Here is a 69544-nt window from a genome sequence, read left to right on the forward strand (position 1 = left end):
TAGCCCCTTCCTCTTACTATGGAGATAAACAGTGTGATCCTAGAAAGGGATGCTCAGTCACTCAGGTAGATGCCAAATTCAGATGTTGTTTATCAGCAGGAAGATGACCATTAGACCTGATTCGCCTGTATGCAGGTCCATGGCCACAGTTCCCAGTGTATCCACACCTACTGCTTCATTGCTCACCCATCACCACAAGAATTTTCATCAGAATTGGGGGGATGTCAAGACTTGAGTTGGATTGGATTATAGTGAGGGAGAAGTGCGCATAGTCAGAGTCACTCTCAGGCCAAAGCTATCATTTGGAGTTAGAGACTTTGGCCTGTGACAGTAGACTATTATGATTGTACTGGGAGGGGTGGTTGCAGGAGAGGGAAAGTTACCAGCCACAACAAATTCCTTTCTTAGAGTACAAAATCATCCTTTGTTCTGCACCAATGGATATACAAAGGATGGTGGAATTCCAGAAACCAGAGTGGCCCATGTGATGAACTTGTGGGTGTGGGGATGAGGGGTGAAACTTAACCTGGTGGGGGGTACTGGAAAGGAAGTTAGTACAGGTATGGCTACAGTGTATCTAACATGGCTCTATTAATAAATCAAATCTTGGATGAGAGAAATGGAATGTGATTTATTTCTCAGATGCTAATTAAAGCACTGACATAAAAACCTTAAAATTTTTCCTATCAGGGACATGAGCTCCCATTCTCTGCTCCTGGCAATGAGTGGAGAGAAAACTCGGGAGAAATGGAGGAGAAGGTGTTAACCAAAAATCCTGCTCTGGAAGGACTTGGAATTTTCAACCTCCCTCTCCTGGAGGGACCAACCAGACTGGAAAGTATGGGGGACGTTGGCAAAAGCACCTGGCTTTTGAGATTACTACCTCTTATGATCTGTCACTCCTTGGAGCAGTAGGAGACCTGGAGTATCTGGCCAAAGAAAATGAGGCCCAAATGGGGGCACCTTGGGCAGCCAACTCTGAATGAAGGCCCCTGAGAAGCCAAGCTGTCAACCAATCTGAAGTTGGAAATTCCCATCCAGTGTCTCACAGCCAGTCTTTGGCAAATCTCCCTGATCATTTTGGACATCTAACTGTAAATATAATGCTTCCCAAGCCAGGTTCTAGGACCCCCAAGTGGGTGTTGAAAACCCCTACATTTCTTACACTGGTTTGGCCAGGGGAACCCAGGGAAGTGGAGACACCCCATCACTCCATATGGCAGCAAGTGAAATCCCTAAACATTCTGTGGCTGAATTGAAGACCACCAGGGTGACCCTTCCGTCTTAGCCCAGGTTGGCCCCAAGACCAGATTGGGAAAGTCTCCAGCATGGGAGACAAGAACCCAGGGTGACACCTGACACAAAGACACCAAGGATAGGTTTATTTGATTAATAGGTTGATTTCTCCATTTTAATAAATGAAGGCTAATTTTAACAGGCTTTGTTTCTATAATGAAAATTCACCAAATCATTTCTAATTAAAGTTAACATTGGAATTAGAAGGCTTGCTTCATTTGTCCAGTACAATAGCAGTTCATTTCAAGTGAAATTTATGTGTTATCCATCATTCTCAGTATAAGGAATGAATGCTTCAATATGTTTTTAGTATCATAATTCTTTATAATGAACCTGATAGGGCTAGTATTATTTAAAGAAGATTCTACCGCCCTTTCTTTTTGTAAAAAACAAAAAAATAATAAAAACCTTACAGCTTTTTAAAAAATGACACAGAGCCAAGCATTTTTGTACTTCTTTGTTTTAGGTTATAGAAAATATGGGTACAATTTGTTAGCCTCCCCTGTAGTTATTTGAGCAGCATCAAAGAAATCAAATAATCCTCAAATTCCAATCTGCAAAATTAAAAAGAATCATGTCTTTATAATATCTCAGATTTTCAGTTAAACATATATGAGGAATAATTTTACTGAGCTTTGCTCCTGTATCAGAAACTCACCCAAAACCACTGACAAATTTACTAGAGCTTTAAACAAGTAGAACAATAATTATAGGGAAAATTAGTTCATATATTACAAACTTCTTCTCTTAATGAGTTGTTCCCTGTTGTTTAGCTCTGGTCTAAAAAGGATTATGTAACATTTGGGGAAATATATGCAGACAAGCAATCCTGCACTAGAGGCCAAAATGGAGAAAACCTCCACAGCCACCATGTATTTGCCTTTGGTGCTCAGGTAGGATGGAACAAAGGAGAGCCATACACTGCAGAAGATCAGCATACTGAATGTGAGACATTTGGCCTCGTTGAAACTGCTGGGGAGATTCCTTGAGAAAAAAGCTACAGTGAAACTTGCAGTTGCCAGAAAGCCCATGTAGCCCAAGACACAGTAGAACATGGTAGCTGAGCCTTCATTGCACTGGAGTATGATTTCCTCAATTTCTGAATGGGTGTCAATATCAGGGAAAGGAGGAAATGTGAACACCCACACTATACAGATGGCTGTTTCAATCAGGGAACCAGAAAGAATAATGGAAGTGGCCAGTCCTCTTCCCACCCAGTTCCTCATCCTTGATCCAGGCTTGGTGGCCATGAAAGCCAAAACTACAGTGATGGTTTTTGCCAGCACAGAAGACACAGCCACCGAGAAGATGATGCCAAAGCTAATTTGTCGAAGGAGACATATTATATTGCCTGGTACAACAAGGAACTGAATTGGGCAAAGAAAGCAGAGGAGCAGGGAGATTAATAGAACATAGGTAATATTTCGGTTATTGGCCTTGACGATGGGAGTATGGTTATATTTCAGAAATGTTGCCAGTACTAAAATTGTGCAAAGAAAAAATAAAATTGCTAGAATCAATAGACTTATTCCCATTGGTTCCTCATAGGATAAGAATGATATTCTTTTTGGAAGACATGAATCCTGGACCTTGTTTGGATATTGATCTTCTGGACAATTTGAACAGTCACTCATGTCTGGAATTGAAATATAACGGTATTAAATACATAAACATACATATTTAAATATATATTTGAGTTCTGTCATTATTTTATGAATATTATTATGATAGAGGCTTTTGATTTGCCTTTCTTAAAAGAAAGTTTGACACTGACATTGCCAATCTTACTTTTTTGTGTTTGTATTTCAACATGGGAATTCTCTTTTATGGATTTCTATTTAATATTAATAATTTATTAATATTCAATTGTGTGCATTGAATTAAATTTCTCCGGTTTAAGAATTGCACTGTGTTTTTAAGGAATGGGTTTCTCAACATATTTCCATCTATTGATTGGCACAGATATTATAAGCCGCCCCGAGTCTACGGAGGGGGCAGCATACAAATCTAATAAATTGAATTGAATTGAATTGAATAAGAGATAGAATAATGCACAGTTCTGGAAAGAAGCTTACCCAAATATAACAGAAACTGGGACTTTTAATATTATTTTTATTATTTTAAATTATATTAATTACTTAGGAAGGTTTGTTAAACCAGAAACAATATAAAATTCTTAATTCTTTGCCTGAGGTTTTTCAATTACTTTTGGGCATGCTACCTTCTGCAACCTGTTGAAAAAATACAACTACAAGAAATTCAACTCAGCTTCCTATAGAATCATAATCTAACTTAATTCATAAAGCTTTTTACCTTTCTGGCTTGACATTTTCTCTTTGGGACATGGATGACAATCATAACAGCAAAATGGATTTCCTTCTTGCCTTCTTTTGTAATATCCAGGGAGGCAGCTCTCAGTACATACTGAAATAGGTAGTATCTACTCAATAAATGAAATAAAAAATAAAATGTTAGCATTCACCCAGGTACTTGGAAAAGAAGATTATGCAAATTGAGTAAAATGATATAGGTTGTTTTTCATTTTTTAAAAATCTAAGCCTTTATTTTCTGGAATAACTTGTGCTCAGGCTGTTGCTGCTCAATGCCTTGTCAGTTGTTGAGAAAGATCCCCTCAACCCGGATCTTATTCTGGATGAGGACGCCGACCTGGCATGTGTGATTGAGACCTGTCTGTGTATGGAGGGAGGAATCCTTTTCTCTCAGATGTGCCCAGCTGGGTTTCAGGTGTGGCACTAGGGAAAGGGAAAGGGGGGTTGGAGTGTCTATTATAGTCAGGAAGACCTTCAGCATACCTAGGCTCTCTGCTCCTGAGAGCAGAGAGTTGGGAGTCCACTATCATGTAGTGATAGTGGACCTCATGTAGTGATAGTGGACTGTTGCTCACATACTTGCCTCCCAGCTGTGTGTCAACAACCCTACCTGTGCTAATCAAGGACTACTGCAATGCTCTCTACATGGAGCTACCTTTGAAAAATATTCAGAGACTTCAGGTGGTACAAAATACAGCTGCACGAGGTCAGGTCCCACAGAATTGGCTTCTCCAGATCTTTTCAGCCAGACAATTCTATCTGGCAGGACCTAGGGGAAGAGCCTTCTCTGTAGCAGCCCTGGCCTTTTGAAATCAATTCTCTCCAGAGATACATACTGTCCCCACTCTCCTGGCCTTCTAGAAGCCCTTAAAAACTCATCTTTGCTGGCAGGCTTGGGGCCATGAAGTTTAACATCTAATCCTGGCCAATGAATGAATTTATATTTATGATAGAATGAATGTGGATGATTGGTTTTAAATAATTGGGAGTTTAGAAATGTATTTTAACTTTAGATTTCTACATGTTTTTTTATTTCTTTTTGTTGTGAGCCACCATGAATCTGAGAAAAAAGGCAGCATAGAAATCTAATTAATAATAAATAAATAAATAAATAAATACCAGAATAATCAAATATGTGAAGAATTTTGCAGCCACCAAATCTAATTAGCAACAAATGCGACAAATTTGGGATTTGTTTTGAGTTATGAATTTAGTTTAGGGATTGGGTTTCATTTAACACCACTCCAACATTTATTTGTTTGTTTGTTTGTTTGTTTGTTTGTTTGTTTGTTTGTTTATTTATTTATTTATTTATTTATTTATTAGATATATATGCCGCCCCTCTTCATATACTCATTCCAGTCATCGAAATGTAATCATATACATTCAGAACTTACTTGGTTGAAAGTGCTGGGCCAAGCAATGGCTTCCTCATGAATGATGAACATTTGGCTTTCATCAACCCAAGGATCTAGCTTCCCAACTTTCACTCGTTGAATAGATTGGTTGGGGAATGTGATCCAGTTCTCAAGATCCAATCCTGTAACCAATTCTCCTTTGTCATCAAAAGAAATTTCATCCCCAACACTGTTGTTAAATGCAATTCTTTGAAGAAAGGAATGAAGCTGAATTTAGAAACAACATAATATATTTGTAACAAGAAATGAGGGAGAGGGGGAGAGATTAAGATTTTAACGAGAGATTAAGATTTTAAAGATGAATTATGTGACAGCTCAAAACAGTTTACACATGAGCGAAATACTTCTTAACGTGCAGTGTTCTAGTGGTCTTCCCGGTATATTTGCTTATTTGCTACCATTGATCAAGAATTACTATACCATTGCTGTCATTGTTTAATGATGATGATGACGACGACAACAACAACAACAAAGAAATTATAAAAAAATAAACAGGAACAAAAGATCAGCTTCTCATTGACAAAATGCTATTAAAAATGCAAAATAAAGAAAAAAGAATTTTAATATGACATGGATTGATTCCAATAAGGTATTTGACTCTTTATCCCATAGCTGGATTAATACCTGTCTGGAAAACATTGGAATCGGCAAACATATCTATACATTTTTTGAAGCAAATATTCAAAAATAGAAAACAGTTCTAACAGCAAATGGGGAAAACATTGGTGAAGTCAACATCAGACAATGAACTACATGGCTATGCAAGATACATGTAACAGTGACACCCATTGTCTTCAGGTATCATGTTCAAGAATTTCACAAAACATATCAAGAAATTGCAGCTTCCTGCAATAACACTAGTGGAACTATATAAAATGTTGCTACTAAGAACATCATACATCTTAAGAAGGCACTTAGTTGATACCCAAGGCGCTGGCAGCAACCCATATCAACCCATAGCACCAGTCAATGGTATTTGTAATGCATTTTTAAATGTTCACTTGATTGAGTTTCACTTTTTATGAATAAATTGGCAGCAACATGTATCAACCATTAGCACCAGTAAATAGTAATTGTAATATATTTTAAATGTCCAGTGATGTTAAAAGAGTATTTCTCTCTGAATAAAAAAATGATTATAAATCAAGAATAACAACAACAACAACAACAACAACAACAACAATAATAATAATAATAATATCACCTACCTGACTCTTAAAAAATCCATACATCTAAAGGATTTTAATTCTAAAAAATACATCATTTTTGGAAGGAGAGAGTTTTATTTTATGCATAAATATGATATAGGTTTGGCGAGAACCAAAATATATATTCTTCTCAGCTATTATTATATATAGATCAGAGAAGATTCAGATATACTGTAAAACTACACATATAGAAATAATATACAGTAATTATACAATTACTGTAGCTATAATGGATGTCTAACCAGTCATTTGGTGGTAATAGAGAGATACAGAGATACAGAAAAGGCCTTTGCTGCTATCTAATGGTCTGACATTTTACAAATATGGCAACTCTAAAAGAAAAAAGTACTGAGTTGCCTGTGATATAAAGAGTTGGGTTTTGATAAAGGTTGGGCTTGACAGCCACAAAGGTTAGTGAACATGTCAGAGTCTTTCCCTATTTTATTGGTCTTTCTTTTCTTCCTTTGTAAAATTATTTTCTCTTGTATTTATGTTTGGTTTTTCTTTTTACCCCATTGCGATATGCTGGAATGAGATTGAGTGGTTGGATCTAACTGCCTAAAAGAGTTTTTCATGGCTTCCCTTTTCTTGCTTGCCAACAATTGTGGATAGTCTCTTTTCAATTGCCCTTCAAGCCAAAGCCTGGGAAGGTAATTTTGCAGAGGCGATAGCTACCCAGGATTGGGGTGGTTATAATTATGTCGCCCTTTGTAGGAAGAAGGTGGGGTACCAGAGTGTTATTAGCAACCAAGCAAGAGAGTTGAATGGAGTGCAGGAGACTGGTATGGAATAGTCATTGAAATAAAGAACAGTTTATAAAGTGTCTGATGGTGAAGAAGCAGCACTGGACACTTGGCCTCTATTTAAAAAAATTAAAAGGAATTTTTGGGACTTTTCTTATATAAGATTTCTGGTAATTGTTTCTATTTAAGTCTGAGCCTGTACTTAGGGATCTGTAGGTGCTTGTCCATATCCACTGGTCAGACTTCTTTTGCTAATTTTGCTCATCATAAGAAGGGAAGGCACAGACAAAAGCTACATCTAAAGTTAGCTACATCCTAGCAGGAAAAGGGTTAGAGAACAAGTTAATTTGGAAGATTAACACAGGGAGACAGTTCCTTGAGACTAACAATCCCACAGGAATATAGGATAAATATAAAACATTTAGAAAATACTTAACTTTCTACTTACAGAACGCTGTCCCTCCTTTCTGATCTACAAAGGAAATCTCATTTCCAACATATTTGACACCTGAAAAAAATTACCTGCCATGGCTTTACATCCTGAAGATTAGGTTTCCTGATACTCAATATTCTCCTATGTGGTTGTTGAGCCACCTGCATGGCATGTAAAGCATGTGCCACAGCATACACTGCATTATATATACTGTAACTGGGACTGGTCATCCTCATTTGAAAAAATGCCCCAGGAAGGCTGTCCAGTTTCTCCTTCCCAGTACAAGTACCCTCAGGATCCTCATTTACAGAATGGTATGAAAATATGCAGCCAAATGCATGCTCCCACACATCTTTTATGAAACCATCTTGTGTAAAGAATGAAAAATGTTTTCTTGTCTCAAGAAAATGATGGAATCCTTTAACGTCATTTGAAGAAGCTGCAAAGGTCAAAGCACCATGGATGACTTGGATGTCCCAGTTCTTCTGATAAAAGAATGATGCAAGACCCATTTGAGAAGCAATGACCCACACCTTACCGTTTGGCTTTATGGAAACTATTTCCATTTCAGGGAGATATAACAACCATCTTAAATCTAAAACATATTTATCTTTGATTATCACGATTTTAGCATTGCTGTTACTATAAAGTTGAAATGTAGTCACAAGCATTTTCAGGCCATCATCCACATTATTTATATAAATTGTTCTGAGCTGCTCTAAGAAGGCAATACAGATTCCATGAAGAGAAAACCATGAAAAAATCAATTGTTCAAATTTTACTCCACCATATCCTTTCACAAGTATCCCAACCCAGGTCCACCTGAAGTACAAAAGTAGCTGAAGAATCCCCTTGTAATGGAATTCTTCATCTGGAACCATCTTGTAGTAGAAAGGGATTCCAGTTTTACATTCAGTACTTGGAGGAGGTCCATATAAGAACTATATTTTTTTAAAAAAAAAAGATAAGAAAGGGTTTGGCAAAAAAAAGTATGTATCTTGTTCAAATAAAGAGTTGTAAGGTATTTCAGAATATACTTTCACATTATTTATGCACATAAAATATTTGTGAGACTAAGATTGGGGCAGAGAAGAGAAGAGAAGAGAAGAGAAGAGGTGACTTTGGAAGTTTTCTAGTCTAACCCCCTGCTTATGCAGGAAACCCTACACCACTTCAGACAATTTGTTATCCAATCTCTTCTACAAAACTTCCAGTGTTAGAGCATTCACAACTTCTGGAGGCAATTTATTCAACTGTTCTAGCTCTCAGGAAATTTCTCCTTAGTTCTAAGTTGCTTCTCTCCTTGATTAGTTCCCACCTATTGCTTCTTGTCCTACCCTCAGGTGCTTTGACTCCCTCTTCTTTGTGGTAACCCCTGAGATATTGGGAAATTGCTTTCATGACACACCTAGTCCTTCTTTTCACCAGACTAGACATATCCAGTTCCAGCAACCAATCTTTATATGTTTTACCCTTCAGATCCCTGATCATCTTTGTTGTTTTTCTCTGTACTCTTTCTAGAGTATCAATATCTTTTTACACTATAGGGACCAAAATTGGATGCAGTATTATGAGTGTGGCCTTAGCAAGGTATTATAAATTTATATCAATACTTCACATAATCTTGATTCTATCCCTTTGGCTGAGTTCTCTTCCAACTACTTAGTTGTATGATTCTCTGAATTTCCATCGTTTTTTTTCTTAATTTGCCCATTACTTCTGTTTCTTCAATGAAGTAAATATTTTTGTGGTTCATAATATATTGTAGAACCATAGAGTATTTTTACATTCATTGTACTGATGGTACACTTGTTAGAATGCAGTATTTCAGATAAACTCTGCCCACAGTCTAGAGTTTGATCTTGATGGGGCTCAATGTTGACTCAGCCTTCTATCCTTTCAAAATTAGTAAAATGAAGACTCAGATTGAGGCAAAATGCTAACATTGTAAACCACACAGAATTTTGTAAAGCACTATGGATGTAATATAAATTGAAGCACTACTGCTATTTGAAAACCCCTTGTTCTGAAGACAGAAAGAGAAACACAAAAGAAATTGTCTAATTTCTCTTATGAAATATACTAGTTCAGAAATATCTTAGTGTATGCCTTCATGTTATCCCCATACATTTATGAGCTTATAGTCGGAGTACATGAAACTTGTACTTGATACAACTTAGTAATTAGTAATTTCTCCTTTCTTATTCATTTGGAAAATTTGGTTTATTTTGTTCTACAATGAAAACAATGTTTCTATGAAAGTTGTGTATAACTTGTTATAAAACAATATAGCACATTTATGAATCTTGTTTTATTGTCATAGACCATGTATATTTTTAATTTTAAAATGTATTTTCTCAGAGTATTTCAAATTCTTGAAGAAGAATTTTCTTTATGGATATCACATATGGAGGTGAAATATTTTAAAAAGTGCTTTCATGAATACCATATTAATTTAAAACTTATTCCATTAAATTCTCACATTTTAGATGTAGCCTTGAGAAGTTCATTTTTATTAATTATCTAATAAAATATTTTAGGTTCTCTAGTACCAATGGATTGTGGATAGTGTACAACATGGGATAAAATAGTATAATAATATATAAGCCAAAAAGGAAAGAAAGAGAAAAGAAGAAATAAAGAGTGAAGAGGGAAGGAGGGAGGGAGAGTGGAACTCCATGATCCCAAATCCTTAATCTATACCCACATGGACATCAAACAGCACTAGTTTGATTGAAACAACACAAAAATCATTGGCCACACTACCACTTGCTTGTGAGTTCATCAAAGCCTGGCACTCTACAAGCAATTCCATAAACATTGACCTACAACCAGCATATGAACCCCTCAGAATCCAATCAACTAGACAGCCAACTAGAGATTGCACCGGCCTTCAAGTGACCCATGCAAGCCCCACCCATCAGCACTACACCTTCAAATGATCTTATCTGATGTAACCTCCCTAATCTCAAGACACACCACAAGACTTTCATTGTCTCATAGCTGACCCATCACAAGACCTTCACTTGACAAAACCGCTCCTGATACATCATAAGATATATAAACCATATGAAGCATTTATGAACATATGAACATTGATACTGACATTCCCTAAACTCCTGAAGATATTACCGAGACTGGTAACAAACAAGTCCATAAGATCAGAGTGTAAACCTTCATTCTCAAGGATTAATATTTCCAAGATATATTGTTTCCCAATATATCCCAATATGGTCTTGAATACATCTCTGGAATGGATCCTTTTCTCATTAGAAACATAGAAACATAGAAGTCTGATGGCAGAAAAAGACCTCATGGTCCATCTAGTCTGCCCTTATACTTTTTTCTGTATTTTATCTTAGGATGGATATATGTTTATCCCAGGCATGTTTAAATTCAGTTACTGTGGATTTATCTACCATGTCTGCTGGAAGTTTGTTCCAAGGATCTACTACTCTTTCAGTAAAATAATATTTTCTCATGTTGCTTTTGATCTTTCCCTCAACTAACTTCAGATTGTGTACCCTTGTTCTTGTGTTCACTTTCCTATTAAAAACACTTCCCTCCTGGACCTTATTTAACCCTTTAATATGTTTAAATGTTTCGATCATGTCCCCCCTTTTCCTTCTGTCCTCCAGACTATACAGATTGAGTTCATTAAGTCTTTCCTGATACGCTTTATGCTTAAGACCTTCCACCATTCTTGTAGCCCGTCTTTGGACCCGTTCAATTTTGTCAATATCTTTTTGTAGGTGAGGTCTCCAGAACTGAACACATCATTCATATATTACAACAAATTTATTTCTTATTTCCACATATACTATTCTTAAAATTCTACAATGATGAGTCTTGTTTTGAAATACTACAATGTTTAAGAGATGCAGGAGTAGTGGGATAACCCAACTGAAGTTCACATTTAGACAAAAAAGTTCAGTGTGTAACTTTGGAGCCTTCACTTTGTCGTGCAGGCCAACCTACCTCATCTGGTATTTGGAGAGAAATAAAGGAAATGAAAGCATGGGGTGTGATATCTTTAAAACCTGAATGGAAGACAGCATGTAAATCTAATAAACAAATGTAGATAAATAAATTCCAGAAACATAATATTATGTAATGCTCATCATAATACCAACTTGCATGGAAGAACTGCACAAATTAACTACACTCCTGCCCAATAGGGAATGTTTAACATTACTAATGATTAATTTTAAAAACTGGTCTATCATTATATCAACTTCTGAAAATGAATTATTATCACTTTATGCTTTAATAAATGCATTTCTTAAATATGCATACAGAAATATATATGAAATTAAAAATATCTTAATGATTTACAATACACTCTATCTGAAAATAAAAAGAAAAGACATTTTATCATTAATGCATCTTACCTGTGGAACTTTGAAAACTCCTAAAATATCTTCCATATCAAAAGAAATTGAAGGATCAAGAGTCCCAATAATTGATTTGAGTTTGTTCAGGATGCCACAGTTGTAGTTGGGAGTGAATCGGTTCTGACTGGAGAAAAGTTCCATTACAGCATGATATGTGTACTCTCCACCATAACTATCATAGATCTTGAAGCCCAAAGTGATGTTAGGTAAGAGCTGGAGATCTTCATTGATCCTCTTCCCAGCAAATATCATAGTCAAAATATGTTGATAATACTTGATCAGGATTCTACAATGGGAATTAGATGCTATATTAAATGAAATTCTGCATCTAAAAAAGACAAACTAAGTTCTGTAAGAATAATATTAACTGATAAATTGGTTACCATTACATTTTCAGTAAAATTATTACTAGCTTTTCATGAATGTATTTGTTAAATAATTTTGAATTGAGTAATGCATTTGTCTTGTATGTAAAATGGACATGAAAGTTAATTAAACTTTAAGCCATGGAATAAAATCCCATTGCTCTAGAAGATTTCATTTTAATTGAAGAGATGGTATTTTGATTTTTGTGTTACTTAATCTTTCTAAGTCTTATTTCAGAACTAACAAATTATTATTTAACAGAACCATGTTTAATAAGTAGAAAAAAAGGTGGAGCATTGTTTATAATATCTTAATAAACCATTGAAAAATCCTGGATTATTCCCAAAGCCAGTTAAATTTTAAGCAAAATCCAAAGATTTTTGTACTCTGAAACAATAGTAGCAAAATGTGGGTTTGATGCAATTTTCTTTAAAACTTCTAGTTGTAATTGTATTATTACCTTAACCTGTAAAAACTTCCTATAATAGTGAAACTAAAATTTCTTTTAAAAATGCAAGAGCAGAATAAGATTGTACTAATTAACTTACCCCAAGTACATCTATTTATTCTCTCCCCCCTCCAACAACTTTCAATATATTTTCAAAAGGCAAATTTATTTATTGTTTTATTTATTGAGGTAAAATATACTGCATCTCTGCCTGAATTGTGTTATTCTAATGCTTAATTATAACTTTTCTTTCTTTAAGAGTCAGTTTTAGAAGAAAATGCTACAATCCTCAGAAGTGTTTAGAATCTGTTAATCACTAAGGAATGAATAATTATTTTGATTCTCTACTCCCTTTATTTAGGGATCACAGAATTTTACTATAAGTTTCCTTTAGAAAGTACATTGAACTCACATGAGTAGAAAAAGATAATTTTGTTTAAATTTTGACAGTTATATGTTCAATATTGGGATTACAAGACTCACAAAATAGGTTGATAAACTAGGTCTATAATAAATAATAAAGAAAATAATAATAATGTCTTACAGTGGTTCACTAACAGTAGAATATTTGGGAACTTCCTCAAAGCTTTCTACATCTCTACTGATGAAGACGAATGAAGTAATGCCACCAATAATGAAATCACCTTCTTGAAAATATTTGTGAATAATTGGGATAGGGTCTCTGCTTCTGCATGTTATTGGTTGAGCCTTGCAAGCTATATGTAACAATAAGAGGAGAACAATCAGTATCATCATGATTCTATTGACAAGGTTTCTGTCTTATAATGCTTACAAGTCTCCAAGAATAGGTAAGCTTAAATGAATTCATCTCTGTTCTTCATCATTTCCAATCTATTCTAAATCATGTCTGACATATCCTTCTGACAATGAGCTTAAAGTACTTGCTCCTAAAGTCTAAGAACAACTTTTTTGAAACACATGAAGGATATAAACCATCCATCAGCTCTTACTGCTCTTTCTTCCAAATAAACATAAGTTGCTGATCAGAGTTTTGAGAAGCAGCAAAGTTAATAATAATCTTTTGATAATTACAAAGGAAAGGAAAAGAAAAGTGCAGCCTTTACATTTCCATTTCTCTATGGAACTAAAGATATACTTCTCAATTCTGAACATAGCATTAGCAATTCCATTGTTAATTAGTAACAATTAGTAACAAATTAGATTAGTAGTGGTAGTTGATGTTATTTTATTTCAATGCCAGACTTCTTACATATCTTAGGATACCTTGATACCTTAAAGGCATGAATATCGCTCGGATCCGGGCAGACCTCGACTCCAATTGGATAACAGAGTCGACTGACAATGAGTCAGTCGAGGTGACTGGGGCTCGTACTCGTCCACCTGTCTGGGAACAGTTTGATCTGGTGACACCTGATGAAGTGGACAAGGTCATTGGAGCTGTGAGTTCCGCCACCTGTTTACTAGATCCGTGTCCCTCCTGGCTGGTTTTGGCCAGCAGGGAGGTGACACAGAGCTGGGTCCAGGAGATTGTCAACACTTCTCTGGGGAAGGGGTCCTTTCCGGATCCCTACAAGGAAGCACTTGTGCGCCCCCTCCTCAAGAAGCCTTCCCTGGACCCAGCCATTCTTAACAACTACCGCCCAGTCTCCAACCTTCCCTTCATGGGGAAGGTTGTTGAGAAGGTGGTGGCACTCCAGCTCCAATGGTCCTTGGAAGAAGCCGATTATCTAGGTCCTCAGCAGTCAGGATTCAGGCCCGGCTACAGCACGGAAATTGCTTTGGTCGCTCTGATGGATGATCTCTGGCAGGCCTGGGACAGGGGTTTATCCTCTGTCCTGGTGCTCCTTGACCTCTCAGCGGCTTTTGATACTATCGACCATGGTATCCTTCTGCGCCGGCTGGAGGGGTTGGGAGTGGGAGGCACTGTTCTTCAGTGGTTCTCCTCCTACCTCTCCGGTCGGTCACAGTCGGTGTTAGTGGGGGGTCAGAAGTCGACCTCTAGGTTGCTCCCTTGTGGGGTGCCTCAGGGGTCGGTCCTCTCCCCCCTGCGGTTTCATCTACATGAAATCACTGGGTGAGATCATCCAAGGGCATGGGGTGAGGTATCATCAATATGCAGATGATACCCAGCTTTACATCTCCACCCCTTGTCCAGTCAGTGAAGCAGTGGAAGTGATGTGCGGTTATCTTGAAGCTGTTGGTGTCTGGATGGCTGTCAACAGACTCAAATTCAACCCTGATAAGATGGAGTGGCTGTGGGTTTTGCCTCCCAAGGACAATTCCATCTGATCCTTTTTGGATCGGGAGTCACTGCTCACAGTCACTCATGCCCTCATCACCTTGAGGCTTGACTGCTGTAACGCTCTCTACATGGGGCTACCTTTGAAAAGTGTTCGGAAACTTCAGATCATGCAGAATGCAGCTGCGAGAGCAATCATGGGCTTCCCTAAATATGCCCAAGTCACACCAACACTCCGCAATCTGCATTGGTTGCCGATCAGTTTCTGGTCACAATTCAAAGTGTTGGTTATGACCTATAAAGCCCTTCATGGCACCGGGCCAAGTTATCTCCGGGACCACCTTCTACCGCACGAATCCCAGCGACCAATTAAGTCCCACAGAGTGGGCCTTCTCCGGGTCCCGTCAACTAAACAATGTCGTTTGGCGGGACCCAGGGGAAGAGCCTTCTCTGTGGCGGCCCCGGCCCTCTGGAACCAACTCCCCCCTGAGATTAGAATAGCCCCCACCCTTCTTGCCTTTTGTAAGCTTCTTAAAACCCACCTCTGTCATCAGGCATGGGGGAACTGAGATATTCTTTCCCCCTAGTCTTCTACAATTTATGTATGGTATGTTTGTATGTATGATTGGTTTTAAAATAAGGGTTTTTAGCTTCTTTAGTATTGGATTGTCACATGTTGTTTTTACCACTGTTGTTAGCCGCCCCGAGTCTACGGAGAGGGGCGGAATACAAATCCAATAAATAATAATAATAATAGTAATAATAATGATAATAATAATAATAATAATAATAATAATAATAATAATAATAATAATCAGTCATACACCTGGTGTGGGTGCAATTGATCTACCTCATTCTATGGAAAGGTCAGCCAGCAACAAAACGTCAGGTGGTCCCTGCACCATGCCTGCACAGACATGGCTTGTATGGTCCATGCACTGCAGACTGGGAAATGAAATGAAGTTTGGGGACCACATGAGTCTGCAGCCATGCCATACCTAGAACCAATGAAAAATAAAGTCCTGCTGTTACGTAAAACTGGTGTTCATTTAGCACTGGAGGCAATTCCTAGAGGGGGGCAATGTTCAGTTAGAGTTGCGGACTGATCATAAAAATCTCAAGGCCTTGAATATCATCCAAAACCTCTCATACAAACAAATACATTGGGTGCAATTCTTTAGATGCCTCCTGCTCAGTGCTTTATCCAGGAAACCATAATATGATAGCCAAAGAGAGGAGGGAATCCACCTAATCAAATAGAAAAGTTTATAAGAAGAAGCAATTTTCCCCATAGGAATCATTGTAAATGCAAATAATATGTGTGACTGGGGAAACCACAGGGAGGGTGGAGGCCCTGTTTCCTCCCAGGAGATTCCTGTAGAGGCCCCACAGAGGCTTCTCCCCACCTTCTCCAGCACTGTTTCCTCCCAGGAGATTCCTAGGGAGGCCCCATGGAGGCTTCTACCTGCCTTTTCTGGTTACAATTTTGGAGGCTCATATTTGTAAGTGGAAAATGGTTCTTGGGAAGAGGCAAAAAAATCTTGAACACCCGGTTCTTATCTAGAAAAGTTCATAAGTAGAGACATCCTTAGGTAGAGATATCATTGTACTTGGAATCTATGCTATAAGTGGATGGAGAATAGAAATATGGTAAAGTGATATAAGGTGTAATGACATACAAAAACAGATAAACATACATAATGGAATGAACAATTTGTAAAGTAAATATAAACTGATAAATATAGAAATGTAAATATATAGTATGTAAAAATGGAAACATAAGAAATATGATGAATGGGTAAGATTGTAAAAAAGAAAGATATTGTGGCGTATATACCTTTTTAAAAATGTATTATTTTGCAAAACTCAATTAACAAAACTTTTTTTAAAAAAAGAATGCTGATTAATCTCCTTCATTGTATTTACCTTCTCCTTTGCAAGGCATGTTTTTTTTTTCCTGAGAGGAGGCTGTCAAGATGAAGCCATCATTTGATTTTGAGACTTTGGCCTGCCACATATTAGAATGTAGAATATATTAGAGCTGTGAGAATTTGGGAGGCCTGCTGCATGAGGGGGCAGAGATGTACCCATAACAAATTTGTTCTAGATTCTCAAGGTACAGTGATACCTCGTCTTACGAACTTAATTGGTTCCGGGAGGAGGTTCGTAAGGTGAAAAGTTCGTAAGACGAAACAATGTTTCCCATAGGAAACAATGTAAAATCGATCAATGCATGCAAGCAAAAAAAAAATGCAAAAAACCACGCTCCACTGGGCATAAGATGGAGTGGCTGTGGTTATGACCTATAAAGCCCTTCATGGCATCAGACCAGATCAGACCAGACCAGACCAGACCAGAATATCCCCGGGACCGCCTTCTGCCACACGAATCCCAGCGACCAGTTTGGTCCCACAGAGTTGGCCTTCTCCGGATCTCGTCGGCTAAGCAATGTCATCTGGTGGGACCCAGGGGAAGCCCCAACCCTCTGGAACCAGCTCCCCCCAGAGATTAGGATTGCTCCCACCCTCCTTGCCTTTCATAAACTTCTTAAAACCCACCTCTGCCGTCAGGCATGGGGGAACTGAGACATCTCTCCCTGGCCTATATAATTTATGCATGGTATGTTTGTGTGTATGTTTGGTTTTAAATAAGGGTTTTTTTAGAGACTTTTTAATATTAGATCTGTGATTTATTGTTCGTATTATTGTTGTGAGTCTGTGGAGAGAGGCGGCATACAAACCTAATAAATAAATAAATAAATAAACAAACAAATAAATAAATAAATCCCCCTTTACAGATTAGACAGCCAACCTGGAGATTCGGTAGGCTGATGCCACTGCTACAAGAAAGTCCACCTTGAAAGTCGAATGTCTGAGGATCATGGTTGCCCAGGGTTCAAATGGATCCTCCAACAGAGCCTGTAGTACCTTGGTCAGGTCCCAAGTCAGTCAAATCCAAAATTGGGAATTGATGAACTGTGGGTGGACACAGGTTGGTCACCCCTTTAAGGAACTGCAAATCAAGGGATGAGCAGATAGGGCATCGAGGGACCCACAAGAAAGGACCATTGTCAGACCTGCAAGATAGAAGTGAAGTGTGTTCAAGGAAAGGCTTTTGGCCAGACCTTGGCACAACTGGAGAACATTAATAATGGACAAGCCAACTGGGGATTACCCCATCTATCCACACCAGTCACAAAAGGTGGTCAAATATATTCATTCTGTGGATGGCTTCCTGGAGACCAACATAATCTGTACAATGTTCTAGGGGACTTGATGGCATGTAAGAGTGAGCCACTCAAGCACCAGGTGGTCAGTTGTAACCAGCATGGATCTAGAGGCTGAACTGACCTCTTGACAAGCAACCACTCTGTTGGAGGGATCCTCCAAAGAGAGGATATGGAGAGGGATATAAGATCTGCAAACCAGGCTCTACTGGGCCAGTGTAGAGCCATCTCAGCCATCTCCTGCAGCACCTTCCTGATCACCTTGGGGATCAATGGAAGGAGAGAATGCATATAGCAGATCTTTTGGCTAGGCACAGCAAATAGCATATGTTTCCTCTGCCCCCTGAGTCTGGTGCAGTTCCCAGGGTAGCAAAGAGGCCAATGACTGGCAGCCCACAGTGCTGCATCAGTTGATGGAATAGATCCAGATGGAAGCTCCACTCCACCTGGTTGAGTTCTTGTGGTTGAGCCAGTCCACTGTCACATTGCTCACCCCAAAAATGTGCTGCATCTCAGTCTGATGGTCCTTCAGCCGGAGGAGCTCCTCAGAATCCCTCGGTATCTGGAAATTGGAATCAAGTGCCAGAATTGACCTGTCCACTGATGCTACTGAAGATGCTGTGCTAGCTGCGGGGCTATGTTAAAACCTCTCTTATCTAGATAGTTGGGTAGTGGCCCAGCTGCAGGGGTCTGCCACTGCTTAATGATTACAATAAGTCCACAAAAAGATTGGCCACATGAATCACCTCAGCCTGTGAGGTGGCCTCCTTGAAGATGGGGTCTACCTGGGATGTGCTAACTGTTGATGGTAATTAGCAGTGGGCCTTAGCCTTGTGTAAAAGAATCTGAGATGAAAGAGACCCATGGACATTAGTGATTCCAAACCCAGGTCCTCATCCTCAGACATTTGGAGATCCATGTGGTCTGTCTCCAACTTACCCTCCATGAGTTGACCTTCCTCCATATCCTCTAGTGAATTGACAGAGGCATTGACTCTGTCCTGGATGTCCCTGCTCTCCAGAGGGTTCAAGGTGGGGTGGCTCAACTCAAGCCTGGGCCCTGTGTTCTGAACAGTTCCAGAGGAGCCCCAAACATCCATCTCCAAAAGACAAAGGTCTACATTGTCCAGAGACAGGGCATCAGAGAGTGACCAGATGCATGTCTGCAACTCTGCCCTGCTTCCAGGACCATCCCCTTCTTTTTGGAGAAGTACTCAACCTGAGTTGACCTGCTGTCACCAGCAGGTGAGAGCTGCTGTTCTTTGCCCTGGAAGAGAGGTCCTGAGGGAGCTATCCTGCTGCCTGGAGGATGTTGCCTGGTGTCCCTCTCTGGACATAGATCCCCTTCTGGCCCCTATGAGGGTTTTAAGAGCTTCTGTAGCCTTATTAGCCAGCTTTGACTTCGGTAGTGGAGGGAGAGGTTGATGGTCTTGAAGGGATAGCCCCATAACTTCAGAGGAAGACGGATAGGAGGGAGAAGCCCCCTGCTGTGAATTCCCCACCTTGTTGGCATGCCCCCCTTTTTCTTTTGCTTTGCCCTTGTTAACTCTCTCAGCCATCTTCCTGGGTTTGGGAGCTGCCATGTGAGTTGTAGGCTACAAGCAGTGGATTGCAGATCCTGGTGAAAGTCACATTGTCAGGTAACCCAGTTAGCTTTTGTCAGTGAGGGTGGGAGGGGGATGGAGAGATCTATTGCCAGACAGCATGGAAGAGTCAGGCAAGATACTGAGCCAATGACAGGCTCTGATGATGTAGGAGGCTCAAGTAGGTGGCTAATGGCTTTTTGAGCTAAGTGCTGAAGCCTGCCTACTCAATTGACAGATGTAGGCCTCAGATCCAGGCAGCAACTCTCATTGCTATGGAAATCAGTCAAGGAGTGCTGTGAAACTGAAGAGAGAGGTACATTGGCTGCCCAAGCACTTGACTTTTGTGGCTTATTGAATGTAAACAGTCTCATCAGCAATCAAACCTCTCCCCCGTCAGATTGCAAAGAAGAGCAGCCCTGTCACGCAAACCTGGTGCCGAGCAGACTTGACACCCGAAAAGGGCCTGGTCCTTGCCTCAACAACTGGAATGGTAATTTAAGTGAATGTGGACCTTCAGCTGGAAGCTCAAAGAGGGAACAGGCAGAGGCCCCCCACCCAATAGAGTGACAAGTGTCACTGTGGAGACAGCTCATGCAATGAGATAGTAAAAACAGGACACCGATACTGATGGAATACCTTCCAAGGCTGGGATAAGACTTGTCCTTTATGACTAGAACAGAGTCAAAAGAGGTGGGTGATAGAAGAGGGGTGCTTTTATACTTCAGACTCAGTCCTGATTGGCTAAAGGTCAGTGTCTAGCTACACCTACAATCAAAAACGGGAGACTTGTACCTCTGTTGCGACTATAGAAAATTTAATGTCATAACAGTGTGCAATAGGTACCCTTTGCCCTGATTCTGGAACTTATGGAGAGGTTTCGGTTGGTGACCATCCTTACAGAGCTGGACCTGCATGGCATCTCCAACTTGATGCAGATACATGAAGGGGATGAATGGAAGATGGTGTTTTGTACACAGTATGACCATTTTGAGTACACAGTCATGCTTTTCAGGTTAACCAATGATCCTGCAGTCTTCCAACATTTCATGAATGACATCTTCTGGGATCTGTTGGACCAATTTGTCATGGTCTACCATGACAACATTTTGATTTATTACACCTGCCAAAAGTGTCATATCCAACATCTCCGCCAGGTCTTGCAGTATCTGTGGGAACACTACTTCCATGCCAATAGAGGTGGAGAAATGTCAATTCAATCAGATCACCATCGATTTCCTGGGTGATTGCATTTCTCCACAAGTCATAGCAATGGATCCTGGTTGACGCCTTGAGAACATGGCAGCCCCCTAGCCAAGTAAAAAATGTCCAGTGACTTCTGGGGTTCATGAACTATTATTGGGCATTCAGTCTGAGGTTCACCACTCTGACCATTCCCCTTACTCAGCTACTTCAAGAAAAAAGTCGTGTTCCAGTGGGGTCATTTTGAACAGCAGGCATTCTGGGCTTAAAGGAGGCCTTCATGAAGGAGACCATAATCAAGCACCCAGATCCTCACCAACCATTCATGGTGGGCATGGATGCATCAGACATCGCCATCAAAGCCATGCTTCTCCAGACTCACAAGAATGGTGATCCCTTGTTCCAGTGCACATTCTATCCTTCCAAACTAAACCCATCAGAGTGCAACTATCAACATCTGAGAAAAAGAATTGCTAGCCATCAAAACCACCTTTGGGACATGGAGACATTACCTGGAGTGGGTCCGACATCAAGTGGAAATTTAGACAGACTATAAAAATTTGGAATTCCTGCAGATCGCAAGGAAGCTGAACCAGCACCAGATCCAATAGTCTTTTTTCTTTGCATGCTTCCATTTTTAAAATGGCAAACATCTTGAGTGGGCGTAACCAACCCCAGATCTGTTGTAGCCTTTGCCAATGCCAAAGAAACCTTGGGGGGCAATGGTTCTTGAGGACCAAGAGGCACTGGTGGCATGGTACCAGTAGCCCATGTTCCTTGACCAGAGCCTGAGAGTGAACAACACACAGTGTCAGATGCTGAAGATCACCCTTGGCCTTGTGCACCTCCTGAGGTACATATGAGTGACTCAGGAGAAGATGCTAGGATTTGCAGGGCTTCTAAAAGGCAAGAATAGCTACTCAAGAGGAGGCCTTGCCCCTAGACTATTTAAGGTTCAGCCCCACTGTGCTTTGGCGCAGAAGACAACCCCATTCCATTCTAGAATTTTGTTTCAGTTCTTCATGTATTTGGCTTGTGATTTTCAACCAAAATTCCTGCCTTCGCTAATTACCCTTTGGGCTTTCTGCCAACCTTAGTAAATCTTTGAGAAAGATCTGCTCGACTCAGTTAGATACTGCTGCTTTGCCTAGTGCTTGGACTCTGGCCAATTGTTAAGATGTTCATTAACAGCTCATCAAAAGACTTATTAGAATTTCCTAAACTTGGATAAAGACTTAAAACTGTTAAGAAAATATTAGTAGTAAAACATTTAGTGTTTCAATCCATTGTGTGTGCATCTTATTTGGTGGGCTCACTGCTTCCTTAAATAAACATATGTCCTCTACATTTCTCAGATTTACAAATTTAACTGAAGAAGGGCTAACCAACCAATCTTCATTTGTAACCAGAAAGACTGAAAATTTCTGCTGCTTTCCCAAGTGATTTAAAGTTTAGGAACTTAAAAGAATGGATGCTAAAAGTCAGAAATAATAGAAGTGGAATTCTTTTATTTGTGTATTATTAATATTTTCTCTTTATTAATTGTTCCTTCTTGTTTAGCTCTGGGCGAACAATAATTATGTAACATTTAGGGAAATATATACAGACCAACAATCCAGCACTAGAGGCCAAAATGGAGAAAACTTCTACAGCCACCATGTATTTGCCTTTCGTGCTCAGGTAGGATGGAATGAAGGAGAGCCACACACTGCAGAAGATCAGCATACTGAAAGTGAGACATTTAGCCTCATTGAAACTGCTGGGGAGATTCCTGGAGAAAAAAGCTACTGTGAAACTGGCAGCTGCCAGAAAGCCCATATAGCCTAGGACACAGTAGAACATGGTAGATGAGCCTTCATTGCATTGTAGTATGATTTCCTCAATTTCTGAATGAGTGTCAATATCAGGGAAAGGGGGAAATGTTAATAGCCACACTGTGCAAATGCCTGCTTGAATCAGGGAACCAGAAAGAACAATGGAGGTAGCCAGTCTTCTTCCCATCCAGGTCCTCATCTGGGATCCTGGCTTGGTGGCCATGAAAGCCAGAACTACAGTTATTGTTTTTGCCAAAACAGAAGATACAGCCATTGAGAAGATAATACCAAAGCTTATTTGTCTGAAGAGACATATTATATTGCCTGGCACAACAAGGAACTGCAGTGAACAAAGGAAGCATAGGATAAGGGAGATGAGTAGAAGATAGGTGAGGTTTCGGTTATTGGCCTTGACAATGGGAGTATTGTTATACTTCAAAAATGTTGTGAGCACTGCACTTGTACAGAGAGTAAAGAAAAGTGCAAGAGTAACTAAACATATTCCCATTGGTTCTTCATAGGACAAAAAATACATTTTCTTTAAAATACATGAATCTTGGTCCTTATTTGGATATTGATCTTCAGGGCATTTTGAACAGTCATTCATATCTACAATTTAAATGTATAAATGTATAAGCATTTTTATTAGTCATTCTGTTATTAAAATAATCACACAGGTTATTTAATGAAACAGCACTGATCCTGATAATATCCATCTTACTTTTTCTCTTTTATTTGTGTCATAAGAGAACATAGGAGAATATGAAAAAAATGTTATTTTTTCATGAGTTTATTTAATGTTCCTTATTTAGTATTTTTGCTTCAAATTGTGAAGCTTCTACTTGTTTGCTTCATTTTATTGCTCCACCAACCTTCAATGTTGTCTTCTTTTGAGATTATTTATATCAATTTTTTAAAACTTTGTATGATACAACAAAATTAAAGTTCACATCCATGCATATAATTTTACTGAAGGAAAAGGAAGAAAGCTATCCCTTATTTTTCTTACATGAAAAATTTCTGAAGCCTTCTTAATCCAACACACACACACACACACACACTTAGAAGGCAGAGGCCCAGGTTCAAATCCCAGCAACGGTATGGCTACCTGATATGGGCAAATAAGCCTGAAATCGATCTATAGTACTCTTCCTTCCTTCCTTCCTTCCTTCTTTCTTTCTTTCTTTCTTTCTTTACTTATTTCCTTATTTCCTTATTCAATTTTTATGCCGCCCTTCTTCTTAGACTCAGGGCAGCTTACAACATGTTAGCAATAGCACTTTTTAACAGAGCCAGCCTATTGCCCCCACAATCCGGGTCCTCATTTTACCCACCTCGGAAGGAGGGAAGGCTGAGACAACCTTGAGCCAGTGATGAGATTTGAACCACTGATCTACAGATCTACAGTCAGTTTCAGCGGCCTGCAGTACAGCACTCTACCTGCTGCGATACCTTGGCTCTTTTTTATTATCAGCAAAAATGTTACACTGATAGATTATAGTTGTCATCTACAAAATGCTTATCTGCCTTGGAATATGGCCCCTAGTGGGACCAAGAGCAAAAAGGGAAGCTGTATGCTCCTCCCATATACCAGGGTGACTCGACAAAAAATCACACATAACCCTTCCCTGATACAAGCTGATAGAGGTGGTGATCCTGTTGCCAAGAGGCTAAGGCCACCGCCTTACAAGGAAGAGGCCCAGATTCAAATCCCAGTAAGGTGTGGCTACCTGATAATAATAAGCCCGATATATGTGTGTGTGTGTGTGTGTGTGTGTGTGTGTATGTATATATGTAGGTATATACACACACACACATATACATACATATGTACATATATATGAAACATATTTTGCTGTTAATGGATCTGTTGAATCACCTTGGTATACCAAAATATGGGAGGAGCTTAAGGCTTCTTTTGCTTCTCAGCCAACTCAGGGCCATTTTCAAGGCAGTTAATTAATTTATTCATAGCTGACAAACTTCATTCTGTATGTATATGCCTTACAAGGCAAAGGCTGCAAGTTCAAATCCCAGTGAGGGTATGGCTAGCTGATAAGGCCAGAAATAGATCTATCCTAGTCTCCCTTAATTTTCAAATTCAGCAAATACATGTGATGTGTGTGTGTGAGTGAGTGTGTGTGTGTGTGAGAGAGAGTGTGAGTGTGTGTACATAAATGTTAGAGTTATTTTTTTAAGAGACACCATAATTACAGTGTAAGAGAAACAGGAAACTTGACATGCCCTCATCACCTCGAGGTTCGATTACTGCAACGCTCTCTACATGGGGCTACCTTTGAAAAGTGTTCGGAAACTTCAGATCGTGCAGAACACAGCCGCGAGAGCCATCGTGGAGCTTCCAAGATTCACCCATGTTTCCTCAACACTCCGTAGCTTGCATTGGCTGCCGATCAGTTTCCAGTCACAATTCAAAGTGTTGGTCATGACCTTTAAAGCCCTACATGGCTTTGGACCAGAGTACCTACGGAACTGCCTGCTACCGCACAAATCCCAGCAACCAATAAGGTCCCACAGAGTTGGCCTTCTCCGGGTCCCGTCAACTAAACAATGTCGTTTGGCGGGCCCCAGGGGAAAAGCCTTCTCTGTGGTGGCCCCGGCCCTCTGAAACCAACTCCCCCCAGAGATTAGAATTGCCCTTACCCTCCCTGTCTTTCGTAAACTACTCAAGACTCATTTATACTGCCAGGCATGGGGGAGTTGAGATATTCCTTCCCCCTAGGCCATTACAAGTTATGCATGGTATGTCTATGTGTATGTTTGATTTTATAATAAGGGTTTTTAGTTGTTTTATTATTGGATTGTCACATGTTGTTTTTATCATTGTTGTTAGCCGCCCTGAATCTACGGAGAGGGGCAGCATACAAATCCAATAAATTATTATTATTATTATTATTATTATTATTATTATTATTATTATTGAAGAACCCTCCCATTCCTGGGGTTCTGCAACTGCTAACTAACTCAGCACCTTAATTACCATAGTTAATTAAAAATATCCATATGTCCCTCATCAATTAGAACACAAGTGTAAACCCAATTGCATCACGTGACATGGTTTTGCCTTTGCAGAGCTGGGTGGGCATGACCTGTGTGTGATGCATCTGGCCTGTTTGACAGGCCGGAGTTAAGACAATAAAGGCCTTTGTTCCCACCCCCCAAGTGGCCCCTGGCTCACAGCAGCCACTGTGCTAGGCAAGTAGCTGGTTCAACTTCAAACTTCCTTTTGAAGTGCATTCCTTATTGTTGCCTGATTATATTGCAACATTCACTTCCTCTCCAATGAATGTAAATACAAACAACTATATGTTCTTGATAATTATCTCAGCTGTGGGATAAGGATTGTAAAGAATGGGGGAAGGGGGAAAGAGCTACAGATAATCCTTATTTGGTGACTGCCTTGTTTAGCAATCATTCCTAGTTATAAAAGAAATAAAAAAGGAACTTTGACACTAATTCTTTCATTGAGGATCTATTTTTGCAGAACTATAATAATAATAATAATAATAATAATAATAATAATAATAATAATAATAATAATTTATTAGATTGGTATGCCACTCCTCTCCGCAGACTATAGAGAAAAGGAAATCGGAAATAACATTGCAAGAACAGTTGCTTCATTTAATGACTGACTGACAAGTCCCAATTGTGGCCACTAAATGAGAACAACATGTATTTTTTTAAAAATCAACTCTACATTTAAAGCATATTCCTAATAGAAACTTTTATATAAAAGTGTCAGCCCTGATTTATCAGAGCTGCCATTCCAGCGGGAACTGAACACATCTGCAGTTTTCTATGGTCAGCTATTCAGAGGGCTCTATACCATCAGCTGTCTGATACCATCTTTTCCTGAGCCTGCCACCACTGCCCAGCTTATAGGTGGCTGGGGCAACCATCGATGTGGACATTAATCACATGCATAACAATAAGACACATGCGCATGAGAAGTACATCTTGAATAGAACATGACTTGTTTTATTATGACATGGAGGCAAGGTGTGGAATTGTGGGGTGTGGCATGGTGAATTTAAATGGTGGCGGGTGCACAGGATATTTGATGCTACCAACATTTCACTCTGTAATCACATTGGGTGATTGTGAGTTAATGCCGGAGAGTGGAGAAATAAAGAGCTCCAACAGAGTTCCATCATCGTTGAGCATCTTCTTTTACCGCAGATATCCATAACCTTACAAAAAGTATTAGATAAATTCAAAAACAAATCAATGTATCTTGGAAATGATATATTCTGTGTCACCTAGGCCCCCAACTCCAATGAAGACTTTCCAGTTTACACCAGCAAAAACACTTAAATTCTTTACTCTGAGGTCTTTCTTGAAAGGGTTGGAGAATACTTCTTTATAGGAGGAAAAAATATCTTAATTGATGAAAATATAATTCAGGTGTTATATTTATATGTTTATTTATTTATTTATTTATTATTTGGATTTGTATGCCGCCCCTCTCCGAAGACTCGGGGCGGCTCACAACAAGTGAAAAACAATCCAATACATAGTCCAATTAATTAAAATATTATAAATTTAAGAAAACCCCCTATGCTAACATACACACACACAAGCATACCATATATAAATTCAACGTGCCCAGGGGGAGATGTTTAGTTTCCCCATGCCTGACGGCAAAGGTGGGTTTTGAGGAGTTTACGGAAGGCAGGAAGAGTAGGGGCAGTTCTGATCTCCGGGGGGAGTTGGTTCCAGAGAGTCGGTGCCGCCACAGAGAAGGCTCTCCCCCTGGGGCCCGCCAACCGGCATTGTTTAGTTGATGGGACCCGGAGGAGGCCCACTCTGTGGGACCTAATCGGTCGCTGGGATTCGTGCGGCAGAAGGCGGTCTCGGAGATATTCTGGTCCAGTGCCATGAAGGGCTTTAAAGGTCATAACCAACACTTTGAATTGTGACCGGAAACTGATCGGCAGCCAATGCAGACTGCGGAGTGATGGTGAAACATGGGCATACCTGGGTAAGCCCATGACTGCTCTCGCAGCTGCATTCTGCACGATCTGAAGTTTCCGAACACTTTTCAAAGGTAGCCCCATGTAGAGAGCATTACAGTAGTCGAACCTCGAGGTGATGAGAGCATGAGTAACTGTGAGCAATGAGTCCCGGTCCAGATAGGGCCGCAACTGGTGCACCAGGCGAACCTGGGCAAACGTCCCCCTCGCCACAGCTGAAAGATGGTTCTCTAATGTGAGCTGTGGATCGAGGAGGACGCCCAAGTTGCGGACCCTCTCTGAGGGGGTCAATAATCCCCCCCCCAGGGTAATGGACGGACAGATGGGATTGTCCTTGGGAGGCAAAACCCACAGCCACTCCATCTTATCCGGGTTGAGCCTGAGTCTGTTGACACCCATCCAGGCCCCAACAGCCTCCAGGCACCGGCACATCACTTCCACCGCTTCGTTGACTGGGCATGGGGTGGAGATGTAAAGCTGGGTATCATCGGCATATTGATGATACCTCACCCCATGTCCTTGGATGATCTCACCCAGCGGTTTCATGTAGATGTTAAATAGCAAGGGGGAGAGGACCGACCCCTGAGGCACCCCTCATGTTCATGGATCTGCTTGAGGTAACCTGCAAAACAATAAGGAAATTTGGTTTTGAATGTCTCTTACCCTTCTGGCTGGACATTTTATCTTTAGGACACGGGAGACAATTATAGCAGCAAAAAGGCTTCTCCTCCTGCTTTTTCTTAAAATATCCAGGCAGGCAGCTGTTGGTACACACTGAAACAGGTATGGTCTGCCCAAAAAATGAAAGAAGGAAAATGTTAATCATGTATTTGTGGGAAAAAGTTAAAAATAATGGTTGATCAATGTTCTACAAATAAAGAATTCCAATTTGAGATTCAGTGACATTACCAAACTATTCCAGATTGAATACTTTTTAAGTTCTACTAATTATATAGGCAAACCTTGTTTCTTCTTAAATGAAAAGACTATTCCCTAGTGCTGAAATTATTTTGATTGGAATAATCAAATAATAGAAATAATCAAATCGAATAATAGGAATCAAAGTGTTCTTTCATTTTTCTGCATACAATCGACTTGCTGCTGTCAACATATATAATAACAAAGTTTATTTATTTATTTATTAGATTTATTTATTTATTAGATTTGTATGCCGCCCCTCTCCGCAGACTCAGAGAGTTCCTCACTTTTTCTCAAGTTCTTTTTCCATTAGGCAGCAAAAGAAAACATTCTGGTTTCCTTTTTATCTCCATCTTTAAAAAATTCTCTATTAAAATATGATATATATTTTTTGCTTTATTACATGTTCCTCAAAGATGATAAAAAGTCCCTTCTTTACTTTTACACTTCTAGCATTCCTTTGACATATCTTTATACATCTTTATACATTTATCTAGTGTTAAATTTCAACAGTACATAATCTTATAGATTATAAATTAATATAAATTTTAAATCTTTCATCCACATATTTTCCCATTGTTCAAACATTATATTATGTCCAAACTTTCCTGCTCACTGAATCATACAATGTTCTACGCATTCATTTTTCAAATTTAATTTCAATAACAATAGAAATAAATCTTAACAATAATATGTTCATTGTTGCCACATAATGAAATTTTCAATTCATTTTTAACGAAGTCCATAGCACTTTTTGTCCAGTTTAAATCTTTCTTTTAGTTGTTAATTAAATTAATGGCAAACATAACCTTCTGATTCAATTTCTTCCTTCTACTTTAATATTGGGTCACTAGAGTTGAGAGGTAAACTTTTACCATACCAGTCTGGCTTTGCCATCATTTATTTTAAAAAGGTTTCCTAGGGTGACACTGAAAGGGGCAGCTTCCAAGATAGCCTTGTTTTATATTTATTCCAAACTTTAGTTTGGCATATCTAACAAAATGATTATTAAAATCAACATTCACTTTACGTTTATCATACCATAAGTAGCCATGCCCTCGAAACCTTAATTCATGGCCCTCTAATTCAAGCATTATTCTGGATGCTCACCCATTCTTTGGCCAGGTCAAGCAGCAGGTTGTAAATATACAATATCATATCTGATAGAAACCAAATCCCATCTTTTCTTAAGATCTTGCAGTAGCTTATACCTAATTCTTGTTTTTATTCCCTTGCCATATGAAGCAATGCAAGCTGGCGGGACCATGGGGGAGGGCCTTCTCTGTGGCTGCCCCAGCCCTATGGAACCAAGTATCCCCCACCCCCATGTCTATACTGCTCTCACCCTACTGGCCTTCCATAAGGGCATGAAAATATGGCTTTTCCAGCAGGCCTGGGGGGCCATAAACTAATAACTGACAGGGCTACACTGTATGAATGGTATATATGTATGGGATTATGACTGCTTTATAACTAGTGGGTTTATTTTAATACGGGGTTTTATAGTTTTAGATTACATTTGACTTCTTTTTATTGTTCTGTAGCTATTTCTATTTCTATTTATATTATTATTGAAAATCGCCCTGAGTCTTTTGGGATTGGGCGGCATAGAAGTCAAACAAACAAACAAACAAACAAACAAACAAATAAACAAACAAACAAACTTAGAAATGTCCTTCTGCCATTGTTTAAATGGATTGCCAGTTGTAAGTTTTAGTACCATCTGAAGTAAAAAAAGCATCTTTGCTAAAATATTTATCTTGATTACAGAGATTTTACCCAATAGTAATACGTACAATTTATCCCATCTTTGTAAATCCTGTTGAATATGTCTCTAAAAAGAGACATAATTTTATATTTGTATTTGTTAACATAATTCCTAAATATCTCACCATTTTTCAACCTTAAAACCCAACTTTTTGCTTAATATATCATCCTGAGAAAGTATATTCTTGATCAGCATTGTTGTTTTTAGTTTGTTTAGACATAGGCAGTGGGAGAAGGAAAGGGAGCCACAGCCTCCCCCACCACCCCAGGCACCTCCGTCCCCCTTGTGCCCCTGCCAGCCTGATCCGTGCCCTCTTCAGCTTTCTCCTCCTCCACCTCCCGCCTTGGGGTGCAGCTCCTCCCGCAGCAGTGGTTGCAGCGGCAGTGGCGGCTGCAGCTTCTCCTCATCATCATCTGCACTCCCAGCCAGGGGTCTGTGAGATGGTTCTCTCCAAGGGCTTTGAGAATGCCTCCTCCCGCAGCCCCTTCGCTTGGAGTGCTTTCATCCTGGGCTGTCAGCGAGGGGGCTGCAGAAGAGGCAGGGCAGGCATTCCTGAAGCACTCCGAGAATGCACTCTCGCAGCCCCCTCGCTGACACACACACACAGAGAGCAACAGACAGAGCGAGATAGAAAGAAAGAGAGAGGGAGAAAGTAAGTGAGAAAAAGAGAGAGACAGAGAAGAGTGGGGAGAAAGAGAGAGAGAGAAAGAGAGATAGCAAGAGAGAGAGAACAAGAGAGAGAAAGAAAGCAAGAGAGATAGAAAGAAAACAAGAGAAAGAGTGAGAGAGAAAGCAAGAGAGAGAGAGAGAGAACAAGAGAGAGAGAAAGAGAGAGAGAGCAACAGACAGAGAGAGATAGAAAGAGATAAGGAGAGAGAAAGTGAGAAAAGAGAGAGACAGTAAGAGGTGAAGAGAGAAAGAGAGATAGCAAGAGAGAGAGAACAAGAGAGAGAGAAAGAGATATAGAAAGAAAACAAGAGAAAGAGTGAGTGAGAAAGAAAACAAGAGAGAGAAAGAAAGCAAGAGAGAGAGAGAAAACAAGAGAGGAAGAGAGAGAGAGAGAAAGCAAGAGAGAGAGAGAAACGAGAGAGAGAAAGAGAGAGAGAGAAAGAAAACAAGAGAGAGAACAAGAGAGAGAGAGAAAGAGAGAGCAAGAGACAGAGCGAGATAGAAAGTGAGAGGGAGAGAGAGAGAAAGTGAGAAAAAGAGAGAGAGCAAAAGGGGGAGAGAGAAAGAGAGAGAGAAAGAGAGAGAGAAAGAGAGAGAGAAAGAGAAAGTGAGAGAGAGAGAGAAGGAAGGGAGAGAGGGGGGAAGAAAGCAATAGAGAGAAGAAAGCAAGAGAGAGGGAGAGAGAAGGGAGGGAGGAAGAGAGAGAGAGAGAAATGATAGAAAAAAGCGGAGAAAAAAGAGAAATGAGAAAATTATTGAGGCAGAGAATGAGAGGAAAGAGAGAGAAATGCAAAAAGAAGTGACTCTTGATTTAAAGCATATAGTAAAAAGCACCCAAATAATAACAGAGAAAAAAACCCTCAGCCCTCACTTGTTTTTGGAAATGGTTCAAGAGTTCATGCGTGTGCGCGCGCGCACATACACACACAGAGAGAGACACAAGGGGGGAGGAAACAGGGATGGAAAAAGAGGAGAAATGAGAGGGGGAAGGAATGAGAGAAAAAGGGAGGGAGGAATGAGAAACGAATGAGACAGAAAAGGGGGAGAGACAGGAGAGGTATCCAGAAATGAGAACAGTGGTAGAAATTTGAGGAGGGATTATTGATTATTAAATATGGATTGACTATGGAATATTAGTAAAAGATATATTTAGGTATTGTTTAATATTAGGATGTATTAATTTAAAAAATTGGATTAGAATTTTAGAACTATATAGAATTACATAGGTAAAATTAATGGAAGATACATATGATAAATAAGGGGTTTATGATATGTACTGTATGGTTTTATGAGTTTGCATTATGAATTTAAAATAAACTTGGAAATGTAGAAGATTGATGAAAGTTAATAATAGTAAATGCTAAGTGCCTGAAAATTAATTGAGCTTGGAAAAATTGAATGAAATTATAGAAAAGTATAATTTATGGAAATATATTAATTGATGTATTGGTGTTCAGGTAGATTTTCAAAGTATTACTAGATTACTATAATACTGTGATAAATATTTAAGAAATGAAGATTTTAAAGCATGGATTTATTAATAGTTGTGGTTTTTGGTTTTTCTGGTTGTTTTAGTTTTAATAGTAATAGATTTTGTTTTTGTTTTATTATTAATTTCTTTTAATTAAAAATAAAGGACTTTTTTTCCTGTTTATTTACTTACTTACTTACTTACTTACTTACTTACTTACTTACTTACTTACTTACTTACTTACTTACGTATGTTTGGTTTTTATATATTAAGGGGTTTTAATTTGCTTTTAGTATTGGATTTTATTGTATATTTTCATGATTGTTGTTAGCCGCCCCGAGTTTTCAGAGAGGGGCGGCATATAAATCCAATAAACTTGAAACTTGAAACTTATACTTCTATGCTGCCCAGTCCCGAAGGGACTGCCGCTCAGACACTATACTTTTCCACCCACACTGGAAAAAAATAGAGGGAACATTGATCTTTACCCTTCCTTGGGAACAATATAATGTTGCTTTCCATGTAAATTTCCCCCCTGAAATATATCATTCACTATGTCCTTTAGTGGTTGAAGAAGTTCATCCTCGAAGCACTTATAAATGGTATTGGCTTGTGAGAGCATCTGGGTCCAGGAAGATATCATAGTTTCTGATATCTCAGTTACTGGATCATCCATAAGTTGTTTCTGGGTTGGTAATAGCTGCTGTCTTAAAACATATTCATCTATTGTTAACATAGCTATCGCCTGTCATTTTTACTATTTATGAAATGATTTTTTAATAAGTTCATTGTTTGTTATTACATTATTGCCTTTACACATTTTTCCAATTATTGTTTTTGCTCTTTCTTTTCTTAATTTATCTGCCAACCATTTGTCTGGTTTATTTGAAAATTTGAAATGTCTTTGTTTTGCATAGTTCAATTTTCTTTCTATTTCTTGTATAGCTAAGAAAGATCATTATTGCCATAACAATTTTACGATCCTAGGTGTCTTTTGTAGCTGAATTTCCTTCTGTCTAATTTTGTCCAATATCCTTTGCATCTTTCCCTGGGATTTTTTTCTACTCTAAGCTATTGTACTGTATAAAATAGCCACCCAGCATCCCATACTGTCATTAAGCTTATCTCTTTACCCAAATTATTCTCAAAGTATTCCTCAGATTTTTTTTAAAGTCTTTTAATTTCCTAATGAGAAAATAGTTTGTAGTAGAGGTAGTCTTAAACTTGTGGCCACAATTGATCCCAAAATTTCTGTTGTTAAGTTCTGTTTTTCTGTTATTAAGTGAGGCCACTTGGTTTGTGGCCAAGAGGATAAAACAATGTGTATCAGAGAGTTTAATGTGTGGTTAAGGCAGTGGTGTAAAGCTGAAGGTTTTGGCTATGTAAGTCATGATGTCAGTAGGTGGTCTAATAGGGAGTTGTTTAAGAGGGATGGTTTGCATCCATCATACAGAGGTACCCAGGTGCTCGGTGAGGAATTCAGAACTTTTTTGGACAGGCATTTAAACTAGGTAAAGGGGACAGAGATGTAACTGATGTGGGTGATTTCTGTCCCCGACCAATGAGGATAAAGCAGTTTTTGGAAGCTTATGAAAAGGGAGCTGCAAATAATATAGATGTAGTTGTTGATGATAAGGGGCAAACTAATAACGAAAATAATGTTCTTCGGGTAATGTGCACAAATGCTCGAAGCTTGAGCAACAAGCTCTGTGAATTAATGGCCATAATATCTAGAGATAATTTGGACCTGGTTGCCATAACTGAGACATGGTTTAAGGATTCTAATGAATGGGAAATATCCATACCAGGATATACACTGTATAGGAAGGATAGAATAGAGAGAAGGGGAGGTGGAGTAGCCATTTATATTAAAGAAAGTCTAAAAACAACACTAATTCAAAATACGTGTCAAGATCTAGAGACTCTCTGGATTTGCATGCAAAATAAAGAAGGTTCTGTCATTAGAATTGGGGTGATCTATAGGCCTCCAGGGCAATCCGAGGAATATGACAACAAGATGGTGGATGAAATTACCCAAATGGCAGTAAAGGGAGATATTGTGGTTATGGGTGATTTCAACATGCCTGATGTTGACTGGAATATCCCCAGTGCCCTTACATGCAAAAGTAAGAATATAGTAGAGGCCTTTACAGGAGCAGCTCTGGCACAGCTGGTTAAGACACCAACTAGAGGGGAGAATATTCTAGATTTAGTTTTTACGAATGGGAATTGGGTTTCAGATGTCAAGGTGGGAGAAAATTTAGGTTGCAGTGACCATCTATGTTTGTGGTTTGATGTAAAAACTCATTGTGAGCAATCCTATAATGCAACCAAAGTATTGGATTTCAGAAAAACAAATTTTAATGCAATGGGAGAATATTTAGATAATGAATTAAAGGGGAGGGATAAAATGGCAGGAGCGAGCATCCAGTGGACTGTATTAAAAAAGGCCATCTTAAAAGCCACTGGACTGTATGTAAGACAAATAACTAAAGGTAAAAGGAAGAAGAAACCGCTATGGTTTAGCAATGATGTAAGGGCTATAGTCAATGAAAAAAAGGCTGCCTATAGGAGGTATAAAGAGTCTGGAAGTATAGCTGATAGGGAGGTATATAAAATGAGACAGAAGGAGGCGAAACAGATAATATATGCTGCTAAAGCCTCAAAAGAGGAAGAAATTGCGAAATCTGTAAAGAAGGGGGATAAAACCTTCTTCAGATATATTAGTGATAAGAAGAAGAAAAACTGCGGCATCATGAAGCTTAGTACCGGGAATAATACATGCATTAATGGGAATAAGGAGATCGCTGACCATTTCAATAGCTACTTCTGTTCAGTTTTCTCAAAAGACACCTTACAAAATAATACTATAGAGGGATATAGCATTGCTTCCAGCTGTACGGATTCAGCTCCAGTGATCTTAGAAGCCGATGTCTTAGAAGAACTTGAACGATTAAAGATAAATAAGGCAATGGGTCCAGATGGCATCCACCCCAGAGTTCTTAAAGAACTCAGATCTGTCATTACTACCCCCCTGACTGATTTGTTTAACCAATCCTTGTTAACAGGAGAAGTTCCTGAGGATTGGAGAATGGCCAGTGTTGTGCCTATTCACAAGAAGGGCAGTAGAGAAGAAGCTGGTAACTACAGGCCAGTTAGCTTGACATCAGTTGTAGTTAAAATGATGGAGACTCTACTCAAAAAGAGGATAAATCAGCACCTAAAAAACAATAACTTATTGGACCCAAATCAGCATGGCTTTACTGAAGGCAAATCATGTCAGACTAATCTCATTGATTTCTTTGACTATGTCACAAAGGTGTTGGATGAAGGTGGTGCCCTGGATATTGCCTACCTGGACTTCAGCAAAGCCTTTGATACGGTTCCACATAAAGAGCTGATAGATAAATTAGTGAAGATTGGACTTAATCCCTGGATAGTTCAATGGATTTGCAGCTGGCTGAAGCGTAGACATCAGAGAGTTATTGTTAATGGCGAGTATTCTGAGCAGAGTCAGGTTACAAGCGGTGTGCCACAAGGGTCTGTTCTGGGTCCTATTCTTTTTAATATGTTTGTGAGTGACATAGGGGAAGGTTTGGTAGGGAAGGTTTGCCTATTTGCCGATGACTCTAAAGTGTGCAATAGGGTTGATATTCCTGGAGGCGTCTGTAATATGGTAAATGATTTAGCTTTACTAGATAAATGGTCTAAGCAATGGAAACTGCAGTTTAATGTTTCCAAATGTAAAATAATGCACTTGGGGAAAAGGAATCCTCAATCTGAGTATTGTATTGGCAGTTCAGTGTTGGCAAATACTTCAAAAGAAAAGGATTTAGGGGTAGTGATTTCTGACAGTCTCAAAATGGGTGAACAGTGCAGTCAGGCGGTAGGGAAAGCAAGTAGGATGCTTGGCTGCATAGCTAGAGGTATAACAAGCAGGAAGAGGGAGATTATGATCCCACTATATAGAATGCTGGTGAGACCACATTTGGAATACTGTGTTCAGTTCTGGAGACCTCACCTACAAAAAGATATTGACAAAATTGAACGGGTCCAAAGACGGGCTACAAGAATGGTGGAAGGTCTTAAGCATAAAACGTATCAGGAAAGACTTAATGAACTCAATCTGTATAGTCTGGAGGACAGAAGGAAAAGGGGGGACATGATCGAAACATTTAAATATATTAAAGGGTTAAATAAGGTCCAGGAGGGTAGTGTTTTTAATAGGAAAGTGAACACAAGAACAAGGGGACACAATCTGAAGTTAGTTGGGGGAAAGATCAAAAGCAACATGAGAAAATATTATTTTACTGAAAGAGTAGTAGATCCTTGGAACAAACTTCCAGCAGACGTGGTAGATAAATCCACAGTAACTGAATTTAAACATGCCTGGGATAAACATATATCCATCCTAAGATAAAATACAGAAAATAGTATAAGGGCAGACTAGATGGACCATGAGGTCTTTTTCTGCCGTCAGACTTCTATGTTTCTATGTTTCTATGAGGCATTTGTTAACCAATTTGCCCAATTTTATGACCTTTCTTGTCACAGTTGTTCAGTTAATCACTGCAGGTATTAAATTAGCAACAAGGTTCTTAAGTGAATATGGTTTGTTTATCAGAAAGCCACCAAAGAAAATCATGCATCCCTGAGAAGACACTGCAACCGTCATAAATTTGAGTAAATTGCAAAATGCCTGAATTTTGATCATGTGACCATGGGGATGGTGCATAAGTGGTGAACACCAATCATATCACTTTTTCAATATTGTTGTAACTTGAAATGCTCACTAAATGAACTGTTGTAAGTCAAGGACTACTGTGCTGAAGAAATTGTTTTATGTTTTAAGGTTTTACAACGAGTAATACAGAAATAAAGAAACATGTTTTTCAAACTTTAAATAAATTATATTTAATCCCATCAATGAATTTAAATAATTAAAGTTTAAATCACTATTAAAATGATTTGTGTAATGCCTTAATTGCATTTTATAAATTTAATGAAAGGAACATTTCAATGTGACATTAAATTTCCAAAGAATTTATAGGGGGGGGGAAAGAAAATTGCAAAAATATTTATAACTTTCATTAGTTATAAATATTAACACAAAATATCTTTCTTTAAGAGCAGCTTCCTCCAAGATGGCTTACTGAGTGCTGAGACAATCTGTTTTTCTTACCAATGAACTGCTGACTTTGCTGATAAAGCAGGTTCTTTGGCAACATGCTCCTTAGATCTGAATGGGAGAAGTTAGGAATGACCCAACACAACCTTGGATGACTGCAGACCCACCTGGGAAGAGAAATCTTGAGGATCACAATTCCCACTAGGAGACGTCAGACAGTGGACTCTCCATTTTTCCTTAAATAAAATATTTTTAAAGCACATTTTGGTTTGAACTGTGAATTTTTAATTTTCTATTTTACTCTTTCTTTTAAAAGTTAACTGACTGATTGAATTTTATATTTTCTTAACTTTTTAAAAGCTCTGGTGTTAATTTTTTAATTTTTGATGGGAATTTTTCTTTTCCCATTTTGATATTTCTTCACTGTGATAAATATTATCTCAATGTTTTATGCAGCTATTTTATTATAGTATATATAACTCCTCTCCTTGAAAGGAACTGTTTATGTCTATATGCACCTGAGGTGGGCTACTGCCTGGATGGGGGAGGGGGAACGCATTGAGGTAGCGAAAATGGAGCTCCACCCCAGAGCACCCAATTTGCACTGAAAGATGTTGAAAAAAAATGCAGGGTATCCTACATATGCCACGCCCACAGTGTGATAGTAAAAATTTTGGTAGCTCTTCACTGATAAACACTTTTGAGAAGTTTTCAGGAAATAAAATGCCTTTTAGTCTACAAGTTCAAATTTTAAAAAATGGTAAAAGTTTGCAAAAAGAACAATGGTTTTAAATCAACCTAAAAAGGATATCCAGATACAAGCAACTCTAGACAAACCAGATTTATAATTGGCTAGATTAGAATCTAAACTGCTGTTGGCAAATTTAATGAGAAGAAACCTTGTTTAGAAATTGCAAGTGTATTGGAACAGACTGAATGGAAAATGGACAGGGGAATGCCATGTTTTTACAGGACCTGCAGAGGTCCCTGTGCGGGCAGGTAGAGGGGGGAGTTTGGAGGCCAAGATAGAGATCTGACCCCCACTCCGTGGCAAGTTAGGGGCGGAAATTGGGTGGTGTTTTAGCAACTGCGTGTTCTCCTTTGGGCATCTTTGGGGATGTTTGGCAGATTCTCTCCAAGGGCTCATGGTGCCTTTTAATCGATCTGAGCAATTGGGGAGAACCTGCCTTTGGGTCTCACCCATTTCTATCCCCTTTCAGGGGTTAGACGGTGAGACCCCCCACATGCATTCGAAGGGCGTGGCCCCTTCACCTGGATCAGCATAGAGCTATGCCCTTATGTTGCCCCGGAAGTTTTTCTGACATCATTTCCGCCCCAGAAGTAATTTGGTTGACCCTGTGGGTCCTTGTTAGGTTGAATTAAATTTATGATAATTTAATTAATAGAAATGACCCAGTTTTAAATCCAGCTCTGTGTCTGCGTCGTTACTTCGCCTCTGCTGCAATGCCCGGCCGGTGACTTACCTCCCCAGCCCGGATTTGCGGCAGGGCCAGGAGACGCAGCTCCCGGCACAGCTGCCATTTTGAAGGCCTGGATCTCATGAGATTTCGTGAGATTTCGCGAGATCCCGGCCCTGCTGGTCATTGGCCTTTCCCGATGATGTCATCGGGGGGCGGACCTTCCAGCCCTATAAAAGGGGCTGTGGAGGCTTGGGGCCTCCTTTTTGCCCAGACGACGAGCTGGCGAATACCTGCCCGCCCTCCCTATCTTTCAGTGTGCTACTGGGGTCGCCCTTAGGGGGCTGAATATGAATTTTTGGTGGTCTTGGTATTTTCTGCGACCGTTTTTTCGCCTATTCCACACTGTGGTGAAGGATGGATGGTTAGGGAGTGCTTCACTCCCTGATTAGCTTTTAATTGGCTTATCTTTGGTCATTGGGTTGGCAGGTTAGGGGAGGAAATTGGGTGGTGTTTTAGCAACTGCGTGTTCTCCCTTGGGCATCTTTGGGGATGATTGGCAGATTCTCTCCAAGGGCTCATGGTGCCTTTAAATTGATCTGAGCAATTGGGGAGAACCTGCATTTGGGTCTCGCCCATTTCTATCCCCTTTCAGGGGTTAGACGGCAAGACCTCCCACATGCATTCGCATAGCTGGGATCCAGGTGAGCGCGTGGCCCCTTCACCTGGATCAGCATGGAGCTACGCCCATATGTTGCCCCGGAAGTTTTTCTGATGTCATTTCCACCCTTGTGGGTCCTTGTTAAGTTGAATTAAATTTATGATAATTTAATTAATAAAAATGACCCAGTTTTAAATCCAGCTCTGTGTCCGCGTCGTTACTCCGCCACTGCTGCAAAATATATTTGACCTCATAGTTACAATAATATAGGATTAAACATTATATATCAGGATTGACTTTTAAGATGAAAAATAACGTTATTTTTGGAAATTAGGAAATTCTATACTAATCTATACTAATTTATGTAACCAATTAGGCATCCCTTATGTTCAGAAATCTTGAACCCTTCACTTGCACACAATTCTTTCAAGTAATATAATATAGAATATCCTTCAGGATATCATGTCAATCAAGTGAAATAACCTCCGTGCATAGCCTACTTGATTAAAAATGCTGGGCCAATTGATAGTTTCCTCATGAATGGTGAACATTTTGTCTTCTGCGGACCAAGGATCTAGCTTCCCAACTTTGACTCGATGGAACGACTGGTTGGGGAAGGTGACCCAGTTCTCAATCTCCAGTCCTGTGATCAGTTTTCTATTTTGGTCAAAGGAAATTTCTTCTCCAGCACTGTTATTAAATGAGACTCTTTTCAAAAAGAAATGAAGCTGAATATGAAACAAATATATAAGAGGAAAGCAAGATTAATGTATAGAACTATAAAGTAATAAATAACATATACATTATTTTACTTGAAACATGTTACATAACTGAAAGATTGTTCTATTCTAAACTGCTATATTTTCTCTCAAGCATAACTATCTGTGATTCTTGATCCAAAATCATTTCTATGGTCTACTAACAAATAATCAAGTTCAAGAAAATTATACATACTTTAATATGCAAAAATATATCTTATTTGGGAAAATATGTTACTCAACAAATAAATAAGTTTCCATTATCTTTGCAATAACTAACAAACTTGTCTTCTGATATTATTAAAGGTAAATTGATTAGGGAAGATAAGATCACTTTATATCTAAAATATTTTTTAAATTAATCAACTACACAAAATAATAATCAAGCTTTGAACTTACTTGTCAACATTATTATTTTGTAATACTATTACCAATTCCACAAAAGTAGGCAGAAATATAAAGAAGAAAGTTAGACTTTACTAACTTCCCATCTATATATCACAGTTCTTTATGGTCAGGAGCTTGTGAGATGCTGAAGAGTCAGTAGAATTTAAATTGATGTCCAACATAAAATTACCTGCCATGACTGAAGATCCTCAAGACCAAACATTTTGCCACTCAAATTCCACCTATGTTGTTGACTCAACTTCATGGCATGCAAAGCATGTGCCGTGGCATATATTGCATTGTATATACTGTAACTGTGACTGGTCATCCTCATTTCAAAAAAGGCCCCAGGAAGGGTTTCCAGTTTCTCTCTCCCTGTACAGACATCATCTGCTTCCTCATTCTCAGATGGATTTGGAAACACACAGCCAAATGCTTGCTCCCACACATTTTTGAGGAAACCATCCTCTTTGGAGGAGAAATAGTTTCTTGTTTGGAGAAAATATTGGAATCCTGCAACTTCGTTGGAGTAAGGTGAAAAGCTTAGAGCGCCATGGAAGACTTGTATATCCCAGCTTTTCTGATAAAAGAATGATGCAAGACCCATTTGGGAAGCCATTATCCAAACTTTACCTTTTAGCTTTATAGAAACTGTTTCCATTTCAGGTAGATACAACAAAAATCTTAAATTTGAAATATTATTATCATTGACTATTACAGTTTGGGCTTTGCTATTAACAAGAAGGTGAAAAATTTCAACAAGCAATTCCAAACCCTCTAAATAATTTGTAAAATATACTGGTCTGAACTGCCCCAAGAAGGCAACACAGATTTTATGGACAGCAAACAATGAAAAGATTAGGTGTTGAAATGTTCTTCCACCAAGTCCATAAACAAGTATTCCAACCCAAGTCCATCTGAAGTACAAAAGTAGTTGAATAATGCCCATATAATGCAGTTCTTCACCTGGTACCAAGTGGTAGTAGAAAGGGCTTTCATTTGGAGAAGAGCCAGTCGAGAACTAGGAAATGAAAATTATATACATAAATTAAAAACCTAGTATTGGGGGGGGGGGAGAACCATGATTGACAAAAGAAATTGTGTATCCACTCTAAGTTTAAAGCAGTAGTGGGCTCTAAAACACATTGCTACTGGTTCATGTGGTAGCATGCACAGAAATGTCCCAGATGGGTAGGCGGAGCCTCCCACCACTGCTGCTACTGGTTAGCAGAATCAGGCCAAACCAGCAGCAACCCCCACTGAAATATGTCAGCATATGCTTTTATATCATATGCTTGCATTGTGAGACTGAGTGATTCTTATGTTCTCTTTGAAATCTACAATCCTATGATTATCTGAATTTGTCCCATCAATTTGCTTCCATAAAGAATCCATGCTTTGACATATTATTCACGTATGCTCTTCCTTCCTTCAAGTATTTGAATACCTTTACTTGTTCATTTATCACAACAACCTTTTCTTTGATTGAGTGGCATATTTTTGTTAAGATTGATTAGGATGATCCCAGATTCAAATAAGTATTATGAATGAACTTCTGGAAAAACTCTAAACTCTGTTGCTAGTTTTCAACCGTTATTGTTCACTGGATAACTTGGAGTTAATCCAATTTTATTAACTAAAACTAACTCATATAACAGCCATAGACAAATTTAAATTTGTCACTTATTATCTATCTCATCCACTGTTTAGCATTATAATGATTTTTCTGCAAATCCTTGTATTTATAAAAATCACAGTAGCCTATATACATATGTTCATCATTCAAGAATTTCACAACTAATGCACATTTATGTCTCCCATAGCATCTAAAGGTCATATCATTTCTATTTCACAACGTTAATGATCAGATTCTAACAAGTGGATTTAATACAGAACATAAATGTAAAATCCCAAATAATAGTAACATGAAATGCTGTATTTCCATGGTGATTCACTTAACAATGGAAGTAGAGATGAGGTATTACATCTAGCATGGACATGTGTTGTTTCAATTTTACCTCTAGGAGAAGAAAGCTTGAGCAGCGAATGACATAATAAAAGATAAGATCATGTGTCCCATGGGATTGGGCAGCATAGAAGTCAAATAAATGAATGAATGAATGGATGGATGAATAAATGGATGAATGAATGAATGTGAAGTGTTAATACCACTATATAATGCCTTGGTAAGGCCACATTTGGAATAGTGCATTCAGATTTGATTTAATTTAATTTAATTTAATTTTTAATTATTTAATTTATTAAATTTAGAAGCTGCCAAGCTCCTATCAGACTCTGGGTGGCATACAACAATAAAATAATATAAAAACAGTTTAAACCCCAGAAATAAAAACAGTCATTCAACAAATATTCATTCTTCTTGGTCAGAGCTGGTTGGTCTTATTCATAGCCACAAGCCTGCCACCACAGCCATGTTTTCACAGCCTTCTGGAAGCCATATGAGTCTCTGGGGATAGTTCTACAGAGCCAGAGCCACCACAGAGAAGGCCCTCCCATGTGGAATTGTTTGAATGCCAGGACCTTGAGAAGGGTGACCCTGTGGGCTCTAGTTGGTCACTGAAGGTATGTGACAGAAGACAGCCCCATAAATAGTCTGGCCCTATGCCATTTAGGGCTTTATAGGTAATAACCAACATCTTAACCTTGCTGTTCTGTTCGAGTCTGTGCAACACGAAATCAAAGTTTGAGAACCTGTAAAAAATTTTCCCTGCATTTCTAAAACTTGAAATTTCATGACTTTTCATCATTTCAGGGGTTCTCTCTATGAGAATTTTTTGGGGGATGGGGGGGCTTAGTTTTTGCTGGGCAAAAAAAAGTCACACTTGTACTGTTTACGAGTCTCTGTGAATCACACCGAAAATTCTTTATTTTAAGTGCTTATATTTGGTCAATTTGAAAACTTCTTTCCCTTGGAAACTAGGTTGAACATTTCTGCACACAATGAAATGAAAATTGAAATAAAAAATTAATGCTTATTGGTTTATTTTGTTCATAAAAGCCCGCCTGCCTCCTTTTTTGTGAATTATTTTTCAATTTATAGATAGTTTAGCCTGCAAAATGTGTACAATTTTACAAAATTTGGTGTGGAATTACTAGTTTGAACATTCCTGATCATAAGAAAAATATAAATGAACTGAAAAAAATGATGCTTATTGGTTTTTTAAAATCAGAAATAAGGCCTCCCCACCGGGTGCTTGCAACCATTTTCATTTTAAATTTGTTTAAGGCTCCAAACCCGAAATATTTTTAATATTTTAGGCATTCATTTACTCAATTTAAAACTGCTGATCATTATAAAAAATATTTTTTTGGGGGGGGCTAACATTTTTCTGGGCAAAAAAACCTCACGTTGAGTATATTTCTGGTCATATACGACCCGGACCAAAAATAATTTTTTAGGTACTTAAATTTGGTCTTTTTGAAAATGTTTTTCACTGGGAAACTAGTTTGAACATTTCTGAACATAATGATATGAAAATTGAACTGGAAAAAAATTGATGCTTATATTTTTATTTTGATCAAAAAGCCCCCCCCCCATTTTTTGAGCATTTCGTGTCAGTTTATATTTGTAGGCTACAAATCTCTAAGGAATTTCCCCCCAAAATTTTGATATACTAAATTGAACATTACTGATCATAAGAAAAATAGAAATGAACTGAAACAAATGATGCTTATTTGTTTATTTTGGTCACAAAAGGGCCACCCCCCTCGGCCTTGCTGTGTGCCATTATTTTCACTTTTTATATAGATTTGGCTAGAAATATTGGGAATATCCTTTTGAAAAGCAAGCCCATGATAGCCAGACAACTAATTTTATGAAAGAAATCCATTTTACTAAAAACAAGTATGTAATTTTGAAACTAACAGCATAATTTTTATATAAATTGAAATAATTGAACACAGCAGGGGGGGACATTTATGTGCAAAGTAAACAAATAAGCCTCAATGTTTTCAGTTCAATTTTCATTTCATTATGTTCAGAAAGTGATTGAAAATATTTGGAATTAGGGGCCTAGAAAAATATTTAAATGACATGCTTGAAAAAAGGCGGGCATGGCCCTTTTATGAGCAAAATAAACAAATAAGCATCATTTTTTTCAGTTCAATTTTCATATCATTATGTTCAGAAATGTTCAAACTAGTAATTCCATACCAAATTTAGTAAAATTGTATGTTGTTTGCAGGCAAAACTATCTATAAATTGAAAACAAATTCACAAAAAGGGGGTGGGGCAGACTTTTATGAGCAAAATAAACCAATAAGCATTATTTTTTAATTTCAATTTTTATTTCATTGTGAGCATATATGCTCAACCTAGTTTCCAAGGGAAAGAAGTTTTCAAATTGACCAAATATAAGCACTTAAAATAAAGAATTTTTGGTGTGAGTCACAGAGACTCGTAAACAGTACAAGTGTATAGTGGTTTTGAACAAAGCAACAGGGTTAAATTGTGTCCACTGACTGATTGGAAGGCAATGCAGATTGTGCAGTGTTGAAGTAATGTGGATGTACCTAGGTACATTCACAACAGCACGTGTAGCCCCTTATAGAGTGCATTGCAACTGTCAAGTGCATATAGAGTGCATTGCAATAGTCAAAATTCAAGGTGATAAGGGCATTAGTGACTGTGAGAAGAGACTCCCTATACAGATAGGGACGCAACTGATGCACTAGGTGAACCTGTGCAAAGGTCCCCCTAGCCACAGCTGAGAGATGTTGTTGTAATCTAAGCTGCGGACCTAGGAGGAGCCCCAGATTGCAGACCCTCTCTGATGGGGTTAATATCTTATAAAAACATAGAAGATTGATGGCAGAAAAAGACCTCATGGTTCATCTAGATCTCCCTCCCCCAAAGTCAAGGATGGGCAGATGGAACAGTCCTTGGGAGGCAATGCCCACTCAGTCTCATCAGGATTGCGTTTGAGTCTGTTAACTCCCATCCAGACCAATGTTCCCTCTAATTTTTTTTTTGGTGTTGGGGGAAAAATATAATGTCTGAGTGTCACATTTTCATGCCTGGCTGTGGATTGGTTAGAAACAAAAGGGAGTCACGTGACCTCAGGACACATAGCAACAGTCATAAATATGAAACGGCAGCAAAGTTTTGATCCTGCAATCATCGGGCTGCTGCAAAGGTCCTAAGTGTGAAAAGGGTGCATAAGTCACTTTTTTAAGGGCCGTTGCGACTTTGAACGGTCAGTAAATGAACCATTGTAAGTCGAGGACAACCTGCCTTCCCCCCTAGATGTTTTCTATGGAGCTTCAAAATGGACTCCTGATCTGCTGATCTGCTTCTAAAAGAGTGCACTGGTCAGACAGATAATCCTCGACATCTGTTCTGACCCCAACGGAGGCCAATGTTTCTATCTCCTGAGTAAGACAGTTATTAAGTGAGTTCTGCCTCACTTTACCACCTTTCTTGCCACAGTCATTAAGTGAATCCCTGTAGTTGCTTGTCAGAAGATCCCAAAAGATGTTCACATAACCCTGGGACATTGCCATCATCATAAGTGTTCGGTTCAAAGTTCTACTCAGATTAAAGAAATTGGAGTTTGAGAAGGGTTGATTAAACTTGGAGTATTGTTTTGTTTGCTCTTTTTTAACTTTAATTATTTTTTCTATTTAGATATATGAATTTAGGAATTGCTGATCTGTTTTAGTAAAGTTAAAAGTATTGATTATAATAAGATATGTAGTAGGTGCTACTGATTTGGATTAATGCATAAATGGAATTGAATTTAGAATTGTTGGGGAAATTAATGATATTAATGATTTTTAATTGATTGAAAATAGAGAATATTTAGAATTTTTCCCTTTTTTCTTTTCTCAAATTGATCGAAATGTAATATTAATAATTAAGTAAGAAATGTAGATAAGAATTAATTGGCTAAATGTTAGATGGGCTGAAATAATTTTTAAATTTGTGCCGGCTGGAGGGGTTGGGAGTGGGGGGCACTGTTCTTCAGTGGTTCTTTTCCTACCTCTCCAGTCAGTCACAGTCAGTGTTAGTGGGGTGTCAGAGGTCGACCTTTAGGTCTCTCCCTTGTGGGGTGCCTCAGGGGTCGGTCCTCTCCCCCTTGCTATTTAATATCTACATGAAACCGCTGGGTGAGATCATCCAAGGGCATGGGTGAGGTATCATCAATACGCCGATGATACCCAGTTATACATCTCCACCCTATGTCCAGTCAACGAAGCAGTGGAAGTGATGTGCCAGGGCCTGGAGGCTGTTGGGGCCTGGATGGGTGTCAACAAACTCAAACTCAACCCAGACAAGACGGAGTGGCTGTGGGTTTTCCTCCCAAGGACAATTCCATCTGTCTGTCTATTACCCTGGGGGGGGGGAAACTACTGACCCCCTCAGAGAGGGTTTGCAACTTGGGCATCCTCCTCGATCCACAGTTGACATTGGTGCACCAGTTGCGGCCCTATTTGGACAGGGAGTCATTGCTCACAGTCGCTCATGCCCTCATCACCTCAAGGTTCGATTACTGCAATGCTCTCTACATGGGGCTACCTTTTGAAAAATGTTCCAAAACTTCAGATCATGCAGAACGCAGCCGGAAGAGCCATCATGGGGCTTCCAAGATTCGCCCACGTTTCTTCAACACTCCGTGGCTTGCATTGGCTGACGATCAGTTTCCAGTCACAATTCAAAGTGTTGGTCATGACCTTTAAAGCCCTACATGGCATTGGACAGATTACCTCCGGAACTGCCTGCTACCACACAAATCCCAGCAACTGATAAGGTCCCACAGAGTTGGCTTTCTCCAGGTCCCGTCGACTAAACAATGTCGTTTGGCAGGCCCCAGGGGAAGAGCCTTCTCTGTGGCGGCCCCGGCCCTCTGGAACCAACTCCCCCCGGAGAGTAGAACTGCCCCCACCCTCCCTGTCTTTCATAAACTACTCAAGACTCACTTATACCGCCAGGCATGGGGGAGTTGAGATATTCCTTCCCCCTAGGCCATTACAATTTATGCATGGTATGTTTGTGTGTATGTTTGGTTTTTATAATAAGGGTTTTTTAGTTGTTTTAGTATTGGATTGTTACATGCTGTTTTTAGCATTGTTGTTAGCCGCCCCGAGTCTATGGAGAGGGGCGGCATACAAATCCAATAAATAAATAATAAAATAAAAATAATAATTAGGTAAATGTACTATTTAGAGGGGGGGAGTCTGAAATTTGTATATGTTTATGTTTTGTTTTTAATTTTCTATTAAATAGCCAAGGTTTTCTTGATTTGCAGAAAAATGTATAAAGAAAGAAGGAAGCATTTTGGCATAATGGTTAATAAGTTAGAAATATAATTGGTGTTGTACTTTTTGAAGGAACATTAAGGAGGGAATTTAATTAAAAGAAAATGTATGTAACTGGATGACAAAATTAGAAAAAAACCTTTTGCAACTTTTTTGATGATTGATATTAGTTACTAACAAAATACTGCATTTTATTCATGGAAAATTAGATGGTACACTGTATTGTTTGAATGTATGTCGAGAGAAAAAAAATTTACACCCCCCCAAATGTCTTTCCTTCCTCTGTCCCTCCATTCATTTCATTCTTCCTCCTTGCTTTCTTCCTTCCTTGTTCTCTACATTTTCCTTCCTTCCTTCCTACCTTCCTTTCTTTCTTCTTCCTTCCATTTCTTCTTCCTTCCCTCCTTCCCTACCTCCTTCCTTCCTCTCCACTTCTCTCTTTCCCTCCCTCTTTTTCCCTTTTCTTTCTTTCTCTCCACTTCTCTCTCTCTCTTTTCCCTCTCTTTTTCTTTCTCTCCAAGTCTTTCTCATTTCTGTGTACGTCTCCCTCCCCCTCTTGTCTCTGTCATTTGTTTCTCCTCCCTTTTTGCTCTCATTTCTCTCACCTTTATTTCTGTTTTTCTTTCAATTTCATCTCTCTTGGGCTGCAGGATTGGGGAGAGGACTGATGCAGCCCTCACACCAATCAAGGCCGCCCTGCGGGCTTTCTCGAGTGTCTGGATACACAGAGTGCCAATGCATGCCTGCTTTTCCTCAGCTGCCACCGTGCGCCACATGTCACTTGCCCAGCAACAGGCATTTCTCATGGGGTCCCTGCCAGCAGCGCCCCCATTTCAGATGCCCATGGCAACTAGCTGCCCCAATCCAAACTGGGGGTGGTGTTGGCAGGGACCCCATGAGAAACACCCTCTGCCAGGCAAGTGATACGGGGAGTGAGGTGGCAGCTGAGGGGAAGATACACTCTGTGTATCTGGATACACTCTTGTGATCAGCACAAGGGGCCTGGCCTCCATCAGCCTCCACTCCAATCTTCTGCCTTCAGTAGGTCACAGCCCCAGACAGAGCTGGAGAAGCTGGGCAGCGATCAGAGCCCATGGGGGTTTCTCCCCTGCTGACAGTTTGGGAGGGGCAGATCAGCTGTCGGGTGGGGAGAAACAGCACTAGCTCTACTGTGCAGGCTTGGAAAACACTGTGCTGCATTAGTTATTTGCCAGCGCGCCATGCACATTAGAGGGAACAGTGATCCAGACCCTCATAGCCTCCAAGCATCAACACATCATGTCTACTGCTTCACTGAATTGACATGGGGTAGAGATGTAATGCTGAATGGAATCTCACCTCATGCCATTCAGTGATCTCACCAGTGGTTTCATGTAGATTTTAAATAGGAGTGAGAGGACCAACCCCTGAGGCACACCATGAAGGATGGGCCTAGGGACTACTTCTGTACCCCTGCCAATACCCACTATGACTGACCAGAGAGATAGGAGGAGAACTACCTTAAACGGTGCCTCTGACTCTCAAACTCCTCCAGTCATTGCAGAAGAATATCATAGTCAATGGTATAGACTGAGAGGTTAAGGAGTGCCAAGATAGAGGAGTGCCCCCTATCTTGGGCTTGGCAGAGATAATCTATTAGAGTAACCAAAGCAGTTTCAGTATTGTAACTGGGCCTAATTCCCGACTGTAAGGCTCTAGGTCAGGAGTAGACAAAGTTGGTTCTTCTATGACATGTGGACTTCAACTCCAAGAATTCCTGAACTAGCATGATTGTCTCGGGAATTCTGGAAGTTGAAGTCCACAAGTTATAGAACAGCCAACTTTGCCTACCCAAAGAAGCAATGAGTGGAAACTAATCAAGGAGAGAAGCAACTTAGAACTAAGGAGAAAATTCCTGACAGAACAATTAATGAGTGGAAAAACTTGCCTACAGAAGTTGTGAATGTTCCAACACTGGACGTTTTTAAGAAGATGTTAGATAACCATTTGTCTGAAGTAGGGGCTTGCACTAGAAGACCTCCATGGCACTTTCTAACTCTGTTTTTGTTGTTGCTGCTGCATATGCACCAAAGACAAATTGTGTGTCCAGTCACAATTGGCCAATAAAGATTTAAATTTTATTCTAATCTGTTCTGTTCTCTAATATTCTATTCTATTCTATTATTACTATTATTATTATATAAAATTCAGAAATATTAAATTGTTTTTCTCACCACAACAGCACCTTAAATGGAATTTTTAATGTTCATTCATAGTTTATTATTGATACTCAAAGATATTTTATGTAACATCAAATATATTTTCTTAAGTAAGCTCCATACAGAAATGTGCACAAAAATAATTACCATATATTTTATTGCCTTTCCTTCAACTACAATCTGAAAAGAAAAATCCAATTCATCTTACCTGTGGGAATTTGTAAGTGTCTAAAATATCTATCAAAGAGACTCCAGGATCAATAGTGCCAACAACTGATATGAGTTTGTTCTCAAAGCCACACTTGTAATTTGGAACAAATCTGTTCTGACTGGAGAAAAAATCCATTTTGGCATGATAGCCAGCATATCTATCACAGATTCGAAAGCCCAGGGTGATATTAGGTAAGAGTTGGTGCTCTTCGTTGATCTTCTTCACAGCAAATATCATAGTCAAAATATGCTGATAATACTTAGTCAGAACTCTGCAAAGAGAATTATATACTGTATCAAATGAAATTGTGCATCTAAAAAGGGCAATATGGCTATCCCCCCTTTTTTAAAAAAAGGGCTTAGAAACCAATAATGGCTCTTTTATATAATCTGATTAATAGGTTTAGTTCCATTAAAAATTGTTTTAGAAAGTGATAGTCACCCCTTCACACTAATTGATTGATATGTTGTTACTCATTAAAAAAATAGCAGAAATATATTTCAGAAGAATAATCACAAGGATTTTTTAAAAATCTCTTTGCTGTTTGCAATGAATTCCAATTATGTGAAGCTGTCCAGAGACATTGTCAGATATGTAACATTAGCATTGTCTTAAGTAAGTACACAGGAGGTAGTTTCTTTTAATAATCTGGGGAGAAATATTATCTCTGCAAGAAAACTGCATGTCTAATTTATTGAGATAAAATATGTCTCTGACTAAAGAGAAATATTCCTATGGTTCAATCACATTATTTGTGTAGTTTGTTTTAGAGACTACAGTTTCTATCTCAAGCAAAGGGACTGGAGGGATCCTTTTTTTTTTGTTAGAATCTACTAGCAATTATTAGTTTAATTTTCTTCTAATTTTATTTAAGGAACAAAGGTTATAGCTGTTGGTTCCTTCCAGTATTGAAAGTTAGAAATTATTTTTTAATCATAGTTCATTATGACACTTAGAATGGATATACTAAATAATTCTACCTTGATTGATATTGGCCAGTGATGGCAAACTTTTTTTTGGTTCACAATCCAAAAGGGTGGGATGGGAGGTGCACACATCTGCATAATCACACGCGGGGATGGGCTGCTGCCCGGATGTGGGGGGATGCAGTGGGCTAGCAAAAATGGAGCTCCACCCCAGAGCACCCAGTTTGCACTGAAATGTGTTGAAAGAAAATGCAAGGTGTCTTTTTTGGGCAGCCTCTGCATTCTTCCTGAAAACATTTTAAAAAACCCAAAGCCTTCAATTCTGCTACAAACAAAATGTCTAGAAAAAGTATAAGGAGATAAGATGTGAAATTAATTCTATGTGATCTGGGTTTCTGCCTCCTTTCTGAATGGCTATAGTATTCTCTAGAATAGAGATCTTCATTGTTGGCTAGAGAATTCTGGGAGTTGAAATTCACAAGTCTTAAAGTTGCCAAGTTTGGGGAGCCCCTACTCTAGAAAATAAAATGAATAATACTTGAAACCTAATGTTTTGTCAGAAACCTTGATTTTCTTTGGTAGTCTGCAGGAAGGAGGATTAAGACTGTTATGTGTAATGGAGCATTTTGGGATGTTCACTTAGGCTGTGAGAGTAACAAGGAACACTTTAGATTGTTGCCTTTGAATAAGTGATTATTTTGTGAGAGGCCATTTTAATCAGGAGGCACCTTTATGACAATGCTCAAAATGTGCTTTCAAAATTCTAAGTGAGATGTTTCCATCATTTCACTGTAGTAAAAATTTTGGTAGCCCTTTACTGATTGCACCCATAATTCCATGCACCCCCTGCACATAAACACATGACCCCCCTCCTGGCATGCAATGGTACACCCATTTTCAGAGCCTTTCTAGGAGCCTGGGGAAGCCAAAAACAGCCTTCCTGCCCCCTACAGAGGAAGAAAATGGGCCATTTGCCAATTTCTGGTTGAACCAGAGGGCTTGTTTTTTTCTTCTGCCCTAACTCCAGAGCCTTTCAAGGCGCCTGGGGAGAGTGAAAATGGCCCTCCCTTTCCGGAGGTTCTCTCTAGGTGAGAAATGTTCCATTTGCTGACTTCTGATTGAACCAGATGTTCCGGGGTTTCTTTCTCTTCCCAGACTTCAGAGCCTTTCTAGGAACCTGGGGAGGGTGGAAAAAGCCTTCCCCAGCCTAACTGGAGGCAGTCTGGAGTCCAGAAATGGCCCAGTTCAAGTTTGGAAACCTCCCAGAACAAAAACCAAGCCTTCCCCATCCCCTCCCAGTGGCCCAAAAGCAGATATGGACTACTGCCCAGATGGGGGGAGAATGAAGTGGGATAGCAAAAATGGAGCTCCACCCCAGAACACCCAATTTGCACTGAAAGATGTTGAAAGAAAATGCAGGGCATCCTGCATAAGCCACGCCCACAGTGTGGTAGTAAAAATTTTGGCAGCCCTTCACTGTCCAGAAGGCTTGAAAATCAAGTACCCGGCATGCACATGTGCGCCGGACCTGAGCATGCATGCCCACTGATATGGTTCCACATGGAACTTTTGGCACCCGTGGATATAGGCTATTGAAATAACATTATGTCTTACAGGGATTCACTAACAGGAGAATGATATGGATCTTCCACAAAGCTTTCTGCATTTCTAGTTGTGAAGATAAAAGAGGTGATGACACCAATAACTAGATCATCTGGTTGGAAATATTTGTGATCAATTGAGATAGAAACTTGAATTGCTGCATTTTTTGGTTGTGTCTTAAAACTCATATATGGCAATGGCAGTAGAAGAAGAATCAATATCATCATAATAAATATTAAACCCAGTTTGACAAAGCTTCTATAATTTCTAGGTAATATAATTAGATTTTCCAAAATTGCACAAGCTTGAACTGAATCTCTCTCTTCCTCACATGATTTTCATTCTGAACAGAATCTTATAATTTCTTATTATTTTACCTGTTTCTTCACAGAAAATAACACGGTTAAGATATGCTGATAATATTGAGTCAGGACTCTGCAACATTCTGTGGCACATGGAATTTTGCATCTATAAAAAGCAGTGATACTAACTCCATAGGAAAAAAATTGGCCCTCTCAAAATAATCATTTAGAAAGTAATACTCACTTTTTCAGGTCAATAGATAGATAGCATGTACCAGTGGCAGGTTGAACTTACCTGCAAACAGGTGTGCTGCATGCACATCCTCTTTATTCAGGTGCATGCACATGCATGTCCCTTATGTACGTGAATGTCTCCTTTGAAATTTTGCTTCTGCGCATGCGTAGAAAGCAAAAAAGCCAAATAAATCAAGGAAAAAATGATGCCACCCAACGGATTGGCACAGGAGCAGTCGCACACAAATTGTGCAAGCTGGCAGCCACTACTGATGCAGAGTCCTCTACCGTACTGGTAGGAACCTACCACTGGTATGTACTCTTACCAGTGTAAATATTGTGGAATTATTTTTAAGAGGAATAATACACTTTTTCCTCTTTGTGCTAATTTTAAGCAATTCTAGTTATATAAAGTTGACCAGCATAATTGCCAAGCATGTAACATGGTCATTAGCTTCATCATCTGAGAAAAAAATTGAATTAGTTACTTTTTCTTATACTACACTTCTTACACTAGAAATGGTTTCATTTTAATTTAAATGACTTCAAACAATGAAAAAAAGGCCTATATTTAGAATTTAGTCTGATGTCAACAAAATATGTGTAGAGACTGGAAACAACAATGAATTTTATGGAACCATAAACGCTTCATAACTTTTTATTTCTTTATTTGTAATTCAGAACTTTTGAATATAAGAATACAATAATTTAACTACAAATCAAAGAGTTTTTCTTCCCTAAACTATCTGTAAAAATAAGTGATATTTATATAGTATTTGTACCAATGGTGATCTCTGCCAAAATGGAGAAATTTGAAAGAAAATAATAAAGTGGAGTAAGAATGGCAGAATAAGAATTTTGTCAATAAAAGGACAATAGGAATTATGGTTCTTCTGTCTGTCAAATATTTTCCCCAGAAAAATATTTGAATTTATCAGAATATTATTCCTGGAAGAAAGGCCTCATTTACACAAATAAAATATGCTGCATATGTGACTGAACAGCATTATTCCTAAATTCAATGCAATTTCAAGTCTTCTGCATAGTCAGTTTTAAAATCTGATCTTGTAATGCCATCCCAAGAAAAGGGACCAATAGGAGGGTGGAGAAATTACATTCTTGTCTGAATTTAGTAGTTATGAAATCTGGAAGACTTGAATCTGAATTTAAAAAATGATTTAACAAACATAGGTCCTTGATGTCCTTGATGTACAAGAGAAATGGATCGACTGAAAAATATAATCTAATTTAAAAATGGATCTAAAGGATTATTTTTAATCACTATGGTGAATTCTATTGCATAGAATAAGTATTTAACAATTTTATCAAGATTAATATAGATTGTAGGAAGAAAATAATTACTTACAGAGATTCACCCACAAGGGAATGATGGGGATCCTTGTCAAAGCTTCCAACATCTCTAGTTATGAAAACAAAAGAAGTTATACCACCAATGATTAATTCACCTGGCTGAAAATATTTGTGATCAATTGGAATAGGATCCTGGATGCTGCATTTTATTGGTTGATTATTACAAACCATATGTGACAATAGCAGTAGGAGAAGATTCAATATCATCATAATTAATATTTAACCAAGTTTGACAAAGATTCTCTTATTACCATAAAATTCTTAAGAATTCCCAAAATTGGATGAGATTGAATTGAATCTCTGCTCCTCACATGACTTCCATTCTATGATAAATCTTAGAATGCAAACAGTGCTAAAAGAGCATTCTGATTATTTAATGGTCCACTCTGCCAAGTACAATAATTTGTTTGTCTACGTGTTGAGGCACAACAAAGTTAATAATAGTCTTTTTGATAATTATAAGAAGAGGAAATTGCAATCTTTAAATTTCAAGTTTCACTCTTTTAATGAAATAGTAAGAGTAAAATGAGTCACAGTAAACATAGAATGAAGAAAAAAGGTTTTGAGATGAGAGGAAGTTAAACATGACAAAGATGGAAACATTTTTGCTTCCCTAAAAAAAAAAATGTTTCAGTGAATATGAGGGCGTAAACATAGTTCCTTGCTACATTTCCCCCCATGCACTTTCATAGAATCAGTGTTGGAAGGGATCTTGGAGGTTCTCTAGTCCAATCGCCTACTCAGTTAAAAAATTCTATACTTGGGATGGTGAACCAATGCCACACTCATCATAGGTGGCATATAGAGCCCTCTCTGCAATCATGTGAGCAATCACTCCAGTTCAGCTCCACCGTGCATGTGTGTATGCCTTCCCCTGGCCAGCTGGTTTTCAGATCTGTGTGCTCATGCACGGAGGGAGGGAAGCTGTGTATATGGTTTTTCTTGTCTAAATGTAGAACTTTACTTTGCTCACTATTGTATTTCATTTTGTAAAATAGGGTCCAATGCTCAACTTCTGTTTATTGAGCTTATGTTCTGGGATGTTGGCTATTCCTGCCTGCTTGGTGTCATCTATTCATGTACCTTAAAACATATCAAAAACATACATAATTACAGTATACATTTTAATCCAATCTATCATGAATCAATCTCCTATTTTGCACCTATTTTATAATATTTATCTGTTTCTCCTCACTTCTTTACACTCCCCACCCTCTATCTCCATCACCTCCTTCTACTTTCTTTTTCCACTCTCCCCCTGCGTACTTCCCTCCACTCCTTCCCTTCTTCCTTCCCCTTCTACTTCCTCTTCCTCCCTCTTAACCTTTCCCTGAGTGATTCTAATCATAATTCATCTTATATTTAAGTTGAATTATGATTAGAATTGTCTTTGTAAACAGCAATGGCTCATCCCCAAAATTCAATAATCACACCTCATATACTCAAAACAACTTAACCCAAATAGACTTCACAGAAGACAATGTTGGAAAAGCACTATGTGACCTTAAACTTTCTTTATCAATTGGGCCTGATGGTCTATGTGCATACTTCCTAAAAAAGCTCTCCACAGCCATAGCAGAACCACTAAGCATAATCTCTGAAAAATCATTCAGGACCAGCTCACTATCAAAGCTATGGTTGCAAGCAATGGTCATCCCCATCTTCAAAAAAGGAAATCCCATGCAAAGTCATGGAATCAATCATAAACCAATCAATTACCCTCCACCTAGAAACTAACAACCTATTCTCTAACAAACAATTTGGTTTAAGAAAAAAAATTATTTTGCAACCTGCAACTCCTTCACTGCAAAAACATATGGACTAACACCTTGATCAGGGCGAATAAATAGATGCAATTTACATATACTTCTATAAAGCCTTCAACTCAATGGTTCATGACAAACTAAAACTCATATCCTATGTCATCTTAGGATCCCTCCATAGTTGGATAACTGTGTTCCTGTCAAACAGACAACAAGTTGCCAAAATAGAGAGTGCCATATCTAATCCTGTTCTGGTTAAGAGGGGCATATCCCAAGGCAGCGTATTTGGACCAACACTCTTCATACTCTATATAAATGACCTTTGCAATCACATTACAAGCAATTGCGTTCTCTTCACTGACATTTGGCAACTCCAAATCTCAACCAAAAATGCTATGTCCTATACATTGGCAAAAAGAATCAGAACATTAAATACAAGTTGAATATACAAGACCTTACAGATAACCCTCATTCTGTAAAAGATCTTGGAATACTCATATCAAATGACCTAATGCCAAAGCCCACTGCAATAACATTGTCAAAAAGGCTTCAAGAGTTGTTAACCTAATTCTACATAGCTTCTGCTCCAGTAATCTCACACTACTAACCAGAGCATATAACACTTTCACTAGACCAATCCTTGAATACAGCACAGTTTGGACATAAGTACTCAAGAAAATGTCACATGAACAATTAAATATATATCACCCTTGTTAATTTTTTCTGATAAAATACCTTAAAAAGCAAGGATAGGAAGTGGATAGACGCGAGAATGCTCAGCCAGGAACTCAGGAACCAAAGTAGATAAATAATGAAGACAGTTCAGCAGGAACAGGTTTAAGTAATTTTATTCTTCAGTGTATTAAAAAAAAATACTTTCCTTTGTCTTCTATTTACAGAATATACTTCACTTTAACTATGTACATGATGGTATAACAAACCTTACTTACAAGTAGCTATTATACTAACTCTGGTTTAACTATCTTACCACCAGTACACAACACAATCTTAATGCTTCAATCCAACTAGAAACTAAACCATCAACCAAGTATTTAAGAAACCCAACAAAACCACATCCACTGCGAAGGTGTTTTTCTTCTTACAATGCTCTGGCCCAATCAGGTTGTAGCCTGAGTCATTGTGACTCAGCATTAAGTCCTCTGGATGTACTCTTTGCTGATCACAGTTTTCACATGGCCATGCTTGATATTATCCAGTTGCAAGATGCCCAAGTATCTGTACGCTTCTGGCTGGTGGCCTCACTTTCAGTGATTTTCCCCTTTTTCAGTGCCACTGTGGCACATTTATCCAGGCCAAACTCCATGCTGATGTCATTGCTGAAGATTTGCACAGTGTTGGTTAGTGACTGTATCTCAGTTTCTGATTTTCCATATAACTTCAGGTCATCCATATACAGCAGGTGTGAAATTTTTGGTGAAATCCTAGCAGTTTGGTAGCCTAGTTTTGTTTTCTGTAGGATGAGTGACAGCGGGATTATAGCGATGATGAATAGCGATGGGGACAAAGAGTCCCCCTGGAAGATGCCCCTTCTGATGTTGATCAGTCCATAGCTTTCATTTATTATTATTATTATTATTATTATTATTATTATTATTATTATTATTATTATTATTATTATTATTATTACAAAAAAGGTAATACACAGCAAACAAGATTGATATGCTGGATTTCGTATCAAAATATCACAAGTCAAAAACTTCCCAAGCATCTAGGACTGTGTGATGTATTTCGTATGATGCATGAAGATCCAAGTATGGTGGCCTTTTGTAACTGACAGGTCATGATTCTGTCAATGTTTATTGTTTTCAAATGCTGGCTGAATTCTTTTGGCACAGCACCCAATGTGCCAATTACTACTGGAACCATCTGTACTGGTTTATGCCAGAGTTGTTGTAATTCGATTTTAAGATCATGATATCGGCTAAGTTTTTCTTCTTGGTTTTCATCAATTCAACTGTCCTCTGATATGGCGGCATCAATGATCCACACTTTTTTATTTTCCATAGTCGTGAGGTCAGGTGTATTGTATTTCAAAACCTTATCGATTTGAAATGCTTGTTTTCAACTACTTTCTCAGGTTTATGATCCCACCAGTTCTTTACCACTGATAGATGGTAGTTGTGGCTCAGGTTCCAATGATACATCTGGCCCATGTGGTTGTGCCTCTGTTTGTAGTCCATCTGTGCAATTTTCTTGTGATATTATTATTATTATTATTGTTCAAAGTATGTCACATCTTCTTCAGAAACAGCTGTAGAGACTTATGCTGCAATTGTGTTGCAGAGAGGCAAGGGAGTGTGAAATCTCAGCACCAGCTGCATGACCAGGCACCTGATTTCAAAACATGACCTTCGGTGGAGACAATACCTTAAAAGTATTCAAATGCCTGGGTCTTCCTCTTCTCCTGTGGCTGCCTCGGCCACTGCTAACATCCCCCCCCAACAACAAGATCACCTGTCTCTCCCCAAAGGGACAATGATGGATCACCACCAACACTACCACCAATGGAAGCAGCAGCACTGGCAGCACCACCACCACCACCATCGCCAAACATGTCTACACCGTCCCAGGGAAGCATTCATCAGCTTTCCATCCCTCAAACCTTTGAGAGAAAGTGGAGGTTTGGCCCATCCCACCCACGAGCCCTGGCCCTAAATGCCAGAATTTCACAGCTGCTGGCATTTGAAATGCTCCCCTACCGCCTGGTGGAGACACCACGTTTTAGGAAATTATTTAAATTGGCTGTTCCACAATACTCCGTTCCCAGCCATTATTACTTTTCACGCAAGGCCTGTCGCGCTGGAAATTGCCAGCCCTCATACACATTGAGAAACATCCAGTAGTTAGAGAGTTAACTCTGTCTAGTAATGTAGCTCCTCCTGTGTGATGTAACCTGTTTGCTCACATCCTGCCTTACTGAAGAAGAAGGGCGGTCTCTAAGTTAGAGTTCATCTTTACGGTTCATCTTTCTAGCAATAAGATGTGCCATATTGTCTCTCCATAGACATTTTCTATTTTTATATTTTTTTAAATAAAACTAGTTTGTTCATTCGAACATGCTCTGTCTGTGCTTCAATATCCATCACCTCCGGAAGGTCCTGGCTCAGTCCTCTCTTGCTGAGCGCCTCGATGAGGCTACGGCCCTTCTAATTCCGACATGGTAGCAGAGGATGGTTATTATTGAAGAAACAGACCCCGCTTACACTCCGTAAGCTCACTAGCGATTTCTCCTAATGCCAGCTAAAAAGAAGCGAAATCCTCTCACTCAATCCTCTCATTGATAGTATTTGGGAAAGCCCGATGTTACCAATTTTTATTATGGAGGATAATGTTTCAGTTGCATTCATTGCTGAAACTGAATTTGTTGGAGCTCGTTCACGGCACATTCACATCCGGTATCAAAATACCAGAGAGAAGGTGAAAGAAGGATTCGTGAAAATTCAGTACATACCTACTACTGAGCAGATCGCTGACTTGCTGAATAAGCCATTGCCAGCTGATCAACATGAATACCTCGCCAACAAAATGTGCCTCAAGTGAATTGATGTCTTGATGTCCTAATGTCCCTTATGTCTCTGATGACTGACAAAGAAGGGGTGTCGCGCTGGAAATTGCCAGCCCTCATACACATTGAGAAACATCCAGTAGTTAGAGAGTTAACTCTGTCTAGTAATGTAGCTCCTCCTGTGTGATGTAACCTGTTTGCTCACATCCTGCCTTACTGAAGAAGAAGGGCGGTCTCTAAGTTAGAGTTCATCTTTACGGTTCATCTTTCTAGCAATAAGATGTGCCATATTGTCTCTCCGTAGACATTTTCTATTTTTATATTTTTTTAAATAAAACTAGTTTGTTCATTCGAACATGCTCTGTCTGTGCTTCAATATCCATCACCTCCGGAAGGTCCTGGCTCAGTCCTCTCTTGCTGAGCGCCTCGATGAGGCTACGGCCCTTCTAATTCCGACAAGGCCATCTCTGCCCTGCACCAACATGTAATGGAGAAAATTCGGTGTGCACTGCAAAATTCTGTCAGTACCAGCGTCCACCTCACCATTGAGACATGGACCAGTAAACATGGCTAGGGCCAGTACATCCCTCTCACTGCCCACTGGGTGAATGTAGTGGTGGCTGGGAATGAGGCAGGAAGCAGTTCAGCACAGATCCTTCCACCACCCAGGATTGCTGGACATCAGTCGGTGCCTGCTATTGGCTCCTGCTCCTCCTCTGCTTCCCTGTATTCTTCCTCCACATCCAGTAAGTGCAGCCCGGTAACCTCCTACTTCAGAACAGCTGTGGGTAAACAGCAGCACGCGGTGCTGAAACTCATCTGCTTGGGCGAGAGACCACACATCGCATCCAGGGGCAGACAGATGAGTGGTTGGTGCCACTGAACCTGAAGCTGGAGAAGGTGGTGTGCGACAACGGGCGGAACCTTGTGGTGACCTTGAGCTGAGCGTGATTGACGCACATCCCTTGTATGGCACATGTGGTCAACCTGGTGGTGCAGAAGTTCCTGGCCAATTATATGGGCATGTCGATGCTGCTGGGTTAAGTGCATGCGGTGTGTGTGCACTTTCAACATTCCCACTCTGCTGCTGCTTGCCTATCTTCCCTGCAGAGGAACTTTGACCTTCCCACCCACCGCCTCATCTGTGATTTGCCAACCAGGTGGAATTCCACACTGCATATGCTTGAAAGGGTGTGTGAGCAACAGAAGGCAATAGTGGATTACCAGTTTCATAACCCCCAGTCAAGTAGAAGTACAGACCCACAGCACTTTACCCCCAATGAGTGGGCCTCCATGAGGGACATTTTTTCAGTCCTGCATTGCTTCCAGTATGTCACTAATATAGTCAGCGCTGACAATTCCATCATCAGTGCTACCATCCCCATGGTTTGCCTACTGGAAAAAACCCTTCAGGCCATGCAAGATGTGTGACAGGAGGAAACAGAGCAGCAGGCAGAACAAGAGGAGCAGAAGGATGAAGGCCCATTTCCCCAGCAAGTCCATATCTCGCAGGGTGGGGGGCTGTGCCGACAGCAGCCAGGTACTCCGCTGTCCAGCCAGGATAGAGTTTTGGGGCAGCAGGAGGAGGAGGAGGAGGAGGACTTGCAGCAAGGCGACCCCCAGTGCAGCTCACAGGCACCAATGGAGCATGGCTGGAGGGGGAAGGAGGAAAAGGAGGAGGAGAGACCTGTTGCTGAAAATATCGCCTTGACTCCAGGTAGCCTAGCTCACATGGGCCACTACATGGTCCAGTGCCTGCAGAATGACCCCAGGGTAGACCGCATCCTCAACTCTGCCAGTTACTTGATGGACGCCCTACTGGATCCCGGTTGTAAGGACAGCATCATGTTCTTCATACCAGCGCCTGAGCAGGAGCACAGAATATGCAAGTACAAGCGTGCTCTCGTGGATGCACTATTGGAAGAGTTCCCACAGCAATTGGACTGCCCAGTGGTGACACGCGGAGTAGGAGTAAGACACAGTCAGCAATGCAATGGGGACACTGGCAGCATTGCAGGGGGATGGTCATTGTCATACGTTGAAAATATGTATGATCCACCACCCTCAGATGTGATGTCCCATAGCAGAAGGCATCACGTGACCCACATGGTGGATGACTACCTGTCCACATGCATAATGGTTCTTAGCGATGCCTCCACCAACTTCAATTTTTGGGTAGGTAAATTGAACACGTGACCAGAGCTTGGAGGGGTCATCACTGACAAAAGGAGGGGTCATCACTGACAAAAGGATCTGCCTATCCACAGACTGGTGGCAGTACGCCCAGATTAATTCTAGATATCAAAAAGACGTGAGAATATATAACTTCAAGAAAGACAATAATATAATTGGGAAATTACTAATTCAAAATCAAGCAAAATTAATTGGGAAGTTATATAAATATTTAATAAATTATAAAATGATAGGCTGGATATTGAAAGGTAACATGATTAGTTGGTGTAAAAATTTTGGAAAAGAAATAAATTTAGATACATGGGAAAAGGTATGGCTTTATAACTGGAAAATAACTAAATAAATTTATTTCAAAGAAAATCAAATTATGATGTTTTATAGATGGCATCTTCCACCATATAGGATTTCAAAGATGTTTCCAAACATTTCCCCTATTTGCTGGAAATGCAAAAAAGAAATTGGTACATTTTTCCACATATGGTGGACCTGCCCAAAATCTAAGATTTATTGGAATAAGGTAGAAAAATGGTTAAAGGAAATTATAAACAAAGAAATTAAGAAAACTCTGGAATTTTTCTTATTAGGTATTACCGATACTAAATACAAAAAAGAAATATATTATTTAATAATTCATATATTAGTAGCGGCAAGAATTGTATTTGCACAGAAATGGAAGGAAAAGGAAATTCCAAAAGACGAAGAGGTCTTTAAGAAAATTATGGAATGTGCAGAATTAGATATGATGATGAGAAGGTTAAATAACCAAATGGAAACAGAGTTTTATAAAACTTGGGAGAAAGTATATAATTGGTGGAATGCTAATAAAGATTATAAATGATATAAAAATGAACTACAGTGATCCCCCGATCATTGCGAGGGTTCCGTTCCAGGACCCCTCGCAATGATCGGTTTTTACTTCCGCAGCGCTAGCGAGGAGCCGAAGATTGGGGTTCCTGGGAAGGGGACTCAGCTGGGAAGCGGCGCTGGGGTTTCCCCACCGCCCACGCAAACTCCTCGCTGCCGCTCGCCCGCCCTTCGCCCACCCACACCGCTCGCTCGCGCCGCTTCCCAGCTGAGTCCTGAAGCCAATTCGCTTCAGGACTCAACTGGGAAGCGGCACGAGCGAACGGCGTGGGCAGGCGAAGGGCGGGCGAGCCGCGGGCGCGCGGGCAGGCAGGTGGCAGACAAGCCGTTCGCTCGCACCGCTCGCTCGCTTCCCAGCTGAGTCCTGAAGTGAAGGGCGGGCGCGGCAGCAGCGAGGAGTTTGCGTGGGCGGTGGGGAAACTCCTCGCTGATGCCCGCCGGGAAGACCCAGGGAAGCCGCCCAGCAGCTGATCTGCCCGGCGCCATCTACGCATGCGTGGCCATAAAAAAAAGGGCGCGCATGCGTAGATGGTGTTTTGACTTCCGGGTTGAAAAATCGCGATGTAGCCCGTTCGCAATGATCGGGAGCGCGATACCCGGGGGATCACTGTATAGAAAAGTTAAATCTTTTAGGCAGAATATATAGTATATTTATATTTAATAGATAAATTTTAATTTTATTAATTGATTGTGAGTATTTTAATTACAATAATGCAATGAAAATGCTGAATTGAGTAGATTTTATACCATAGTAGTATATTAAGAAATATATTACTAACAACTTTTACCTTTCTGTATTGATCGAATAAGAATTAGTCATTCTTTTTTGTATTGGAATGACTTCTATACTTAGCGGAGCAATGGTAGCTTCTTTACATGTTAAACGTTGTTTGTCCTGTTTTGTTTTATATTTTTAAAAAATCAATAAAAATTTTTTTTTTAAAAACAATAAACCTTGGTTCACAGCCAAACTCAAGCGGTTATGTCATTCCAAAGAGGAAGCCTAAAGAAAAGGTGATAGAATGCTATACAATCAGGCCAGAAATATATTAACAAGGGAGATCAGAGTAGCAAAAAGGAGCTACTCTGAAAAGCTAAAGAATCAATTCTCAACAAATGAACCAACAAACATGTGGAAAACTCTAAAAAACATCACCAGTTATAGCAATCCACCTTCCCAAGCTGAAGGAGATCAGCAATTGGCAGATGACCTGAATGTGTTCGACTGCAGGTTTGAAAAGAAACCACATCCTTATCTACACAACCTCCATCCCAGACACACCAACAACAGCCATATCTTCTACAACTGAACCCATCCCTTTGGGTTTACAACCCCTAGTGATCACAGAAAAGGAAGTGAAAGATCTATTTCACAGAGAGAAGCCTGGAAAAACACCAGGCACAGACAAGATAACTCCTGCTTGCTTAAAAGTCTGTGCTGACCAATTGGCCCCCATCTTCACCCAAATCTTCAACAAATCACTAGAGTTGTGCTATGTTCCTTCCTGCTTCAAACATTCTACTATCACCCCAGTGCCAAAGAAGCCCTCCATCAAGGAACTGAATGACTACAGACTAGTTGCTCTGACATCTGTAGTTATGTGCTACTTGAAAACCATCACGGATCCACTGTTAGACCCCTTGCAATTTGCTTACCAAGCAAATAGGTCAACAGATGATGCTGTTACTATGACTCTACACTACATCCTTCAACATCTTGAATCTCCAATGACCTATGCTAGGTCCTCTTTGTAGACTTCAGTTCAGCATTCAATACCATCATACCGGACATTCTCTTAACCAAACTAAATCAGCTAGTGATACCTGAACACACTTGTAAGTGGATCACAAGCTTCCTAACAGACAGGAAGCAGCAGGTGAAGCTAGGAAAAATCACATCAGATAAATATACAATTAGCACAAGTGCCCCCCCCAAATCTGTGTACTCTCACCACTTCTCTTCTCTCTATACACTAATGACTGCATGTCAAAAGATCCATCTGTTAAACTACTGAAGTTTGCAGATGATACAAGAGTGATCGGACTCATTCGAGACAATGATGAATCCGCACACAGACGGGAAGTTGAACAATTAGCCTTGTGGTGTGGCCGGAACAATCTAGAACTGAACACACTCAAAACCATAGAAATGGTGGTAGACTTTAGGAGAACCCTTCCATCCTTCCCCCTCTCACAATACTAGACAACACAGTATTAACAGTAGAGACCTTCAAATTTCTAGGTTCTATCATATCTCAAGACCTAAAATGGTCACCTAACATCAAAAACATCATCACAAAAGCACAACAAAGAAGGTTCTTTCTGTGCCAGCTAAGGAAGCTCAAACTTCCCATGGAGCTGCTAATACAGTTCTACAGAGGAATCATTGAGTCTGTCATCTGCACCTCTATAACTGTCTGGTTTGGTGCTGCAACCCAACAGGACCGACAGACTTCAGAGGATAATCAAAACTGCAGAAAAAACAATTGCTGCCAACCTGCCTTCCAACCTGTATACCACACGAGTCAAAAAGAGGGCAGGTAACATATTTACTGACACCTTGCATCCTGGACACAAATTGTTTCAACTCCTACCCTCAAAGCGTCACTACAGTGCACTGCACACCAAGACAACTAGATACAAGAACAGTTTTTTCCCAAACGCCATCACTCTACTAAGCAAATAATTCCCTCAACGCTGTCAGACTTTTTACTAAATCTGCACTTCTATTTCTACTAGTTTTTCTCATCATTCCTACCATCCTTTTCCTCCCACTTAGGACTCTATGACTGTAACTTGTTGCTTGTATCCTAAGATTTTTATTAATATTGATTGTTTCTTCATTGCTTATTTGACCCCTATGACAATCATTAAGTGTTGTATCACATGATTCTTTACAAATGTATCTTTTTCTTTTATGTACACTGAGAGCCTATGTACCAAGACATATTCCTTATGTGTCCGATCACATTTGGCCAATAAAATTCTATTATTCTATTCTATATTGTTGTCTTGTTTGACTAAATTGCCTTTTTTGTGAACAGCTTCTGGGTCCCATGCACAATCTGTCTGTGACAAATGCTTAAATGATTCTGAAAATTATACACTCCGTTTTTTTTTCATTTATATATTTATTTTTCTTTTTTACTATTCTTATAAATATCTCAAGTTGGCACAAATATCTAATACTTCTTCCATATCCTATTTTCACCATTACAACAACTCTGTGAACTGAGTTGGGCTGAGAGGGACATATTGCCCCAAAATCACCCAGTCAGTTTGTCTTAGAGTTCACTGTCTCCCAGTTTCAAGCCTGGTGCTTTAACCATTAGACCAAACCATTGCAAAACATCCCCACTTATCTTGAAACTACTTTTCATTACATTTTATTATTTCTTGTTCAATTTTCTGACAATTTTCTTGTACACAGTGAAAAAATACATATTTTTATTCAGACTGATTAGTTTCTATACTTTCTCTACCTTGAATTAATCTTTTGAGGACAATGGGCAAGATTTGAACAGTCTTTCATTATTAAAGGACTTTGTAGAAGTGAGATTAAAAGTGGAGAAATAAATAGTTCTGTTTTTATACTTATATCCTTCCCATTAAGATGCTTTCTTGTTTCTTGCATTCAAATATATTCCGATTAAGTTCATTTAGGTTCCTATATCATAGTCTTATATAAATGTATTTTTTAAAAGTATGATCCTTTTCTTTCTTACATTGAATTTCATTAAAAAAATCAAATCATGCAGCCACCCAGACAATAATTTCAGTTATTCTATCATTTATGGTGCCTGATATTATTGGGTCCGTTTTGTTTTTTGGTACAAAGGAAGGACCAATTCCATAAAAAAGGGAAAGAGGTCAAGAAAACCTGTTAGAAATATCAGAATATTCCAACATATTTGATTATGCATTAAATTACCTGCCATGACCATGCAACCTGAAGATTGAATTTTCTACCACTCAGCTTTTCACTATGTTGTTGGCTCAGGTTCATCATATGCAAAGCATGTGCCACAGCATATACTGCATTATATATACTATAACTATGACTGGTCATCTTCATTTCAAAAAAAGGCCCAGGAAGGCTCTCCAGTTTCTCCTTTCCTGTACACAATTCGTCCATTTCCTTATTCTCAAATGGATTTGGAAATTCACAACCAAATGCTTGCTCCCACACATTTTTGATGAAACCATCCTCTTTGGCTGAGAAATGGTTTCTTGTCTGGAGAAAACAACTTCATCTGAGTGAGCTGTAAAGGTAAGAGCACCATGTAGGTCTTGGATATCCCAGCTTTTCTGATAAAAGAATGAGGCAAGACCCACTTTTGAAGCCACAATCCACACTTTTCCTTTTGGCTTGATAGAAACTATTTCCATTTCAGGTAGACGTAACAACCATCTTAAACTTAAAAGATAATTATCATTGACTACGATGGCATTGGCTTTGCTGTTAACAATCGTGTGAAAGCTTTTGACAAGCCATTTCAAATTATCAAAAATAGTGTTGAAGTAAATTGGTCTTAATTGTTCCAAGAATGCAATGCAAATGCCATGGAGGGGAAACTTTGAAATAATTAGATGCTCAAATTTTCTTCTAAGTCCTTTGACAAGTATCCCAACCCAAATCCATCTGAAGTGCAAAAGTAGTTGAATAATCCCCATGTAATGAAGTTCTTCACCTGGAACCATGCAGTAGTAGATAGGATTTCCATTTGATGAGGAACCAGTTGGAAACTATCCAAATAAAAGTTGGGTGAATTAAAAATATTAGATAAAATAAATGATCAATAAAATAAAACTTTAAATTTAAGTCCTGATATATGTCAGGTTTCTTTGCACTAATGATACTATGGCTGTGTTAAATGATCCTTGCGTTCCCTTCTAAATCCACAATTCTATGATTATCTGAGTGCTTGTCCACTGCCATAAAATTTCCTTCTGAATTCCTGCTTTTAAATATTTATATATGTATTTAATTTGTTCTTTGCTTATAGAACTATTACTTTGTCCAAGATTCAAAGAATTCTCAGCAGCATACAATTTGGGAAAATACACAATTACAAAAGTTTTTTAGACATTTATAGTACACATTAAGAAATTATTCTAAGCTTTGAATATATTTTCTAATAATTAGATGCAATCACCTGCATCTGAAAATATCAAGCGTACTGTGCATATGTTATCATTAATGCATCTTACCTGTGGAATCTTGTAAGTGCTTAAAATATCTGCCATTTCCAAAGAAATAGCAGGATCAAGATCCCCAACAACTGATGTCAGTTTGTTCAAGATACCACATTTGTAATTGGGGAAAAACTTATTCTGACTAGAGAAAAGTTCCATTGTAGCATAATATGTCTGGGCTCCAGCATAGCTATCATAGATTCTGAAGCCCAAAGTGATATTAGGTAAGATGTGGAGGTCTTCATTGATATTCTTCACAGCAAATATCATGCTCAAGATATGCTGATAGCGTTTAGTCAAGACTCTGGCAATGCCGCCGGCGACTTACCAGCCGGCGTGGGGTTGCGGCGTGGGTGGGGAAGGAGGCCGCCATTGTGGGGGCGGTGCCTGCGGCCCCTCGTCATCCCCAGGGGCCGCAGGGATGATGTTGTATGGTGGCGCTGGCCACCCATTGGTGGGGCGAGGGTGAGGCAGCCCTATAAAAGGGGCTGCCTTGTGGCGCAGTTCCCTCGCCCGCGCAGATCGGAGACACGGCCCTGCTGCTGTGTCGAAGGTGCGGCTAGGCCCGAAGGCCGAAGAGGACGCGTGGGCGGCGATCCGAGTTTCGGATCGGCGGCGAGCGCTGGGAGAGAGCGCGGCGAGGCGAGGAAGACGAAGAGGACGCGGAGGAGACAGCGGGAGGCCCTGGGCCAGCGGCGCACGTGGCGCTGAAGGCGCGACCGGGCCCGGAGGCCTGTCGACGACGCGTGGGCGGCAGAGGCTTAGGCCGGCAGCGCTCGGCGGTCTTTTGGGCCATTTTTTGTTTTAAAAGGGGGGTAACGATGGCTAGAGGCAGCAGGGCTAAGCCGGGGACCCGGCAGAGGGCAGCAGGGGGGCAGGCTGGAGTTCTGGGCACCCCCCCCATCGAGCCCCGCCGTACGGGCAGGAGGAGGGCCCCCAAGTGGTCATGGGGGGAGGCCCCTGGAGATAGACAGGCCGGTAGGCCTGCCAGGGAGGTCAGCTCCAGGGGGGAGGTGAGCCACAGGG

General features: G+C 39.5%; 1 protein-coding gene across 1 annotated transcript; it reads right to left on the minus strand.

The window, feature by feature from the left end:
- Positions 1 to 19892: 19892 nt before the first annotated feature.
- LOC139155307 (vomeronasal type-2 receptor 26-like) lies at positions 19893 to 59314 on the minus strand. Its single transcript, XM_070730428.1, has 9 exons — positions 59215 to 59314; positions 54972 to 55025; positions 53082 to 53181; positions 50539 to 50812; positions 41045 to 41434; positions 40210 to 40437; positions 28340 to 28466; positions 22430 to 23291; positions 19893 to 19938 (listed from the first exon to the last, which is right to left on the minus strand). The coding sequence occupies exons 1-9, from the start codon at positions 59312 to 59314 to the stop codon at positions 19893 to 19895; spliced, it is 2181 nt and encodes a 726-aa protein (XP_070586529.1).
- Positions 59315 to 69544: the final 10230 nt, after the last annotated feature.

Source organism: Erythrolamprus reginae, unplaced genomic scaffold (assembly GCF_031021105.1).
Source record: "Erythrolamprus reginae isolate rEryReg1 unplaced genomic scaffold, rEryReg1.hap1 H_1, whole genome shotgun sequence".
NCBI classification, from domain to species: Eukaryota; Metazoa; Chordata; class Lepidosauria; order Squamata; family Dipsadidae; genus Erythrolamprus; species Erythrolamprus reginae.

Excerpts from the sequence above, each read along its gene's own strand:
- LOC139155307 (XM_070730428.1), bottom strand. The coding sequence starts at position 59,314 with ATGTTTGGCGATGGTGGTGGTGGTGGTGCTGCCAGTGCTGCTGCTTCC. Across the intron at positions 41,435-50,538 it reads ACACTTACAAATTCCCACAG|AAAAGCTGGGATATACAAGT; the intron begins GTAAGATGAATT and ends TTCTTTTATCAG. Across the intron at positions 28,467-40,209 it reads GGCCCAGCATTTTTAATCAA|ACCATACCTGTTTCAGTGTG; the intron begins GTAGGCTATGCA and ends TTTTTTGGGCAG.